The sequence below is a fragment of the Marmota monax genome, unplaced genomic scaffold (assembly GCF_021218885.2).
Source record: "Marmota monax isolate L192 unplaced genomic scaffold, Marmota_monax_Labrador192_F-V1.1 WCK01_AAM20220418_F8-fsc00031, whole genome shotgun sequence".
In the NCBI taxonomy this organism is placed as follows: Eukaryota; Metazoa; Chordata; class Mammalia; order Rodentia; family Sciuridae; genus Marmota; species Marmota monax.
The window spans coordinates 6,612,245-6,684,170 of record NW_026695197.1 but is presented as its reverse complement, the minus strand read 5'-3'; the positions used below and the strand labels follow the sequence as shown (position 1 = coordinate 6,684,170).

Below are 71,926 nucleotides of genomic sequence, written 5' to 3'. Positions count from 1 at the left end.
GTAAAAATGAAGACTTATCACTGGAAACAATATAACCAAGAAGACATCTTTAAAATACTGAAAGAAAAGTTGGCCAGCCTTGAATTCTACATCCAGTGAAGGTGTCTTTCATAAAAGAAGGCAGAATAAAGATGTTTTCTGACATTCAAGAGCTAAAAGAAATAACCACAATCAGATTGGTACAAAAATATACTGAATATCATTCAGGCAGAGGAAAAAATAATGTCAGAAGAAAATCTGGATCTAGCTGAAGAGAGAACAGGAAATGGTAACTACATGGGCAAATGCATGACACTTTTTCTTATTGTTTCAATCCCTTAAAAAATAATTGGCTATTTAACAAAAGCACTAATATTGCATTTTGGGATTTATAACAGGTATAAAATGGACAATTTAAATTCTAAAAATAAAAATGTAAGGAAAGAATTGTAAGGATCTCATGCTACTTGTGAAGCTATGTCACTTGAAGATCAGTTGTAATAAGTCAAAGTAACTACTAGAATCCAAGAAGGTTTATAAACTTAAAGATAAAGTAATAGAAACTACTCAAAATAAAACACAGAGAAGAAAAACCTGAAATCAATTAACAGAGCAGCAGCAACTTGTGGAATGACTTTAAGCAATTGTCTGTATCCAGTTGAAGCCTCTGAAAGAGGGAATAAAGCTGGTGGTCAGAGAAAAATATCTGTGGCAATAATGGCCCAAATTTATAATTTGATAAAATTATAGCCCCACAGATCTAAGAAGCTCAGTAAAACCCATGCAAGAGAAGGAGGAAGAGGAGGAGGAGGAGGAGGAGGAGGAGGAGGAGGAGGAGGAGGAGGAGGAGGAGGAGGAGGAGGAGGAATAAGTACACTAAAGCACATTATGACCAAATTTCTACACCCAGTGACACAGGGTGTAGCCTTAACAGTGGGGGGGTCAGGGGGAGGAGACATTTCTTGGAAACCAAGAATGACAGCAAATTTCCCATTGGAAAAAGTCCAAGCTAGGAGACAATATGACAACATCTTTAAGTATTGAGTGGGACCTCTCCTCAACACAAAAGTCTTTACTCAGCCAAAAGATTTTTCAAAAAAGAAGGCAAAATAAAGTCTTTCTCAGACAAGCAAAAGCTGAAAGAATCCATTACGTGAATATTCATGCTACAGGAAATGTTTAAGGAAGTCCTCCAGGTAGGACACTGATACCAGAGAGAAGACTGGATTTACTCACAGAAGTGAGAATCAGAAACAGGAACTGAATGGGTAAATAAAAAGAATTTTTTTTAATCTTTAAATCTCATATCAAAATAAGGGGCTGCTTAAAGCAAAAGAAATAATCATACATTGTGAGGCTTACAAGTAAAATATGTGACAACAATATCACTAAGGCCTAGAGGGGAAACATGGAGGTATACTATTATAAGATTTTATAGTATATGTATATTATGAGGTAGTGTAATATAGCTTGATACATTGAAGATGTCTTCCATAACCCTGAAGCAAGCACTAAAAGAATATGACAAAAGGTTATAGCTACTAAGGCACAAATAAGATAAAATAAAATCATAAAAAATAATCAACACCAAAGGAGGCAGAAAAGGAAGAAAAAGGAACAAAGAACAGATGGAAAAAATAAAACACAAATATCAAGATGAGAGATTAAAAGGTAATCATATAATATATCAAATGATACATCATATCAATGTCATATCAAATGTAAATCTCCATCTGTCAAATTGGATTAAAGAAAGCAATACTCAACCATATGCTCCCTATAAGAAATGCAATTTAAGAGGGATGGGGGTATGACTCAGTAGAGAGTGCTTGCCTCCCCTGTGTGAGACCCTGGGATCTACCCCTAACACTTAGTCCACGAAAAGAAAAGCAATTTTAAGTATAAAAATATGTGTGCATATATATCCAAATAGGTAAGTTAATTAATGAAAAGCAAAGAAAGGCAATTTGTCCTACCAGTTAATTATAAATTCATATTGCAAAGATATAGTATTAAAACAGTGGATTCTAGCAAAGGAGAAGACAAATGGATCAGTAGTACAGAATACAGAGCTAAAAAAGTATCTAAATGTTATGGGATATGTATGTATATAGTATATGATCTTTAAAAATGCTCTCCAACTATACCAAGGAAAGAAAGCATTGTTTAATAAATTGTGTTGAGAAAACTGGTTTCCCTATGGATAAAACTAAAACAAGATCTTTACCTTACCCTGTATGTATGTGTGTGTGTGTGTATGTATGTATGTATATATATATATATATATATATATATATATATATATATATATATATATAAACAGCAGCTGAATTAAAGAAGTAAATATTAAAGATAAAACTTAGAGGTCATAGATGAAAATTTTGGAGAATACATTTTTTAAAATTGAAGTTGATAGGGATTCCTTCTAATAGAAGATCTCTCCTCAAAAACCAACCACAAAAGAAACAGATATGTGGATTTGAGCATGTCAGATTTTAGGATTTCTATTTTCCAAAGGACTCAATAAACTATTACCAGACAGTTGACAGGTAAGATGATATTTATATTGACAGAAACTGATGGGGGATTAATACCTAGACCCTGCACTGCCAATCATCCATGTTGCCAGTTACATTTGAAGTTAAATTAATAAAATTGAATAATATTTAAAATTCAGGGGCTGGGGATGTGGCGCAAGCGGTAGTGCACTCGCCTGGCATGCGTGCGGCCAGGGTTCGATCCTCAGCACCACATACAAACAAAGATGTTGTGTCCACCGAAAACTAAAAAATAAATATTAAAAAAATTCTCTCTCTCTCTCTCTCTCTCTCTCTTTAAAAAAAAATATATATTTCTAAAAAAATTCAGTTCCTCAGTTGCGCTAGACACATTTCAGTGCTTGACAGCTGCACATGGCTGGTGATCCCCATCCTGGACAGCACAAACAGAACATTTCCATATCTCACAGAGTTTTATTAAACAGCACTGCTCTAAAATACACATGAACACTTTTCAAAACAGGAAAAAGAATAGTGAACTTATTAGAAAAGTGGGAAAAGGATATAACAAAGGCAAATACAAATGGTTAATAAGTACATGAAAAGAAGCTCCACCTTATTAGTCATGAGGACATAAGACATCACTTTGTACTCATCCAATTGACTAAAATTTGAAGGTTGGGTAATATTGAACATGAATGAGCTTGTGAGAAATGGAAACTTCATATCTGAGAGTGGGAGGAAGGACTGGTACAGCCATTATGGACAACAACCCAATACTGCCGACTATAATTAAATGTGTGCCTATATCTATGACACTGAAATCCTTCTGTGTATACCCTGCCTGGAAAGTTATACATTGTATATGGCAATTAGAAGCAGAGCACTAGTTCACATGAATAGCAGAAATGTTAAATCAGCAAAAGTTAGAGTTGTGGAATCTTAAGTAGATAATACCCTCACCAAAAATCCCAAGGGATGCAAATATAAGAAAAAAGACTGACAAAATTAGAGTTTCAGTCCAGTAGGTCAAATTACAGGATCCTAAAAGCACAATGCCATTGGTATAGTTTAAAACACAACTAAAGAGCCTCATAGATTTTTTTTAAGATTTGTGAATTATGCAGGAATGTTCACCAGACACACTCTGGAGGAGGTCAGCTGCTACGCCTGGTGCTCAGAGATGAGGAAAGCATGATTGAAGCAAGACAGAGGTCACGCTGATGAAGATAGTGTAGGTCACAAGGACTATGTGCCCTTATGGAGACAGAGGAAGGTCATGAATACAGGAAGTGTGCCGCTTAGAGAGAGAGAAGATAAATCAAAAGGTCAGTCATGTGGAAGAAACTTTGAAGAGGAACTTCTTTATTTTCTCTTTCCTCCCTAATTGACTGTCTCACACCAGCTCCAGAGGAGCACATGAAAGAGGAAATGAGGTTCATTGCAATTGGATGCTTTTAAAATGGCAATTCAGTAATATTTCCTCTCAAGGGAGTAAAAGTACATACAGTGCAGGTGAAACCTGGCATTTACCTAAATCTCATTTCACTCATAGTAAAGAAATGAGATGGTATGATTTATACCTGTACCAGGAAAATGTGAGAATGACCTTAACTAGTGGTATCTTACCAAAAAACGAGGCAGCAATGCTGCAGAAACACCTTCCATATTTTCCATCACCTGTGCACTGAGATCACTCACCACCTTGCTCCTACTGGCCATTTCTGCCTCAATCTCCATTCTGTTCCTAGCAATGGGAGCTCAGCTTCACCTAAACAGACGGACTCAGCATTCTACCAGCATACCTAGAGGTTTCCTGACCACCTATCTGTAAAACATCATTTGCTAATGCCTCTTTAAAATTTTTTTTTAGTTGATAGAACTTTACTTTTATTTATATGCGGTGCTAAGAATAGAACCCAGTACCTCACACATGCTGGGCAAGCAGCTGTACCACTGAGCCACAACCCCAGCCCTGCTAATGCCTCTTTAGGAGCTTAATTTAGTCCTTATTCATTCCTGTGACCCTTTCATCTCTCTCCTGTCCTAGGTGAATGTACCTGCTCATGAAGGGCTTGTTTCCTACACTGTTCACTGCCTGACATTTCTTTTTAGCAGTTTGAAGATATCATTCCATTTTCTTTTAGATTCCATTGTTTTTTTTTTTTTTTGTCTAGAAGTCAGCTAGGAATTTATGGCTTAATATTTTTGAAAGATTTTTAAAAATTATTATTAATGCTTGATGCGGGGGTAGGGGGAGATACTGGGAATTGAACCCAGTAGTGCTCTACCATTGAGCTATATCCTCAGCCCTTTTTATCTTAACTAAGTTGCCCAGGCTGGCCTGGAATTTGGGATCCTCCTGCCTTGGCCTCCTGGGTAGCTGGGGTTATATGGTGTGCCACCACACCTGGCCCAGCTATTCACATTTGGAATACTGCTTCTGTACTACCTACCCTCTCTACTTCTGGGACTGCTTTCCATAAGTGTTCTTACTTTCACTTCTGTACTCTGTATATTGTCTTCTGATCCATCAAAAGTTCATTAATTCTTTCTTTAGCTGTCTAGTCTGCCGTTAAATCCATCTGCTGAGTTACTAATTTTGATAGTTGTATTCTTAGTTCTAGAACTTCCCTTTAACTTTGTTTTTCAAATATTCAGTCTCATCTTTCATCTCTCAATGAACACAGCAGGCATAATTAAAGTTGGAGCCTTATAACTTTATTCTCTAGCTCTCTCGTCGGTGAATTTTGCTGATGGTTATTTTCGTGGTTTCATCCCCTGTGTGTCTGGTAAGTTTTCTTTTTTCAGGTGAAATCCACATAACATAAAAATAACCATTTTTAAAGTGCATGATTCAGTGGCATTTAGTCCATTTGTAATGTTGTGCAAACACTACCTCTATTTAGTTTCAAAATATTTTTACCACCCCAAAAGAAAACCCTGTATCCATGGAGCAGCCACTTCCTATACCACCAGCACAGCCCCAGGCAACTACAGATTTGCATTGTTTTTTATTTATGTCTTTGTGTTTAAAATGGGTCTCTTGGTAGGCAGCTTATAGTTGGGGTCTTGCCTTGCTTGGGCCCCCTTCCCTATACTGATACCTAAAAGTGCCCAAAGCAATCAGCTAAGGGCAATAGTTTGCTTCTCTTATCTCAGAATCACTGTCCTTTTTTTTTGCCTGATGGCCAGGGTCTTGAAAACTACCTTTTTCTGTATTTTGTCTGTTATTCCTTTCTGGTTATTTCAGATGGGAAAATAAATACAGTCTCTGTTACTTCACCTTGGTTAGGAGCAGGAAGTCTGCTGCTCTTTTAAAGCATAATTTATGTGCAGTTAAATGCATTCTATTCTATTTTAATTTTAATTAATTCAGTTTTCATTTTAGCTTTCTCTGAGGCACGGTGGCATTTGGTAACATTTTAACCAAGATTTTGACCATCCTGAAATCCTTCGCTGGTCGCTCAGATTCTACAAAATATGCCCACTTCTTCCAAGTTAACCTCCTTTGCCTATAATCAGCCAGGTGCCAGTCTCCAGACCCCCTTTTCCCCAGGAGCTGATGAGAACAGCTGCCGACGGTGTCCTTAGTCATCAGATGCGCTGTGACTATTGCTGTCCTGTCTTCTAAAACTGAGATCATCCCATCCCCCACACCCACCCCACCAGGTGCCCACAGGACCCTTGGGCTCCATGCAAACCTGTTAGAGCTCTGGGAGGGTTTTGCTCTCTCTTTTAAAATCTACCCTAGTTATAATGTATAGGTGTTCGTAGACTTCTAAAAACAATCCCCATGTACTCCAAGATATTTCTGAGTTACTTTCTCCTCCATCTCTATTTTTGTCACTGGCTCATGGTGCTGCCACAGCTCCAGATGCTCCCTGCTGCCCAGCCAGATTCTCTCAGGCTGTGAACCTGTCTGAGAACCACTGTCACTGTGGTATATACATGGGATTGGTGCCATCAATCATCTTGCCAAAGGCAGGGACCTGTTTGAGTCCCTCCCTGCAGGCCAATAGATGTCACCTTGGCTTTAACCTGTCATGGCCAAGGAGCATCTAAACAAAAAGTGGGCTCTTTTTCCTCCTGCTCAAACCTCACCCATTATAAAAATATCCTCCTCACTGCCATTGCCTCATTTCTCTCTGCCCCTTCTCAGCCAAACTTCCTGAAAAAGAACTGTCTGCGCTCCCTCCCTCCATTGTCTTCATGCCTGGCCTGATGGCGACCTGGCATCCCGCTCTCCCTCCAGCCTCCCAGCACATCTTTTATGGGCCCTGCCATCTTCCTTAAGGTCCAGTCCTGCTTGTACTATAAAGAGATGCTGCAACCCACCCTCTTCTCTTCCCCAGACCCCCTACAGTGGCTCCACTCTATCTCTTCCTCCTGTTTCCTCCCTGTTTGGTTGATAGTCCTAGGGGCTTTGTCCTCACTCCCTTCATTTCTTCCAGAAGAACCCATGGCTCCTGCAGCTTGATGACTCCTTACCTAACAGGGGGATGAGGATGAAGGAGGAGAAGACTTGATAAGCAGGGGAGGGCTCCAGGCTTTGGGTTAGACCCTGAGAGGGCTGCTGAGGAGAATTAAGTCAGCAGGAGGAGAATGGGACTCCAAGGACAAGCCTGGCGCTTCTCGGGTGTGGCCTCTAAGCACTGAGGAGTCAATTGCACTTGGGTATTAAGAAAATGGAAACACAAAATATGCAAGGCAAGAGGTTCCCACAACAGATTATCGCATCTGACACTAGATGCAATACTTCAAACTGGAATGCTGAATTCCAAACTTCATTGTTTCAGATTGCCAAAAGGAGTGTGACTTTGGCATGTTGAAACTCCCCCAGAGGGGAAAGAGCCATTTTCCAGATGTGTCTGTTCCCATTGGCTTCACACATGTCTATGACATGGCGCAGTAACAGAAGACACCACCCTTCTAAGGTCTAAACTTCAGAACCTATTAACCACAATTTTGTCCAATTGCCAACCTCAATCTGGAAATCTCTCTTCCTGCCAAGACCTGACCCTGCTCCCCAGCCCAGTTCAAAACCACCTTTCCCAGGAAGACTTCTACCATCCTTGCTTGGCCCTAGATATGAACACCTGGGTATTCACAACTCATTCTGCAGTGTCTCAGGAGATGCCTGGGTAAGATTCTATCTGTGGCCATTCTGTAGGATTTGGAAAGGCAGGGCTGGTCCCTCAGAGCATTTGGCAATGCACTTCACACACCATGAGCACTCAGTGAGCATGTGTGAGCTTAGGTTTGTCTGGAAATTCCCTCAGAAAGGTGAGGATTCCTACAGGGGGGGTGGCATTGACAAGGCTTGTGGCAGCTCACCCCAATCTCCGCAATGCCTATCAGCCATGGTATGCCACTGAAGAGCCCTGGTGTGGTACTTTGCCATCCCCTGTACCAGATAAACAATTCTCTACTCTAAATGAAGGAGGAAGAATGGTGAAAACCCTTGAAGCCCTCTCTATCCTATTTGGCAGCACATCCAAGAGCCCCTTGGAGGGCACTGTGACATGGGATAAGGAAGGGAATCAGTGTGTCCCAGCTGAGAAAGGCCCAGGTCAGATCACAGTGTGTGTGTGAGTGTGTTTGTGTGTGTGTGGGTGTGTATGCATGCATGCGTGAGAGAGAGAGAGAGACAGAGAGAGAGAGAGAGAGACATATCTAGGGCTTAATTGGACATTACCCTGAAGTATTCCAGTCATTCCAACAATCCCTTCTTTCTACTCTATTCCCCTCCCTTCCAGTTGAGCTTCCTGAAGACTTTCTCTGCCATGACTCTTCCTGCAGCCAACTCTACTCACCTGCTGCTCTGCCTCCTCAGTCTATGGAGACTTTTACACCTGCCTACCAGCCACTCCACCCATCTTCTGTCACTGCCGCACCATGAATGAGCCACCACACCCTGGCCTCTCAGTCCTTCATCATCTCAAATCATCCTCTCCTTTCTCAATACTTCAGCTGCACCCACACCCAACCCCACATCTTACTTTCTCAAGAACGTGCACCACTTTCCAAAGCTTCCCTGGAAGTTGTCCTGGCACCTCCACTGGGTGCACAGCTGCAATCACCCCACACTGAACTCTTAATTCTGCCATGGCTTGCCAGCCTGGCCTTTATATGGAGCAAGTGGGCTACATGGAATGGAATCAGAAAATGCCATTTATTTCCCCTCATGGAGCTAGTCTTCCCTGACCCCTCGAGAAAAACCTCAGGCAGCTCCCAAGATTTTTCCCATTACTTCTGAGTAACAAAAGGTCCTCTAGCTACTGTAAGTCCAGTAATTAAAGTGTTGCAACTAGTATAATAATAATAATAATAATAATAATAATAATAATAATAATAATAATAATAAACTCTAAATGCACTGCTTGGGCTGGGTTCCCCTCCTCTGGCAGGGCAGGTCCACTGCAGGCCAGCCACCTTCAGGGAATAAGGTCCTGAAACATTTCTTTTCCCTTTGACTTCTTTTAGGATTTCAGCCCTACCCTTTACTGTGGGTTTTGACCGCACCCAGGTGGAGGTGGTGAGTGAGGGTGGGGCGGGAGTCTCACAGCTGGGAATTTTGAGAGATCTGGCATCAGTCCTCTCCTTGAAGCAAGCTTTTTCCTCCCACACGGGTACTTTTGTGGATTTTTCAGAGACCCCAGCCCCTAGTCTCTGGGCTCTTTCTAGCTGGTCCCTGTAGATACCTTCCTCAGCCTTCACATGCCTGATGGAGCCTCTGAACCTTCTCAGGAGAAATATAAAAAGCCCCAACCAGCTTTCTCACTCAAGTGACCCAATCTTGGGAAGTGCTTCCACATTCTCTTTGCTCTTGCAAACTGCCACCTAAGCCCCTCCTATAGGGCCCCCTCTGCTCCTTCCCTCCACAGCTCATCTGGGACCAGCGCACCTTTTAAGCCTCTTTTTTCAGGCCAAAGGTACAGGTACAAGGTCAATTAAAGCCATAAAACTAATTTTTGGAAGGCTCCTTTGTAAGGTAATCTTGAACATGGCCCAGGAATGCAGCACTATCTATTTTGCAGCCCAAACCAAGCTGACTATAGCTCCATTTGAAAATGCTGCCAGCCCTGGTGGCCTGTGCAGTTAACTCTTTTGTGGCTGCTGTTGTTTTAAAACAGGAAGACAGTGAAAAGTCAAGAGAAGAAATGACCTAAAGGAAAAGGGACAATCTGTTCAGTGTAACGTGTCAGTAAAGGGTCAGCCTTCTCCACGGGCCCTCAGTGCAGGTGGGTAGCTTGTTATAGCAACCAATATGGCACCCCCTGACCCCTGGTAACATTTAGAAACGGGAATGTGAACAGAGGTGACAGTGATGCCTCTGGTTTGGCCAGTGAGCCCCTCTTGTCTGGAACTGACTCCCCAGTTGGAGAGATCCCTACATAGTCTGAGAACAGGAAGCACTTTCTCTTTTAAGCAAAGAGGGATTAGGGAGAGAGGATTGTTTACCAAGGTCTTGCAATGACCAGGCTGTGCAGAGAAGGAAAACAGGTGGCGGTTACCTAGATAAGAAGCCACTGCCACGCTGGACTGGTGCTCCTGAGTCTACAGCCGCCTCTGTGGTGCCCAGGGTGCTGGTGCTGGTGCTATAGAGCAGCCAGTGCCAACAGCACCAAACCACTGGCAGGGCCAAAGCCAGTCCAGTCCAAAAATGTGGTCATGTCAGCAGCATGCTTCCAAACCCACTGTCCAAGGTGGGCATCAGGGTGAGTGCAGAGTCCCTGAGCCAACAGGAAAGTCTCTGGAGCAGATCCTGGGAAGAGCATGTCCCCTCCCTTCAGAAGTCTGCCTTCTGTTCTTTTCAGAAGCTATACAAATTGAGGTGTAAAATAATTTACGAACTCAGAAAAGCTTACAAGAGTTGCTGGAATCATTCAGTTCTCCCTGGGCAATCCCACTTGAGTTTCTCAGATGAAGAAATAACAGCAATTGTAACAATAGCTATATTTTTAAGTATATATAAAGGATTTTCTAGACACTTGGGAAATTCTACCTCATTTTCATTTCACAGAAGAGGAAACTGAGACTGCACGAAGCAAATTCACTTGACTCAGGTGCCCTGGCCAGAAGAATACCCGGCTCTGGTGGGATTTCCATGACAACATGACCCGACCCAGCAGACAAGCTCAGGGACAATGCTTTCCTAGAAGGATCCAGTTTTTTTGTTTGTTTGTTTTCTTTTTAAGAGAGAGAGAATTTTTTAATATTTATTTTTTAGTTTTCAGTGGACACGACATCTTTATTTTATTTGTATGTGGTGCTGAGGATCGAACCCAGTGCCGCACGCATGCCAGGCGAGCGCGCTACCGCTTGAGCCACATCCCCAGCCCAAGAAGCATCCAGTTTTTAACTTGAACAAAGCCCTTGTTTTGAAAACAGTGTGAGATCAGAGTGAAATGCAAGGGTGAAGCCTGAAGACCAGGCCACAAAAGGAACAACGGACATTGTGGAGACAGTGTCCACTCCATCCAGGAGAGCTCCACAGGTCCTGAGGGTCAGTTCACCTCTAGGCCCTGAGAGAGGCAAGCTGACCAGGTGAAGATGCAGGGGGATGAGGAAGGCAGTTCTGGGGCTGGGAAAGAGATGGGTTGAGGAGAGGTAAAGAAACCCAGAGATCAGGGAGGCTCCAAGCAGGAAACAACTAAGAACAGGAGAGGCATTGTTTAGAGGAGATTAGAGGTCCTGGACTTATGCTAATATTTGAGAACCTGCCCTTAGATCATAGAAAAGATCTGAAAGAAAACACCAGCCTCTTAGAGGAAATTGTCCTGGACAAGAAAAATGGCCTCTGTGAAGAGAGGGTAAGGACAGCCTGGAGAAGGCCAGGGAGGGACAAGATTGGGAGGGAAGAGAGGAACTTCAAGGGGTGAGGCAGGGAGAATAGAGCTAGTTGATGTAGAAAGGGTTGTCCAGGAACTCAAACAAACAAACAAAAAGAGACCTCAGAATCTGCCCAGTGTCTGGAGGTGGAGTCTTGGCTAAGACACCACTTCTGTCATGGCCTCCCATCTCTAGTGTGCTATTACCTGTCTCCTACAGTCATCCTGGGCCCTCCTGCTCCCAGAGTTGACTTCCTCCTGTACGGCCCATCCCACCCCCACTGTCTCAGCCAAATCCATCACTGAGGTTGCTGCAAGGTACACATCTTACCTCGATTTGCTCCTCCATGTTCCAAACTCTCTGCAGGAATACCCCATCTCATTACCTTTGGGCTAAGTCCTTCAAATGTAATGTTCTTGATCTCTATGACCCTGCTAGATAGTGAGTGCCTTGAACTGTGTCTTGTTCTTCTGGTACCCCTGGTAGAGCGCCCTGGATCTCAAAGGTTGTTTATGAAGGGGTAGAAAGGGGTGAACCCTTTCCTCACCCATCCATGGTAAGGGTCATGGTCAAAAGACAGGTTAAAAAGAGAAAAAAACAACAAATTCATTTATCAAAATTTTACATGACATGAGAGCCTTCAGAAAGTAAGACACGAAGACACAGGGAATACTGCCTTAGAATCTGAATACTTAGATTCAGATGTGTAGAAATGTGATTGGACACAAGTGTGATTGATGTAATAGACTGAGGGGGCAAACCCACCAAGGCCTATTCAAATTCTTCTCGGCCTCTCTGTGCAACATTCTCCCTCCTGGGTATGGGGCAAGAATGAGGGTCTTCAAGGGAGCAGAAAAGAAAATGAGCTTTCTAGGTTTATAGATGGCTTTGGGAGAGAGGGGTTTTATTTTCCACGACTTGCCTTGACGAAGAGGAATTCTGGTTTCTACAACTCACTTAGGAAGAGAATGAGGGGGCCAGACAGGAGGACAGGAGGACAGGAGGACAGGAGGGCAGACAGGCTTTTCTTTTGAGGCTGCTTCTGTGGACTTCCAATCTCCTTGACTTTAAAGCACTTAGCTGTCAAAGTGCCATACTTTGGGGCAGCGTTTTCCGAGCCCCAGCATTAAGAGGTTAACGGGAATTTGTCAACTCTATCAAAAAGGAAGTAGGAGATAGTGTGCCAAAGGCCCAGGCTGAAACAATGGAATAGAAAATTTCGTTCACCTTGCGCCCTCTTGTGGAGAAGAGGACAAAACACTATTTTACTACCTTGGAAGATGGAGGTTTAGTTGTTTCCCTGTCTCCTCCTCTTCCTCCGAATATAGTTATAATACAATATTAATGATGTCTTTACCATATTTCGATTTTGTATGTTTCACAGATTAAGTATTCAGTATTGTATAATTATATTTCTTTTCTGGTAACACCCTGCTGTGTTTTTGTACTGGCAAATCATTACACGATTTCATTTTTTCTTTAATTTCTAGGTGCTGATCAAAATTAATACCTAAACTGAAGAAGTTGTAAGGCTCTTTTCATATTGTCAAAAAAATCTGGACTCTCCAACAATTTTATTTTTTTAAAAAGTCAGTGAAGCTGTTCTCCGTGCTATTGCTCAAATTGAGACCATTTTCTCTCTTGTCGTTCTGGGATTCCACACTTGCTTACCTTGACACTCATTTGAGGAAGAGAAATTGTGAATTTTAATAAACAATATTATAATTTTCTCCTGTGTGACTAGAGCTGTTAGTGTCCCATTTTTAAAATCTCTCCCTATCCCAGTGTCTTGAAGATGTTTGCTTACATTATATTCAAAAATCTTTCTTATTTTCTTTTCACAATTAAGTCTACAATTCACTTGGAAATAATTTTTGTGTATGATATGAGATAGGGGTTAAGATTTATTTTTTTTTTCTGTGCAGATATTTAATGTACCCATGTGATTTGTTGAAAAGATCACCTCTCCTATTCTTCTCTAGTTATTTGTGTTACATGTCAAGCATCTGTGTGTGTGTGTGTGTGTGCGCGCGCGCGCGTGCACACCCACTCAAGAAAGGGAGGGGTGGGGGGACAATCTACTCCTGGGAATTTATCTCTTCCACTAATCAGTTTGTTTGTTTTGGTTTTCTGGTACCAGTGATTGAATCCGGATGCACTTAACCTCTGAGTCACATCCCCAGCCCTTTTTATTTTTTATTTTGAGACAACATCTCGCTTAGTTGCTGAGGCTGGCTTTGAACTTGCTATTTTCTCATTTCAGCCCTTGGAGCTACTGGGATTACAGGCATGCTCCACCAGCCATTGATCAGTTTATTGATCCTAACATTAGTACCACACTGTTTAAATTACTCTAACTTTAAAAATCTTCATAGCCTTTAGAACTAATCCTATCATTACATTAGCTTTTAAGAGTGTCTTGACTCTTAACATTTTGTATTTCACAGTTAATATCAGCTTTTCAGTTTCCTCAAAAAAATTTCAATTTGGGGAGAGTTGCATTAAATCTAGAGGTTAATTTTGGAAGAATTGTCTGTTTTACAATATCAGGTCACCTAATCCACAAAAACAGAAAGTCACTCCATTTATTTAGATCTTCTTTAATTTCTGGCAGTAATATTTTTACTGGTTCCTGAACATTCTTCTCTATAAATTTTTATTTTATGAGTCCTGTTAGATTTTAACAATTGTGATGACATACACATGACATGAAATTTACCATCTTAACCATATATTATTGTGCAACTCAATAGCGTTAAATACATTCACATTGTTGTGTAACCAATCTCCAAAACTCTCTTCATCTTGCAAAACAGAAACTCTATACCCATTAAAGAACAGATCCTCATTGCCTCCTCCTCTCAGCCACTGGAAACCACCATTTTATTTGCTGTCTTTATGAATCTGGCTACTCTAGATACCTCACATAAGTGGGATCATATGGTATTTGTCTCTGTGACTGCCTTTTACTTGGCATAAAGTCCTCAAGGTTCATCCATATTGCAAAATGTGTCAGAATTTCCTTCCTTTTTTAAGGCTGAATAATATTCCTTTGTGTATGTATCATATATTATTTATCTACTTGTCTATCAGTGAACTTTTGGGTTGCTTTCATCTTTTGTTAAATGAATATTGCTGCTAAGAACATGGGCATAAAAATCTCTCTTCAAGATGTAGCTCTTTATTCTTTTGGGTATATGCCAAGAAGAATAATTACTTTTGATTCTTTTTCCAACTTTTAAAGAAATTGCCATTCTGCTTTTTTCTTAATGGCCACACCATTTTACATTTCTGCCAATAGTGCACAAGAGGTCTGATTTCTTCACCTCCTTGCCAACGCTTTCTTTTTTCTGTTTTGTGTTGATAGTAGTCATTCTAATGAATGTGAGGTGGCATCACACTTTGGATTTGATTTGCACTTCCCTAATGATTAATGAGGTTAAGCATCTTTTCACATCATTTGCATAGCTTCCCTGGAGAAATATCTATTCAAGTCCTTTGCCCAGCTTGTAATTAGGTTGTTGTTGAATTGTAGGTGTTCTGTTTCATAGAATTTGCTCTGTGCTTCCCAGGTACCTAAATAAGGCTATGGGTTTATTTCACTTTCACACAAAAGTCCCAGTGGTTGGATGATCCAGGCCTCTGTATCTCTGTCTTTTACTGTTATTCAGAGATGCAGGCTATTCTGTCCGTGATGTTAGCCAATCCCTACAGGGTTGTCCACATTCATAAAGTAGAAACTGGTCAATTGTTCCCATGTGCATAGTGTTAAGTCAGTTTTCTATCACTAACAAAAAAGAACTAAAATAATGAACTTAAGAGGAAGAAGCTAGATTCTGGTTCATGGTTTCAGGGATTCAGTCCACAATTACTTGGCTGGGTTGCCTTGGGCCTGTGGTGAAGAAGAACATCATGGCAGGAGTTCTTAGAGGAGAAGTTTCTCAACTCATGATAGCCAGAGAGCGAAAGAAAGAGAGAGGGAGATGCTGGGGTCTCAATGTCCCTCTAAAAAAACACATCCCCAATACCTAACTCCTTCCATTAGGCCTCACCTCCTGAGGTTCTGCTGCCTTCTAATAGCACCACAGGTTGGGACTCTAGTTTTTAACAGATAAGCCTTTGAAGGGATAGTCCAGATTCAAACTATAGCATACATGTTCTATTTTATAGAAATAAAGAACACCTAAGTTAAGGGCAAGGAACTTCCTTTCCAGGATATAACTGGGAAGCAATAATATATACACTAGCACACCTTGCCGTAAGGGGAGCTGGGACATGTCCTTTGCTCATGAGTGACTGTATTAGTTTCCTATAGCTGCTGTAACAAATTTAATGGCTTAAAAAAACAAAAAAAAAACAAAACAGATTCATTGTTTCACGGTTATGAAAGTCAGAAGTCTGAAAGGGCTCTAACGAGGCTGAAGCCATCATGACATCAGGGCCGTGCTCCTTCTAGAGACTCCATGAGAAAATCTGTGTCCTTGCTTTCCAGGTTCTAGACATTGCCTACACCGCTTGGCTCATGGCTCTTTCTTCTATCTTTAAGTTCAGTAATGTGGCATATTCAAATTTCTCACTCCGAAATCCTTTTCTACCTCCCTCTTCTACTGTAAAGACCTTTGTGCTTTCACTGCGCCCACCTAGATAATTCAAAATAATCCCTTAAAGTTAACCAATATGCAACCTAATTCTTCCATGCCAACAACAACGTATTCACAGGTTCCAGGGGCTAGGACGGGGATGTCCTGGTGGGGGCATTAACTGACTATCACTCTTGCCATCTTCAGTGTGCTTGCATTTCATCTTTTTGTTATTGGCATCACAGTTTCCAAATAACTGGTGCAACTTCATGCATTACCTTCTCACATAGCTGCATTCAAATCAGAACTAAGAGGAGGGGGTAAAGAGCTTCCTTTTATAAGAGGAAAGTCTTTCATAAAAGCTTTCCAGATTTTTCCTACATTTTCCTCACTAAGAATGATCTCTCTCAGCCAGCCCTAACTGCAAGTGAGGCTTGGAATGTGAGTAGAAGGCAAAGAGGAGGAACTGGATTATGATCCGCCAGGGAGGCACACTGGTTTCCCCCCAAAATAAGGGTTCTTTTTGCAACAAAAAGGGGGAACTGCAGTTGGACAGGCAACTACTGTATCTCTCCCCCAGAGAGCCACCAGCCACTGTTTTAATCACTTCCCTCCAGCATTCCTGTTTTCCCACCCACTTGCTGGCACCATTTTAATTCATGCCATCACCAGGACAGTGGGGATGTGGCTCGGTGGTCAAGTGCCCTTGAGTTCAATCCCCAGTACAAAAAAAAAAAACCCAAAAAAACAAACAAACAAAAAAACTTCAGTATTGTAAACAAACAAACCTTAGCTCTAAAGACTATTATGCCTGTTATGAGATTTTAAAAAATTATTTAGCAAAACTCTTTGGGTTTTTCTGTCTCCTGAAAATATCCTTTCAGGCTTACGAGTTAACGTTCATGATAGAAGGCGAGGGGGACATTTACAGAAGTCCACAGAAGTTGACATTTCAAAGTCCTGTCCTCTCAGAATTTAGTTTCTAACTCACTGGAATCTGCATGTGCTCTCACACCTTTTCCTGGAAACAGTTCTGGGAAAGGGGATCACAGATCTGCCACTCTTGGATTCAATAAGGATTTTCAATAAGCGGCTCTAGGCAGAGAGCCCCTGCGAGAAGCTCCCCTGTAGACTCCCAAGACTCAGCAGCCCTGGCTTCTGAAATCGCTTGCCATGGAGCCTTTAACATCTGGGGTGTTCTACAGCACCAAAGGACTGGGCTGCAGAGGAGACCAGCCCTGATTCAATGGGTGACAGGCACTTCCTGTTGGCAGAGAGAATTCAGTGAGCTGACAGGTATAAAGCACTTGTCACAGTGATAGGGGACAGACACATGTAAGCAGTGGGAACAAGAGGTTAAGAGAATAATTATATAAACTGGGCCCACTGGGCTGACCTCCACATGCTTTTTCTTTTAAAAAGCAATTTACCTGCAGTCCTGCCTGGCTTACGCTGACAGGATATATTACATTCCTCAGCAAACTACCTGCTATCTATAGGAGAAATGAAGGCCTGGAATGTTGATAAAAACACAAGTTGCCCTGAAGGGAGGCACTTTTAAGATCCTTATGTGGAAAAGATTAAGATTCCATAACTTAGGGAGACAAGGATAATTCCCCCTAACCATAAAATCTATAAGAACAGCTTCCAATTAGAACCGTCAGCATGGACCAAAGTGACCTAGGGTTGTTATGGCAGTGAGGACTTGAAAGTTTGATGCCATCCTCTTGTCAGTCAAAGGTCAAGAAGTGGACATGGCAAGACTCTCTGGAAACTACCCTAATAAAACTTTATTGGGACCTCAATACAACTGGAGGGCAGGAGAGGTGTGCTGCCCCTCTCCTTTCTGAGAGGACCCACTCTCTTTCTTGAGAATATTCCTTATCCCCTTTCCTGTCCCTTCTGATGAACTCATGCCCATTATTCTGAGTGACATGTCTGAAATCTTTCTGGACTGATTGCAAGAATCAGGGTTTGATAGGGGTGCGGGGTGGGGTGGGGTCTGTATGCTTGCCTCAGTTTGCAGAAGATCCCAGCCCTGTAACAACAGTAATGTTAAGTTCTTACAAAGTGTAAGTTCTGTTGTTGCTAATATTAGTGAACTGATTTCCCATATGGGAAAAGGAAAATCTCAAAGTTAGGCTCTTTGGCTTTCTTTTGTGGAAAAGAAAATTTTGGAAAATGCATAATAATCTGTATTCCACTTTTAACTCCATTATTCCAAAGGAAAGAATGTCTTTCTTCCTGAATCACTATATAAAATTCCAGGAAAGAACTTTCTATCCAGGTCACAAGCCCACCCCATGTCACCCTAAGGCAGTTCCCTTTAGCAGGGTAAATATCCTGTATTAACTGTAATGGGAGCCGTATCTTCATGCTGGTAGAAGTTCAATCTCCTTATTCCAAGTTCAATTTAGTGCTTTACAACAAAAGCATTGTTCTAAAATAAATGTGACTGTTTGTATAATGGTGTTATAGCAGCCTTGTAAATTATTTGGGAAACTTAATTATGTTTCCACTGACAAAATTCTCTTATCAAATATTGCCCTCATTAGGAGATAGAAGTCTATGTTCCAAGGAAGTTTTGCCATTTGCCATTCCTGGTTGACTTCTGAAGAGGAAAACTCATGATAATGACTGTTTTTTCTGTTTTGCTTCACAGCCAGGATGTCTGTTGAGTTTAGAATAGGCACCATGCAGATTTTCTGGGCTGTAAAGAAAAGAGGAACCAGTATAAACTGAAGGGGGAAGAGAAACGAAGCGGAAAGCCACAGGCTGTAAATCTTTCTAAAATATTCCAGGAAATTTTGCTATTCTGCTTCACCTGAACCTTGTACAGATCTGAAGTGCCTCTAAGAACCTTGCCAACTATGGTTGAAATAAATAATATATGTAAAAGGGCAGCCTCTGGTGCTGTGGTACTGGAACAGTTCCTAGCCTTTTTGTCTAAGGATCTTCAGCCAAACTCCAGCAGCAGCAAATAGAGAAGAAGCTAAAGTCTGTTGGAGAACTATTCTTCCAGAAGCAATTCAAGAAACACCAGAGCAGCCAGGTGTAGTGGTGCACGCCTGTAATCCCAGTGGCTCAGGAGGTTGAGGCAGGAGGATCGCGAGTTCAAAGCCAGTTTCAGGAATTTAGTGAGACGCTAAGCAACTCACTGAGACTCTGTCTCTAAATATTAAAATACAAAATAGGGTTGGGGATGTTTCTTAGTGGTCGAGTGCCCCTGAGTTTAACCCCTGGTACACCAAAAAGAAAAAAAGAAACATCAGAACACTCAAACTGGATCTCCTTGTGCTTTTATTTATTTGTATATTTAAATAACATTTTTGTTTCTGAGGGGCTCCCTAAACCAGTGCCTTGCACAAAGTGCTGAACTATGCACCCAGGCTCCCAATGTGCAACTTCTTTAATGACCAATGAGATGATCAAAGTTTCATGTGCTTATTTGCCATGTTTTGAAAAATCAGATCATTTGTCTGAGTTGTAAGAGTTTATTTACTATGAAGACAAATACTTCACTGGTTATTTTTGCAAATATTTTCTCTCAGTTTGCCTCTTAATAGTGTCTTTTGAAGAGCAAAAAAGAAAAAAAAAAGAAAGAAAGAAAGAAAAATTTCCCTGTAGTTCTTCATTCTCGTGTCTTATCTTAAATAAACCTTTGCTTAACCTAAGGTCACAAATGGTATTTTTTGGTTTTGGGTTTTTTTAAAAAATATTTTCATCTAGGAGTTTCAGTTTTAACTCTTATATGTAGATTGGTTACCTATTTTATAACAATGTTGTATATGGTATAATGTAAGGGCCAAGATGCACTTTCTAGCAGATTTGCCCTTTACGGAACATTTCAACTTTCCCTTTAGAGGCTTAATGAGATGAGGGGAACAGATAATATAATGGTAAGGAGTCAGAGGAAACCCTCTCTCAGGTAAGGGCAAAACATAATGCTTTTGTACGAAATATGGGCCAGTTTTGAACTGCCTGGGTTGTTCAGGAAATCTCAAGGCTCGTGTATGGTTCAAGGTGGTCCTGGGCAGATAGTGCTTCCTGTTTTCTGGAAAGTAGCAAATGAAAGCCTTCCCTAGAAGCAGGTACCTTCATTCTAATCTCAAATTATTCCCATGAGTAGCTTCAAATACAGCCAAGCAGCCAGACATACACCTGTAGTCTCAGCTACTTATATCCACAAAGTGTGTCGTTTTGTCTGCCTGATTACTAGAAGCCTCCTCTGCAGTACATAGTCATGGCTCACTGGAGAGCAGAAACATCACTGTTGTGCCACAGTAGTGGAACTTGCTGGAAATCTGCCCTTCAGAACTTGCCAGAAATCTTCCCTCTAGGGTGCAGAGGAAAACGAAAACCATTTACTGGGAAGCAGCTCATTGGAGGCACTCTGTTACAAGACTGCCAAGAACATGCAGGCAACTGCTGCCAGGCAGGAAAGGCTGCTGCTAGGTCCTGGAGAAGCTGGCTGCGGAGTTTGCCTTGCCAACACATCAAAATGGGAAGGAAAGCCCTCCTTCCTGCAATGTCCCTCCAGCGCCTTCTACTGACAATCGCAGCTCCACATTCCTTACTATAGGGAAAGGATTGATAAGGTCCATTTTATGTTAGTAGGAAAATAAGGATGAATTTTAATAAATTGCTAGCTGCACCATACTGGATTGGGAAGCAGATATTGCCTTGGTTTCTTTGTAGATATGATACAGGATCTGGCTTCTAGATTCACAGCCTTGCTACTTAAAACATTATCATCATCTGGGGAGGGAGGGGTGAGTGGAGGGTGTTAGAAATGCAGAAAGTTGGTTCCCACTTCAAACTTACTGAATCAGAATCTGCCTTTTGACAAGATCCCTCAGGGATTCATATACATATTCAGGGTTGAGAAAACAGTGCTCTGGAGCCTAGATGTACTTGAGAAGCAGATGGAAGATGAAAAACGAAAAGTCTCAAACCCAAATAGCAGGTGAGGACTTTGACCAAACTGAGGAATTCATATTTTATGTAAAACAGGTAGTTAGTACTTTACCCTAAGCATTTATCCTAAAGGAACACAGGACCACTACTTCCAGTTTCTTCAGTTTTAAGAGATAATTGAGTAGTATAGCTTTTTGGAGATATAGCTCAGTTGGTAGAGTGCTTCGTTCATATGCACAAGGCCCTGGGTTCATCCCCAGTACCATCACCACCAAAAAAAAAACCCCTTAAATATTTTTAAAGTATAAAATCAAAATTTACATGTTGAGAATGAACTTAATTTTTAAACAATGAGTCAAGTAAAACATATCAACATACTAGTTTTTGCCAAAGTTAGTAGCTTGTGTCTTCTGTTAAACCTTGTCCCCAGAAAAGTGCACATGTGCACCTTGAAACACATATTTTAGGAGGCAAACAGTAGTGTCTAATGGAACTTTCTGCAGTGATGGGAATGTTCTATCTGTGCTGTTTTGTATGGTAGCCAGTAGCCACACGAGGCTATTGAGCACCTGAAATGCAGCAAATAAGACTAAAGAACTTAATTTCTAATTTGCTTTAATTTAAATTTAAACTGAAGTAACCACACGTATCTAGTGGTTACTACACTGGGCACACGGACAGCCTACATGCCATGGGTTAAAACTCCTCTGAAACATCTACTTTCTCAAAGCTTTCCTTTTGAGGCAGTTTTGCATTTAGGTAAAACAAAGTTGGCTGCTATGTTAAGTTTTAAAAGAATGGCCCTTTAAGTTGTCAGGTACTAATTTAGTGAAATGTAAATTTTACTGAATTTGGAAAAAAATGGTCTTTGCAGATGTAATTAAATTAAGGATTTTGATCTGAAAAGATTGCTCTGGATTATCTGGGTGGGCCTTAAATACAACCACATGTATCTTTAGAAGACAGAAGTAGAAGGACACTTGAAGATGCTGGCCTTGAAGACTGAAGTGATGAAGCCACAAGCCAAGGAATACTGGTTTCTACCAGAAGCTGGAAGAAGAAAAGAATGAATTCTCCCCCTAGAACTTCAGAGCAAATATTTCCCTGCCCTGCTGACACCTTGACTGACACCCAGTGAAACAGATGTTTTGCTTCTGGCCTCCAGAACTATGAGGGAATAAAGTTTTATTTTAAGCTGCTAGGTTTGTGGTCATTTGTTATGGAAGCAACTAATTTGGTTGTTCATTGTTTTTTGTTTGTTTTTAACTTCAGTCTCTGAGATCTGGCTATATGATGGAACCCATACCCATGAATTCAACCCTGACATCTTGTCAAATCTTACAGCTTTTCACAGTTCCTCATTCTCTTTCCATTTTCTCCTTCAATCACTTGTTGTGACTTCACATCCTGGCCAAATATCACCCTTGTTTCAGAGTCCTCATTGCCTAGAGTCATTTAACCCAAATACATCATCTTAATAAACACATTGCCTTCTGCACTTCTAGGCTATCATGCTATTTGTGCTGCCGGTTGGAGGGTTGGGGATTGTTTGATGTAGGAGTTTCCTCAAAAGTAATGTCATTGTAATTTGAGAACAATTTTAAATTGTAATTTTTCAGTGTCTTCAAAGTTAGTGTCTTTGCTTCCCCCCCTAATGCCCTAGGTCATACTGAGTAGTAAATCAGCCTTTTCTTTTTTCACTTCGGGCTCCAATACTAACATACTCTTTTTTTTTGGGGGGGGGGGTTTACTAAAAGGGTTTTAACCTTGTTATTGCTGTTTATGAATAAGCGAATGGCTTTCTAGCATCTCTGTCCTGTCCCTAATTTCCCACTTCTCTCTACATTTTCCAGGACTCCCTTAGAAACTGGAGGGTGAAGTTAGGATGCTGGGCTGTTATATTTTTTAGTTCCAAACTTTTTTCAATTACACTTAAAGTCACCTGAGGAAATACAAGCGTGTGCACCAGTGACGAAATGAGTGTGGGGACAGGCTCTCACCTTTTTAAGTACCACTATGTCCTCCTATGAAAAACATGGGAGTTGGGAGATTTTTCTTGAAACGTCCTACTCGGGGCATAAGCACAGTCAGTAGCACGGAGGGCATCAGAGGAACGCTGTGCCCAGAAAGCACGGTGGTCCTCCCACCCCCACCACATCTGTGACCTGGGCAAGTCCAGAAACTTAGGGTTTATTTTTGTAAAATGGGGATAACTTTACCTAGTTGTAAATGACATGATGTTACGTAGAAGCACTCGGAGAGATAGCAGCGCCGGTTTATTGGAGCCCGACACAGAGCAGCAGGGTTCCCACCGCGCCAGGCGACTCCCGGTCACTCGCCCCCAAGCCCGCAGTAGGAAGCCAGGTCAAGCGCCGCTCGTCTCCAGGGCAACCGCTCGCGCATCCCGAGCCCCGCCCCGCCCCGCCCCGCCGCGAGGACCGGAAGCAGCTTGGAGCCAGGCGTTCCCGGGGTTTCTCCCAGGCGGCTGTGGGCCAATCCTTCCCAGCTGGGAGGTGAGAACCCGGGGTGCCGAAGCTGCGGGCAGAAGCGGCCATCACGGGGTGGGTCGGGCGCAGACCTGGCGCCACCTGTCCCTCTGCCGCAGGCGCAGCTCCTCTGCACCCCCGTTGGGGTCCTCTCGGCCCCCCCATCTCCTGCCCCATCTGGGCTGGCACCTCCCCTTGACCTTCCAGGTGCTTCTGCCCCTCCAGCTGAACCCGCGCCCGCGCCCCACCCACAGCCCGCGCGCCCCGCACGGTCTCGCCGAGGCGAGATGGGGGAGCGGGAGGAAGGGGTGGTCGGGGCGAGTCCCATACCTGCCCTCCCAAGGAGAGTTTAGAGTGGTTCTTCCCCGCAAAGACTCCTAGATCCAGGGGTCTGGGGGCAGCCATGGCTCCAGGGACCCCACCCCTTATAGGTCATTGTGTGATGTTGGGGAAATCGTGCCTTCTGTAGAGCTGAGAGAGTTGCAGAGACAATTGATTCTTCCCCAGACGATGAAGTGGCAGTGTTTCCCTGGTGACTTTCTCCTGCGACTTCCAGAAGGTTCCTTCAGCCTTAGGGTCCCTCACATGGTTCCTAGAGTTCCTGGAAGGCTCCATTTCTTTTACCCTTCCCTTACTCTTTTCTGGCCCAGGTTCATCTGTGTGTGCTGCTTCTGGCCTTTTTCTTTTCTGCACTGGGCCTGTGAGCAGTAGTCCCTCAAAAGGCCTTGCCTGCCTCTGGCCTCATGACCACACAGCACCTGGAAAAATGTGAACCTCTTGGATTTATGCCCCTGCCCTGACCTTTTGTTCTTGGCCACTAAACCTAGCTTTTTTAACAGGTTCCTTATCGACCACATGGAAATAAAAATAACCTCCTAGGGCTTTTGTGGGGATTTTAAGTGTGTTTTATTTATTGAGGGCTTGGAACAGTGCTTGACACATACTAAATCCTGTATGTGTCCACTATTATTTGCCTCATACCATAAATTATATAAAGTTGTATCATTTATGCAATGTTTGTGAAGCCACAAACTTTATTCAGGTAACCATCAGGTCTCAGTATATATAAATGCTTGGTGAAGTGAAAGGGAATCAAATAGCAGCCTATAAAAAGAGGAAAAGTGATAGGGGCACACCTAAGATTTTTAAATTAGTCATTTCTGAACTTGTACGATCATTATAACATACTAGTGTCCAGCTTTTAAAATGTGATTAGTTATTGGTGTTGCATATCCTAAAATGGTACTAAGAAAATGGTCTTTCCTGCTACCTTCCAGCCAACAAGCTAATAATAACTTACAGAAATCATCACCTTGACTCATTATTGTATTACTGGTGGCACTGTGAATTGATATGGTCTATTTTGCAATTTAGTTGAATGTACATAGCAAGACAGAATTTTTAACACTCTTTTGACCCCAATAAGCAAAGGCCTTGGTACATGCTTGAAGGAAATGACCTGAAAGGAGAAAAATAGTATATTCATGAAGATGATCCTCCCAGCATTAATTGTAATAGTGAAAATTAGACACATGCAAATATTCTATAATAGTTGAGTAAATAATATAGATGTTATGATGGAAAATAGAAGCAATTATGAAAATGGGATTACATTTAGATACATGAATATGGCATGTTTTTTTCTTTTAAATGTTTTAACGTCAAAGTAACATTATTTTAACAATTAACGTAAGAATTCACAGCAAGTACTACTCTCATAAGACTGTTTTATCCAGCTCTTTGCAATAGATTAGATAAAACTAATTGATTCTTTGAATGTGCTCCAGAGTCATAGCTTTTCCGGGGTTTCCCTTATTTAATTCTTTGGAAGCTCCTTTGAAATCCTGGCTGATCTCATTTTGTAATATTTAGCCTCATGGGCATGAATTTCAGAATAAATTGGGAATTACTCATGCACATGAATTAATGAGTCTTAACTCTTCAGTTCTCTAAGGAAGTATTCTTTGAAAGCATGGTTTATGTTGAGGTTAAGGTTGGTACTTTCTTGCAGCCTTATATTCTAATCTTAGTTGTTTGGTTCTGAGAAGCATTTGTCTTTTTTCTTTTTTAGTTGTATTTAAGGAGTGTCCATAAGGAGAGTACTGCCTCCTTGAGGGGAGAGCCTAGCAGTCCTGAGCCATTGCCAGTCAACATGTCTGCAAAATCGAGAGAGTCGTCAATGTGCCTCCCACAAACTCCACAGGAGCCCGACAGGATTTTAATAGTGAAGATGGAAGAGGAAGAACAGGCCTGTGATCAGGACTCCAGACTCCATTGGAGCAACTGCTGTAGCCCAGAGACCTTTCGCCAGCGTTTCAGGCAGTTTGCCTATGAGGATTCACCCGGGCCCCAGGAGGCTCTGAGCCAGCTCCGGGAACTTTGTCATCAGTGGCTAAGGCCAGAGGAGCACACCAAGGAGCAGATCCTAGAATTGCTGGTGCTAGAGCAGTTCCTGGCCATCCTGCCTAAGGAGCTGCAAGCCTGGGTGCACCTGCACCCACCAGAGAATGGAGAGGAAGCTGTGACTCTGCTGGAGGATGTGGAGAGAGAGGTTCATCAGCCAGCTGAGCAGGTAAGAAGGGCACCTGCTGGGGCATGACTGTGGCAGGTCATGGGAGGGGTGTGCTATCAAATCCTATTCCCACTTAGCACAACTGGAGGTGCTGGAGGTATGGGCTACGAAATGTGTTCCTGTATATCTCAGGAAATAGGATGTCTGCACATTTTCCCTCCCTTTTCTTGTGTCCAGGGTACTTTCTTCTGTGTTATTTTATCTTCAAGTCCCTATCCAATGTGCTTCTCCAGCCTCAATTATACCTAACTCTTCCCAGGTCTTTTTTGGACAAAGAAAGGACAGAACTGCAGAGAAGGTGGCACCTTGGGAAATCACTGAGGACTTAGCAAGCAGTCAGCTCAAGCCTTTGAAGAAGCAGTTCCAGTGGGCACCGTGGGAGCTACACTCCTTAGGACGTCATGGTGAGGGTGCAGGGGGCAGGACTTAGCTCATGGTGGGGATGAAGGGGCTCCAGCCTACCAAATACAGTTGGCTGCTTTATTAAAGAGGTCCCAAATCTCTTGTCTCATCCTCACAGTGGGAATTTCCAATTATTTGTCCTGTTCAATGAACAGTCTTGGTATTTGGGTTTTGTTTCTTTTTTATAGATTCTTAGAAAATCTTTAATTATAAAATCCTTGAATCAACTCCGTCAGGATTTTCAAACTTTTTTAAAGTATGGCATGACCTTTTCTCATATGAAATTTTACAAGGAATTCCATTATATAAACCAGAGGAAAACACAGCTACTTTGTCTGAAGCAGGAGTGGGCAGTCTCAGCCCACAAGACCTCCAGATCAGCCTCATTCTCATCTTTTCCCTTCAGGAAGCCTCTGAGGCCCTTCTGTGGGACTTCAAGGTACGCAGCGTAGCCGCTAAACTGTCTCATCAATTTCTGTGTAACCGCTTGCTTAGTTACTTGTGGGAGTTGCCCACAGTACTCCTGAGATGACTTGGCTCTGTCACAGCTCTGAATATATTTCTCTGCTCCTTCACATCCTAACTGGCTTCTTTTGCTCTTTGCATCAGTTTTTACAAAAACGCTCCAAACTGGCTGACATAGCAATCTGTTCTTCCATTGCAGAAACTTAAAAAATGAGTGTTACGGGAAGAAAACAAAGCAGAAATAAGGGGGTTGAATGCCAGAGATCAAGAGAGAAATCCCATTTGGGAAGGATTGCTATACACACACACACACACACACACACACACTGCTTCATATTCCAGAAGTGGTTGATCAGCTAAGCAAAGTTAGGTTTTTTCCAAGGAAGTTTTGATAAGAAACTACAGGAAAATGAAAATATAGAAATTTAGAGAGAGATTTACTTTTGCTTGGCACTTAACACCCCTAGTCTCAAAATCATCTTGGCTTAACCAAGAAGATTAATTGTTGGAAAAAAGTGAAAGTCTTTCCATACTCCACTAAGAGTAGGAGGGTAAACATCCCCTTCTGTTATGGTGGGAACTATAGAAGTGATCATCCTCAAAGCCAAGGCCTGTGCTCCTGGTATTGTTAAGGACCATGTTCCTCCTGTGAATGTCCTCACAGGACCTTTTCTACATTTTTAAAAAAATGAATAAAAATTTGAAGCAGCCAAAGACCCCAGGATTTTGCAATACAAAACATACAGAACCAGGACAGGATAACAACCATCGCTCAAAGCCACAGCATGATTTCAGTGGTGTGGTACTCAATCATGTTTTATCAGGGCTTCTACAGATGACCTGTGTCTCAGTACTCTAAAGTGCTAACTTTGCCAATATTTTGATAGTAGTGACTAAACTTTGAGGTCACTTTATAATGTGAGCTATCAAAAATGAATTTGAAACAAAATCTTTACAACTTATAAAATGGTAATTATAAATAAATTATAAACATGTAATTATAAATAAACATGTAATTTGTGAACAAACGCAAGAAATAATTAAATTCATTTTGTAATAACTATATGTAGACCCATTTTAAGTTAATTCTAAAGATTAAAAAACACTCATAATTCTCTTAGCAAGTATCATACACAGTACTAACATCTTTTCTCCCTCAAATCACTTTGTTATTCTTTTGATTAGGCCTTGAGAGGACCTACAGAATCACTTATCATCAGTCCCTCTCTGTGTTTCCTCAGTCCCATTTATATAATTATTTCAGATGAAGGAACCTCCTGCTGTCACAGTTAATCCCAGCCAAGTCATATCCTCAGCCATTCCTCAAATTGCCCTGCTTTGTTTTTGTAGATTAATTTTAATGGCCATCTGTGTTCAGCTTCCATTAAAATGCTACCCTGAGGATTGATGAAGTGATCCTTCAGTGAATACTCAAAAGTTGCCATTCTGTATAATAAGTTCTAGAGCTTCAGGCAGCCTGAGTCAGAAGGTACTCTGCATTAAGCCATATTTGAGTGGCTGCAGCCCCTAAGCAGATTTTTTTATAGATATTAAATGCAATATAAAAATAATATAGGAAACTGGGCTGAGGTTGTAGCTCAGTGGTAGAGTGCTTGCCTAGAATGCATGAGGCAATGGGTTCGATCCTTAGCATCACATGCAAATATAAAAAATAAAATAAAGGTATAAAAAATACAGGAAACTGAGCTATTCAACCAGTACTAAAATATATATATACAGGAGAGGTTTTCATAGATGGGTATTCTGTGCTGCCCTTTATCTTTTAAGGTGCCAATTTTCTTAGTCTCCCTTTTTTGTCTAAATTTTATTTTCTGACTTCATTTTCCATATTTCTTTTTGATCCCTTGGCTTTCTTCAGCTCATTTCTTAATTATTGATTCATTCATCATTACTAAGCTTTTGTTTATCAATGCTCTTACACTAAATCTTGTTTATTACTCATATTTGACTCCTCTCTTTCCAATTGCTCTTCTTCTCTAACAGTGCTTTATCTTTTAGGCCCTTTCTTTTCTCCCAGTCTTTCCTCAATCTCTGACATATCTTTTTACCCCTACTCATGATTCTCTGTTTTCCATGGAGCTTTGCATCTTTATATTTGGATACCTTTTTCTTTGCCTTATGATCTCAATATCTTATATTACCCTCTGCATCCTCCACATTGTGATGTTCACGAACATTCTTGCTAATAATTCATTTATTTTTTCATTTGGATCATTCTTTTCCCTTTCTTTCTGAACAGAAAACTGGTGACATTTACTTTTCTGTTTATTATTTCAGATGCAGACACCAAAACTACAAATGTAAAATCTGCTTCAAGGCAGAAGACTTCCTCAGGCATGGGGCTGTGTGCTAATACCCTTCATCTGAGTGCCTCCCAGAGTTTCATATCTAGAGGAACCTGGGAACAAGGTGGCAGGTTTGAAAGAAAACAGGGAAACCTCTCTCGCAAAAAACAACACAAGTGTGAAGAATGTGGCAAAATCTTTAGTCAGAGCTCTGCCCTTATTTTACATCAAAGAATCCACAGTGGAGAGAAGCCTTATGCATGTGACGAGTGTGCAAAGGCTTTCAGCCGGAGTGCAATTCTGATTCAGCATAGAAGAATCCATACTGGGGAAAAACCCTTCAAGTGCCATGAATGTGGCAAGGCCTTTAGTCAGAGTTCAAATCTTTTCAGACATAGAAAAAGACACACTAGAGAAAAAGTCCCATCAGTATCATGAGGGAATCAAAGCACATAGAGCTTTTACAGATAAGACCCGACTCAAGTAACAAACACACCTTTAGTATAAATCAGTGGTTTTAGTGGGCACCAGTTTCCTTTCAAGGGTTATAAAAGTCATGGGAAAGGATGTAGAATATCTCATGTCAGCATTATTTGCTTTTCTGCTTATCAGTGTAGGTCAGTTTAAATGTTTGAGATTACAAAGCTTAATTCAGAGTTTTATCCTTAAGCAGCCCTTGAAAAGACGTCTTCAGATGTATTTTACTATTTCCATTATCAACCTAAATGATGAACTAGTGTATTTCCTTTTTAGACAAATGTTTTTTTTCCCTTTTGAGAAGGAATGTGTTACTCAGTTTAAAAATAGATATTGTCCTGTGTTTCATAGATTAATCACTAGAATTCTGAAGACCCAAAATTCAACGGCTCTTTAAAATTTTTCCAATTTGGTCTTCTGTTACCAGATTTACACTATGAGAGCAGGATTGAGGAGGCCTGTTATGGCTTGGGTCTTAAATGTCCCCCAAAGGTTCATGTAGGAAAACTTGGCCCCTGGCTGATGATGCTCTGGGAAGGCTGTGGAACCTATAGGAGGTGGAGCCTAAATGAAGCATGCTGGACCACTGGGGTAGTGCCCTTGAAGGGTACGTTGGAATCCTGGCCCCTTTCTCTCTCTTTGCTTCCTGGCTGCCATAAGGTAAGCTGCCTCCTCCGCGTTGAGCTCTGCACTGTGAGAGGGACTATCTTGTCACAGGCCCAAGGACAACAGAGCCAAGCAATCATGGACTGAAACCATAAGTCAAAATAAATCTTTCCTCCTTTTAAGTTGATTTTTCTGGGGTATTTTGTCACAGTTATGGAAAGCTGACTAATGTAAAATTAGTACTGAGAAGTGGGGTCATTGCTGCAACTACACCTGACAGTGTAAAATGGGTTTGTGAGAGGAGTTTGGAAATGTCTGGAGGGGCAGACTAGAAAAACCCTATAGTGCTGTAAGTGGAGCTTAATAGAGATTGATGGGTGAGCAGAAGACCGGTTTCTGTAGGAATGCAGACAGTAAAGGTTGTGCTAATGAAGCTTTGGCTGGAAATGAGGACTCCGTTAGGAATTCAACTAGCAGCTATTCTTGTTACAATTTAAGCAAAGAACTTCTCTACATTTTGGCCATGCTCTCAGACTTTGTAAGAGACTGGATTTAAAGGTAATGGACTAATTACTAATTAACTCCCAAGTTTTCAATTCTGCAAATATTTCAGTGACATAGGTGTATTAAAATAGGTTTGAAATCAAATCTGAAATTTATATATCCTTTCTTGTCAATGAGAAAAAAATACAGATAGTCCTATAAATAGGACACTGGGACAACATAGTATCTTTTACATATATGTTTGCAATTCTATAAACAGGACATTGGGCACATATTACATAATGTACAAAGAACTAACTTTCAACAGTTATTTTTTGGTGTAAAGAAGCAAAGCACTTCAAACAAAGGGTTACATTACATTTTGGATAATATGTTGGTTTCCCAATACATGGTTTGTTTTTACATCATAGTTGTTCCTGCTTTTTGAGAATAATATGGCTTTTCTTGTTAAATCTGACATCATCTTGAACAGTAATAGGTCCAGAAGTATTATATTTTCTTCCTGATGGGTTCTCCTTCCATAATTTTAAGTATGATAAGCACATGTCTCTTTGGGAATTCAACAAGCTTATGAGGTCTTTCTTATCTTTGTTCACAAATTTGATAATAATTTATGCACATATCAATTATTTAAGTGAAAAAAGGCCAATAGCAATTTTTAACCTCTAATAAAGCAAAATATAAACCTACCAATCATGTTTATCCACACCACCACTGAAATTATTACAGGTACACACTACCCTTGGTTGAGTCACACTGGCTCTATTCTCTTTTACTTTGTCAACTTGTTCCACTGTATTTTAATTTATTCCAGTCATTTATTGTGTAACCATTTTACAATAAGAATTTCATTATTTGTATCAAATCTGAAATTATACAGCCTTCTTGCTTGTTTTATTCATTAGTGTTGTCAGTTTCAGAGGACACTGATTAGTCTGTTTCCCCTCATGGTGTGTGTAACTTGGAATCCAATATTTCAAAGGTATTTCAAGAAGTCATAAGCAGTGAATAAATTGTTGGAAAAAACAGGGTATGATTGTGAATTATCTACCACTTGTATAAGTCTCTCCTAATAAGTAGATAGAACTAGTTTGTCTAAAAAGAAAATTACTATGACTTAGACTAAAGTTGATAAAGATTAGCATGCTATTAGCATCCTCATTAGATTGATTCATTTTCGGGGATAATAAGTACTCCAAAATGAAATTGGCAATGTTTTACAAATATTACTTTACCTGGACCATTAATATTACCAATAATCCTATGTTCTGTCTTTACTTCTGTTGTCTTCAGAGACCAAGTCAGATGTTCATTACTTTTATTCATCTTTCTGTATTAGTTTGGAATGCTTGCAGATGCAAAATCCATCTTTGGTGGCTTAAACAGAAGTTTACAACCTGAAATTCAGAAGGTAAGTTGCTGCTGGTTCTCAACAGCAGCAAGACAGTGATTGGTCTGGTCCTTTTGGCTCTTCTCTCATGCTTATTTTCTTGGGTTTTAGAGCTGTCCAAGCTCCAGGAACTACATCTGGAGTCAAGACAGGAAGGAGGAGGAGGTGCTGGTCATGCCCATATCCTTGATTAGGAGGAACAATAGTTTCCAAGAAACCCTAGCAAATTCTGCTTATGTTTCTTTATTGCCTGTTCAGCCTCTAGAGGGAAAGCAACAGGGCCAAGGGGAATTTGGACTGAGACTCAGGTCAGGTCAGTTAGCAGTATTAGCCACACTGACCCATTGATTCCTTCCTTTTTATAGGCAGATGACTATGCTTTTGACTACTGCATTATAGAAAAAATGATGAGGACCCTAACAATCTCCTGCCACTAAATTTTCCAACTTATTTGTACTCCACCCATTTTTCCTCTCTCCTTTCTCTCAGGATAAAAGAGAGCTATCTCCTTTGATCCTTACCCTTCCTTCCCATGTATTTTAGTCACCTTTTCTGTTGCCATGACAAAGCTTAACAAGAACAATTTTAGAGGAGGAAAAGTTTATTTGGAGGCTCATGGTTTCAGAGGTCTCAGTCCGTGGACAACCAACTCCATTGCTCTGGGCACGAAATGTGACAGAACATCATGGCAGAAGAGAGTAGTGGAGGAAAGTAGCTCAGGACATGGCCACCAGGAAGCAGAGAGTTTTCCTCTCACCAAGAACAAAATATATAACCCAAAGCTGTATCCCAGCAACCCACCTACCCCAGCCACACCCTACCTGCCTATGGTTACCACCCAGTTAATCCCTATCAGGGGATTAATGCATTAAGACTCTCACCCATTATTTTACCTCTAAACTTTTTTGCATTGTTTCACATATAAATTTTTGAAGGACACATCACAGCTAAACCATAACACCAGTCCATAGGGCTTTGGCTGCCACTGCTCATTCTCTCTCTTCTGCTTCTTTACCCACTGTCTTCCTTTAGGATCCATCACTTCAACATTTAAAAATGCTGTTGTGATCTCCCTCCAACTTAAACTTTTCCAGCATATATCTGCAAAATCAAGGTGGTAGCTAGTCTCTGAGTGAGGGGACACTTAATGGTTCTTGATTTTGCCCTCATCATATACATTCATTTCTTTCTACCAGAATAATCTTTCTAAAGCACAAATGGTATCATGTTCTTTCTTGCTTAAAGTGGGTTTCCCACTGCTTTTAGGATAGAGTGAGACCTGCTTTATGAGTTTTTGAGGTTTTTTATGATCTGAATACAATGGCACTTACAATTTTCTCTCTTGCCATTGGCTTCTTTCATGCTACAGCTATTTTGAATGATCAGAAGTCCTTCTCCTGACTCTGCACCTTAATGTGTCTTTTTTGAACTTCTAGACAGCTTCCACATGTCATCACACCCCCTTGTATTCCTCATGTTCTCATTAAAGTGCCACTTCCTCCAGGAAGCCTTCCCTAACAGCCCAGGAGTAGGTTGAGGAACAGCACCACTCTGCTATGGATCCCATAGCAGTCTAATCTGGCTTTATATTTATCACATGAAAGAAAATATTTTTTAAATATTAAACTGTGAATATGGCCCCATGAAAGAGGAGGAAAATGAGTGACACTTTGGGAAGGAAGAAGTCATGAGGCAGCAAAAAGGAAAGTTTTAAATGCCCCCCTAGTCCTGGGAATAGGTGAAACAATAATGGGATCAGACAAAGGGGTCCTTCAGAAATTGTGGAGAGGGTTGAGGGAGAACTTGAAAAGAGGCAGGGTTGTTCTTACTTGCCATTGAGTGCACTGGGAGGACAAATGTTGAATAGGTTGCCTGTGCTCCAACACTGGATGTCTATAAAAATGGCAATGTAGTGTTAGACGAAGGGCCTCTACCAGGTTGGAAGAGGTATAGCAGCTTCCTGTGCCCACGGGGAACATAGAAATTGGCTAGCTATATAGCTGGGGGAGTTGGAATAGTTGTGCAGAGTGAGCTTGTGGATCCTGTAGCTAAGAGCTGGCCACAACCAACTGTGTCTGAGCCAGAGCTTAGAGAGGATCTATAGCTCTTTCTAGAACAAAGTGTCAGGCAAATCAGCAAGAAAGGATACTGGCTCTCAGCCCAGTCAAAAGAACAGACCACTTGTGGCTGCTGTGGTGAGCAAACACCACAGCAGACCAGCTGGACAGCATGAATACCAAAGAAGATCCAATCCACAGCACTATCTCACCATGAGGAATGAAGCCCTCTTCTCAAGCCTCCACAGGGCAGGGAGAAGCAGAGACAGAAAGAGTCAAGATAGGAGTCAAACTCAAATGGACTGAGTAATTTAATTTAACTCTTTCACTGCTGGAACCCTTAATAGAATAGAGATTCAAAAAGCAAAAACATCAGTTATTTAAAAAAAAAAGAAGCTACATTTTCCTTTGCATGTTTGAGAAGCAAACTTTATGTATAACTTTAGGCTATAAAGTTATACTTTATAACTTTAGTCCTAAAAGGACACTCTATCTGTTTCTGTTTGGGCCCCATTACTTATGCTTCGTGAAAGCATGAGTTGCCTCATTCACTGTTAATTCCCAAGCATCTGGTTTAGAACATAACCCATAATAGACACTCAAATGATGTGGAATAAAAATATTTGAAAATCATATATCTGATAAGGATTAATATTCAGAATATATGAAGAACTCCTTCAACTCAACAATAAAACCGACAATTTTAAAAATGGGCAAAGGACATAAATAGATATTTCTCCAAAAATATATATATAAATGACTGATAAATCACCAGCACCAAATGAAAGATGCTCAACATCACTAATCTTTAAGGCAATGCAAATCAAAACCATAATGAAGTACCATTTCACACTCAGAAGGAAGGCTATTGTCAAAAACAAAAGAAAATACATGTTGGCAAGGACATGGAGAAATTGAATTTGTAGTTCTTTTTTGATGGAAATTTAAAATGGAACAGCCACTGTAGAAAACAATTGGTAGTTCCTCAAAATGTTAAACATAATTAACACATGATTCAGCAATTCTACCCCTAGATATACCCAAAAGAATTGAAAGCAGAATCTTAAACAGATACTAATACACCAATGTTCATAACAGCAGTACTCACAATACCCTAAAGAAACAACCCAAATTCTCATCTATGGATAAAGAGAAAAACAAAATGTATTATATGTGTATAGTGGGATATTATTTAGCCTTTAAAAAGAATGAAATTCTGAAAACATGTTACAATGAGGATGAACCTTAAAAACATGCTAAGTGAAATAAACTTGACAAGAAAAGACAAATATGTGATTTCTCTCATATGAAGCATCTAGAATAGACAAATTCATAGAGATCTAAAGTAGAATGGGGTCACGACAGGCTGGACAGAAGGGAGAATGGGAGTTATTTAATGGATATAGAGTTTCTGATTAGGGTGATGAAAAAGTTCCTGAAATATCTAGTGGTGATGATTATATAACATTGTAAATGTAGTTAATACCAGTAAATCATACACTTAAAAATTGTTAAAATGGAGAACAGGCCCAGCGGCCCGCTGGCGTGGTAGACACATCACCCCAATTGGAGGAGGGGCAGAGCTGCCGCCCATACCTGCAAGGTCGACAGACCTGCAACCTGGAGAACAGGCCCAGCAGCCCGCCAGTGTGGTAGACAGATCACCCTTATTGGAGGAGGGGCTCAGCCTTTGCCCACAAGGTAGGCAGATCATGCGAACTGGAGAAGGGGCCCAGCGGCCCACCGGTGTGATAGACAGATCACCCCAATTGGAGGAGGAGCACAGCCGCTGCCCGCCCCTGCAAGGGAGACTTTGCAACTATACAAGAGCAATATAAATATATAGGTGGAAAATTCAAGAACACAATAGTTTCACCAAGCAGAAAGAAACGCGAGCAGTATGAAAAGACAAGGAAAGAAAGGACCACAAGCAATGCAGGTCAACTCAACCTTAGAAGAGGTAATAGCTGCAAGAGATGGAATGTCAGATAAAGAATTCAGGATTTACATGCTTCAGATGATCTAGAGTCTCAAGGAAGACATTAGACAGCAAAATCAGACAATGAAAGATCACTTCAACAATGAATTACATAAACAAATCCAAGAAGCAAAAGATCAACTATACAGGGAGATAGAGGTTATAAAAAACAAACAAACAGAAATCCTAGAAATGCAGGAAGCAATAAACCAACTTAAAACTCAAATGAGAATACTACCAGCAGAGTAGAACACTTAGAAGATAGAACATCAGACAATGAAGACAAAGTATTTCAACTTGAAAAGAACATAGACAGCTCAGCAAGACTCTTAAGAAACCACGAGCAGAACATCCAAGAAATATGGGATAACATAAAGAGACCAAACTTAAGAGTCATTGGGATACAGGAAGGTATAGAGGTCCATACCAAAGGAATGAGCAATCTTTTCAACGAAATAATATGAGAAAACTTCCCAGACTTGAAGAATGAGACAGAATCCCAAATCCTAGAAGCCTACAGGATGCCGAACATGCAAAATCATAAGAGATCCACACCTAGACACATTATAATGAAGATGCCCAACATACAGAATAAGGAGACAATTTTAAAAGCTTCAAGAGAAAGGAAGCAGATTACATTTAGGGGTAAACCAATCAGGATAACAGCTAATCTTTCAACACAGACTCTGAAAGCTAGAAGATCCTGGAACAACATATTTCAAAGGCTGAAAGAAAATGGGTTCCAACCAAGAATTGTGTATCCAGCGAAATTAAGCTTCAGGATGGAAGATGAAATTAAAACCTTCCACGATAAACAAAAGCTAAAAGAATTTGCAGCTAGAAAACCATCTCTTCAAAACATCCTCAGCAAAACATTACAGGAAGAGGAAATGGAAAATAACAATGAAAACCAACAGTGGGAGGCAGTACAGTAAAGGGAAAAAATAATCAAAGAGGAAAAACAAACCATGTTAAGTAACATAAACAAATATGGCTGGAAGAACAATCCATATCTCAATAATAACCCTAAATGTTAATGGCTTAAACTCACCAATTAAGAGACACAGGCTAGTAGAGTGGATCAAAAAAAAAAAAAAAAGATCCAACAATATTCTGCCTACAGGAGACGCATTTGATAGGAAAGACATACATAGACTGTAGGTGAAAGGTTGGGAAAAATCATATCACTCATATGGACTTCGGAAACAAGCAGGAGTGTCCATACTCATATCAAATAAAATAGATTTCAAGCCCAAGTTAATCAAAAGGGATAAAGAGGGACACTACATACTGCTCAAGGGAACCATACACCAACAAGACATAACAATCATAAATATATATGCTCCAAACAATGGTGCAGCTATGTTCATCAAACAAACTCTTCTCAAGTTCAAGAGTCTAATAGACCACTATACAATAATTATGGGAGACTTCAACACACCTCTGTCACCACTGGACAGATCTTCCAAACAAAGGTTGAATAAAGAAACTATAGAACTCAATAATACAATTAATAACCTAGACTTAATTGACATATATAGAATATACCACCCAACATCAAGCAGTTACACTTTTTTCTCAGCAGCACATGGATCCTTCTCAAAAATAGATCATATATTATGTCACAGGGCAACTCTTAGACATTATAAAAGAGTAGAGATAATACCAAGCATCTTATCTGATCATAATGGAATGAAACTGGAAATCAACGATAAAAGAAGGAAGGAAAAATCATGCATCACTTGGAGAATGAAAAATAGGTTACTGAATGATCAATGGGTTATAGAAAACATCAAGGAGGAAATTAAAAAATTCTTAGAGATAAATGAAAACACAGATACAACATATCGGAATCCATGAGATACAATGAAAGCAGTTCTAAGAGGAAAATTTATTGCCTGGAGTTCATTCCTTAAAAAAAGGAAAAACCAACAAATAAATGATCTCACACTTCATCTCAAAATCCTAGAAAAAGAAGAGCAAAACAACAGCAAAAGAAGTAGAAGGCAAGAAATAATTAAAATCAGAGCTGAAATTAATGAAATTGAAACAAAAGAAACAATTGAAAAAATTGACAAAACTAAAAGTTGGTTCTTTGAAAAAATAAATAAGATCGACAGACCCTTAGCCATGCTAATGAAGAGAAGAAGAGAGAGAACTCAAATTACTAGCATACGGGATGAAAAAGGCAATATCACAACAGACACTTCAGAAATACACAAGATAATTAGAAATTATTTTGAATCCTTATACTCCAATAAAATAGAAGATAGTGAAGGCATCGATAAATTTCTTAAGTCATATGATCTACCCAGATTGAGTCAGGAGGATATAGACAACCTAAACAGACCAATATCAATTGAGGAAATAGAAGAAGCCATCAAAAGACTACCAACTAAGAAAAGCCCAGGACCGGATGGGTATACAGCAGAGTTTTACAAAACCTTTAAAGAAGAACTAATACCAATACTTTTCAAGCTATTCCAGGAAATAGAAAAAGAGGGAGAACTTCCAAATTCATTCTACGAGGCCAACATCACCCTGATTCCTAAACCAGACAAAGATACTTCAAAGAAAGAAAACTACAGACCAATATCTCTAATGAATCTAGATGCAAAAATCCTTAATAAAATTCTGGCGAATCGGATACAAAAACATATCAAAAAAATTGTGCACCATGATCAAGTAGGATTCATCCCTGGGATGCAAGGCTGGTTCAATATACAGAAATCAATAAATGTTATTCACCACATCAATAGACTTAAAGATAAGAACCATATGATCATCTCGATAGATGCAGAAAAAGCATTCGACAAAGTACAGCATCCCTTTATGTTCAAAACTCTAGAAAAACTAGGGATAACAGGAACATACCTCAATATTGTAAAAGCTATCTATGCTAAGCCTCAGGCTAGCATCATTCTGAATGGAGAAAAATTGAAGGCATTCCCTCTAAAATCTGGAACAAGACAGGGATGCCCTCTCTCACCACTTCTTTCAACATAATTCTCGAAACACTGGCCAGAGCAGTTAGACAGACGAAAGAAATTAAGGGCATAAAAATAGGAAAAGAAGAACTTAAATTATCACTATTTGCAGGTGACATGATTCTATACCTAGCAGACCCAAAAGGGTCTACAAAGAAACTATTAGAGCTAATAAATGAATTCAGCAAAGTGGCAGGATATAAAATCAACACGCATAAATCAAAGGCATTCCTGTATATCAGGGACAAATCCTCTGAAATGGAAATGAGGACAACCTCCATTCACAATATCCTCAAAAAAAATAAAATACTTGGGAATCAACCTAACAAAAGAGGTGAAAGACTTATACAATGAAAACTACAGAACCCTAAAGAGAGAAATAGAAGAAGATCTTAGAAGATGGAAAAATATTCCCTGTTCATGGATAGGCAGAACTAACATCATCAAAATGGCGATATTACCAAAAGTTCTCTATAGGTTTAATGCAATGCCAATCAAAATCCCAACGGCATTTCTTGTAGAAATAGAGAAAGCAATCATGAAATTCATATGGAAAAATAAAAGACCCAGAATAGCAAAAATAACTCTAAGCAGGAAGTGTGAATCAGGCGGTATAGCGATACCAGACTTCAAACTATACTACAGAGCAATAGTAACAAAAACAGCATGGTACTGGTACCAAAACAGGCGGGTGGACCAATGGTACAGAATAGAGGACACAGAAACCAATCCACAATATTACAACTATCTTAAATTTGATAAAGGGGCTAAAAGCGTGCAATGGAGGAAGGATAGCATCTTCAACAAATGGTGCTGGGAAAACTGGAAATCCATATGCAACAAAATGAAACTGAATCCCTTTCTCTCACCACGCACAAAAGTTAACTCAAAATGGATCAAGGAGCTTGATATCAAATCAGAGACACGTCGTCTGATAGAAGAAAAAGTTGGCTACGATCTACATACTGTGGGGTCGGGGCTCCAAATTCCTCAATAGGACACCCTTAGCACAAGAGTTAATAACTAGAATCAACAAATGGGACTTACTCAAACTAAAAAGTTTTTTCTCAGCAAAAGAAACAATAAGAGAGGTAAATAGGGAGCCTACATCCTGGGAACAAATCTTTACTCCTCACACTTCAGATAGAGCCCTAATATCCAGAGTGTACAAAGAACTCAAAAAATTAAACAATAAGAAAACAAATAATCCAATCAACAAATGGGCCAAGGACCTGAACAGACACTTCTCAGAGGAGGACATACAATCAATCAACAAGTACATGAAAAAATGCTCACCATCACTAGCAGTCAGAGAAATGCAAATCAAAACCATCCTAAGATACCATCTCACTCCAGTAAGATTGGCAGCCATTATGAAGTCAAACAACAAGAAGTGCTGGCGAGGATGTGGGGAAAAGGGTACACTTGTACATTGCTGGTGGGACTGCAAATTGGTGCGGCCAATTTGGAAAGCAGTATGGAGATTTCTTGGAAAGCTGGGAATGGAACCACCATTTGACCCAGCTATTCCCCTTCTCAGTCTATTCCCTAAAGACCTAAAAAGAGCATACTACAGGGACACTGCTACATCGATGTTCATAGCAGCACAATTCACAATAGCAAGACTGTGGAACCAACCTAGATGCCCTTCAATAGACGAATGGATTAAAAAAATGTGGCATTTATACACAATGGAGTATTACTCTGCATTAAAAAATGACAAAATCATAGAATTTGCAGAGCAATGGTTGGTATTAGAGCAGATTATGCTAAGTGAAGCTAGCCAATCCCTAAAAAACAAATGCCAAATGTCATCTTTGATATAAGGAGAGTAACTAAGAACAGAGTAGGGAGGAAGAGCATGAGAAGAAGATTAACATTAAACAGGGATGAGAGGTGGGAGGGAAAGGGAGAGAGAAGGGAAATTGCATGGAAATGGAAGGAGACCCTCAGGGTTATATAAAATTACATACAAGAGGAAGTGAGGGGAAAGGAAAAAAAAATAACCAGGGGGAGAAATGAATTACAGTAGATGGGGTAGAGAGAGAAGAGGGGAGGGGAGGGGAGGGGAGGGGTGATAGTAGAGGATAGGAAAGGCAGCAGAATACAACAGACACTAGTATGGCAGTATGTAAAAAAGTGGATGTGTAACTGATGTGATTCTGCAATCTGTATACAGGGTAAAAATGGGAGTTCATAACCCACTTGAATCAGAATGTGAAATATGATATATCAAGAACTATGTAATGTTTTGAACAACCAACAATAAAAATTTAAAAAAAAAATTTGTTAAAATGGGACTGGAAGTGTAGTTCAGTGATAAAATGCTTGTCTAGCATGCAGAAAGCTCTGGGCTCAATCCCTAGAACTGCCAAAAAAAGGGGGGAAGGGTTAAAATAATAAATTTTTTATTTACAAATTGTTATTAGTACATTATAGTTACAAATACTATTGGGGTTAATTTTGACCTAATTATACAAGCATGGAGTATAATTTATCCAATTTAGTCCCTGGTACTTGTGCTTTCTCTCCTCTTCGCCCTCCCTCGTTCCCTTTCCTCCACTCTGCTGGTCTTTCTTCTGTTTATTTACAGGGTTTTTTAAAAATAGTACATTATAGATATACAAAAGGTGAAATTCACCACGGTATATTCATATTTGTGCATAGGATAGTCTGATCAGTTTCATTCCGCCATTCCTCCTTTTCCCATCCCTCCTCCCTTCTCCTCAATCTCCTTTATCTACTTCATTGATCTCTCTTCTATTTTTATGAAATTTCCCTCTTCTTTTGCCCCCTTACTTTGGTTTAGCTTCTGCATATGAGAGAAGACATTAGATCCTTGACATTCTGATTCTGGTTTATTTTACTTGGCATGATGCTCTCCAGTTCCATTCATTTAGCAGCAAATGCCATAGTTTCATTCTTCTTTATGATTGAGTAAAACTCCATTGTGTATATGTACCACATTTTTTAAAATCCATTCATCTGTTGACAGATGTCTGGGCTGCTTCCATAACTTGGTTATTGTGAATTACACTGCTATAAATATTGATATGGCTGTATCCCTAGAATATGCTGATTTTAGATCTTTTGCATGTATACCAAGGAATGGGATAGCTGAGTCACATTGTGGTTCCATTCCTTGTTTTTTTGAGGAATCTCCATACTGCTTTCCAGAGTGGTTGTACTAATTTGCAGACCCACCAAAAATGTATAAATTTACTTCCCCCGCCATATCCTCACCAGTATTTATTACCGTGTGTGTGTGTGTGTGTGTGTATGTGTGTGGTAGTGGTGCCAAGAATTGAGTCCAGGGCCTGTGCATGCAAGGGAAGCACTCTACCAATTGAGCTATATCCCCAGCCCCCAATACCATGCTTTTTAGTATTACTATTATTATAGCTCTGATTGGTATAAGGTTTGATATTGTGATGCCTGCAACATTACTCTTCTAGTTTAGGATTATGTGGCTATTCTGCATCTCCCATTCTTCCAAATGAATTTCAGAACTGTGTTTTTAGTTCTGTGAGGAATGCCACTGGTATTTTCATTGAATATGTATAATGCTTTTAGTAATATGGATGAAGGTTCCTCTTGGACATACAACATATTTTATGTCAGTGGACATGAAAGTGGATTTTCTTGGGGAAGTTCCCATGGAGGAGGCATCTCTCTGTTTGAGGAATGTTGTGATATGCCGCAGTGAGGTCAAGGATAGCATCAAGATTCTTACCTTCTCTTGGACGGTCTGCTACAAAAGCAAAGCCTGTAGCTCTTGGCTGTGAGACATATTTATATTTCTGAAGTCCATTATTTTTAGCAAAATCATTACTTTGAGATTTCCTGTTTTCTGTGAAATCAATCCCTTCTAGGAATATGAGGAACTGAAGTAGTTCACGGATATCACAAAAATAATCAAGCATATCTTCAAAATGGCTTTGTCATCCTTTCACTTGCTTTGATAAAGATATAGGCAGCAGTCTGCATGGCCCAACCAAATCCAGAACATTTTTGAGACTAGCTTTAAGGCCAATTTTCTCCCAACTGAGGTAGCCATATCTCATCAGACAATTTCACAGGCACATCCAGTCCATTCTTGTCTGGTGGCTCATGATTGTAGGAGTTCTGTGTTTGGGATTGGAGTCTCTGATAAACTTTGTGATTGTGGCATGCTTGGTGACTAGGAAGTTTCTGTGAAAAGACACAGAATGCCTGTCTTCTAAGGAGTTTCTGTGCAAAGACATGGAATGCCTGGCTGCTGGAAACTCCTGTGCAAAAAACAGGATGCCTGGCTGCTATGGCAATGTTCTTCACAAAGAAACTATGTTGGAGCCTTATCAGTTTCAACCTTCATCTCAGGAACACAGATCTTCAGAATATAGAATCTTGTAGGTATTCTGACAGTGAAATGTACAGGTCCCTCTGGTGAGCAAACTCCCAGGGGTGGGGAGGGGGCTGTGTAACAGGCATTGTTTCCCACGCTTGGAATGCCCAGCAGTTTCTCCTTGAAGCTAGCAATATAACTATACAGGTGCAGTATCTAGTCACTATGGTAATGTCCTTAGAAAAAAGGGGGCTGTCTTAATCAGCCCTGACTGAGTATCTAGCACCTGGGATTAAAGGAATACTAAATAATAATGTAGTCATGGTACTAACGAGTTATGTGATGTTTGAGATAAATAAACACAGCTGATTGGAGGGGCAGCCACTCTTTCTTTCCCTTTTCTGCCTCTGCATCTTATCTCTGTGTCTCCTTTTATTTTCCTTAGGTAATAACATTTCTTTCTCCGGGTACAAATGCATCACCTGTTTTAATCACTTTTACAACAAACATGGTCTCCAACAATGCCTCAAGCTTTTATTTTTTTTATTTTTTGATACTGAGGACTTAACCCAGGAACACTTAACCACTGAGCCACATCCCCAGCCCTTTTTCATATTTTATTTAGAGACAAGGTCTCAATGAGTCATTTAGGGGCTCACAAAGTGCTGAGGCCAGCTTTTGAACTTTGATCCTTCTGCCCCAGACTCCTGAGCTGCTGGGATTCCAGGTGTGGGCCACCTTGCCTAGCTAGGATCCTGCTTTTAGAAAATTTGTTTAGTAAATAGAAATCACTTTGTTAATGCTAGTGGGTAAGAAGCATCACATCTTATTTTTTCCTGAAATATATATATATATATATATATATATATATATATCACCTCGTCCTTTTATTGCCAGCTTAGATTCTAGGAGTCCCAATTCAGTCTTTTAGAGAATTTTTTTCTTCTTTTAGATAAGAATCCACAGCTTCACGATCTCTTGACAAGAGGCTAGGGACACAAGGCCCCAGGTTTGATCCCCAGTGACCCGTTGGCTAGTGCTTACCCCACCACCACTTGCTTTGAATAAAGATACAAGCAGCAATCTGCATGGCCCAACCAAATCCAGGAACATGGATGAGTGCGGGGGAGAGGGTACTGGGGGTGGAGTGTCAGACCTTGGGGCAGAATACACCACTTATTCATTGCCAGTGTTTATAGTGACTTTATTCATAATTGCAAAAATCCAGAAATGACCTAAAAGTCCTTCTGGGGTTGAATGGATAAGCAACTTTGGTACATATAAGTAGATAGTAATCAGCAATAAAATATTGATTCATACAATAAAGTTAATTCTCAAAAGCACTGTGCTGAATAAAAGAAACTAGTCTTAAGAGATTTCATACTTTATGATTCCATTTCTATTACATCTGGACAAGTCAAAACTATTGTGATAGCAAATCAATGGCTGGCATGGGTTAGGGATATAGGAAAGGTGTGAATACCCTAAGCAGATATCCTTTCTAGAGTTTTATAGAGATGAAACTATTTTGTATCATTGATAGTTTCATAATTCTATGTATGTCTTAAAACTCATAGAACTAGATGCCAAACACACACACACACCCCAAATTTTCTGTATGTTATCTTTTTAAAAGAGCAAAATTCCACAAAGAAAACAAACAAAGCTAAAAGTTAATTCTATAAAGACCGATAAAGTTCATAAATCTTAAGCAAAGCTGATCAAGAAAGGGAAACCAGAAACTACAGAAATCGCCAATTTCAGGAACAAATGAGGGGGCACACTATTGGTCTTACAGACATTAAAAGGATGTTAAGGAAATGTGAACAACTTTATACCAACAACTTTGACAGCTTAAATGAATTGGATAACTTTTTAGGAAGAAGAGAACTACTTCCTCATACATTTCATTGACTAGAACTAAATAATATGGCTGTTCTTAGCTGCCAGGAAGGCAAAGTGGAAAAGCAAAAGGAAAAAGGATGGTTACGAATATCTTAGCTTAATCACAGTTGTTGCCTATGGCTGGGCATATTATTGCCTGCCTGCATAAATCCAAAATATCAGGGTGTCCTAGAAGTAAGGAGGTGGGCTTTATGTGGGAAGCTAATGTCTGCCAGTGTTGGGTTTTCAAATCACTTGTAATCCAAAGATTCCTGGCATCAGTGCACTTATTGGCTCAAATGGAAGACTGTTATGGAAACTGCACTCAGCAAAAGACCAAGCACAACTAGGAGGGTTGGAGAACCCAGGCTTATTTATGTCCCATTGGACCCAGATGACCTAGTGCTCTGAAGTTCTGGGCCTTGAGCTAGGTCACATGGGTTCTTTATAGGAAATTCGGCATCATTCCTTAACCATTACAACAATGGTAGGTTATAATTCTTGACTTTCATGATGAAGGATCTTATGCAGAAATTTTACGATAAGTAGTTCACAGGTGCAGGACAGAGACAGTAAAACATTTGTGTTATCATGAAGTGTCCTTTTCCACAGGCCACAATAACTAAAGATGACTTGAGTTTATCTCCCTAAGATAGATATAGATATAGATATTTTAAAAGAGGACCCTATTTTTCCAGGGTATTCTCTTTTTTAAAATATTTATTTTTTAGGTGTAGATGGACACAACACAATGCCTTTATTTTTTTTATGTGGTGCTGAGGATCAAACCCAGGTCCCGCCCATGCTAGGGGAGTGCTCCACCACTGAGCCACAATCCCAGCCCAAGAGCTATATTTCTAAAAACTAAAGTTACAGTTTAGACAGCAGTTAACTGTCATGGTGACTTAAAATTTATAAATTTATACTATTATAAATTAATTTATAATAGTAATTAATTGATGTAGCTACACTCCTAAAAGGTTTACAAAGCTTAAGAAGAAACTTCACAGGTATCCATTGTCTCTGGTCTTGAAGATTGTCACAGGGATGTTTACATATCAAGAGAGAGTCCTCAGGCTTCCTATGATAGCTATTTACAACCCAATAGATAGGGACCCAAGGTTAATTAGGTTCCCTGCAGAGAAGCTGGCTTAGGGTTGGGGGAGAAATTAACCCTTTCCCCAGGCACTGATTCTTTTTTATAATGTTCATATAATTCCATTTATAATCAGGTTTGGTTTCTCCACCACAAGAGTACTTCAAATGCCCAGATGAAAGATTGAGAGTTCCAAATTAATTTTTAGAGAAAAGCCAATGAAAGATTGTCTTGGGTAGAATCTGATAACACCAAACCAGAAGGTCTGTGCTTTCCTAACAATGGGAAAACTTTTCTTGTTTCCCCTCCACTATCTCGGGGTGTCTGCCTTTTCTGGGCATAATAACTCATATGAAAGCACCCCTGGTGGTATTCTGTTCTTCTCTATTGTCACACTTCTACACTGCCTTGTAGATATTTGTTTTCTTGTCTATCTCCTGAACAAGATGGTCATGTTCAAAGAAAGAATCATAACTCATTTTATTTCTAACTCTCTGGCAACCAGGTAGTATCTGTCTTTTTTGTTTGTTTGATTTATCATTAATGAATGGATGAGATGTTTGGTATCAAGACCTGGCAAGGTTAAAAGATTTAGTGGTAAAGAAATGAGCATTTTTAGACTTAGATTATTATATAGACAATGGAAGCAAAAGTAGTCAAAGGTGCCAGTCCTCCCTGAGCTTCTGTCTCATGAACTCAAATGATGACAGCAAAATAAAGGGGGCAAAATGAGTTATGGAAACTTTGTTGCTGAAGGGCAAATGCTGTTGCAGCTAAACATTTAACAGCCTACCACTGTACTGTTAGGGGATGAGATAGAAGCCTCACTAGAACCCAGGAAGCAATAAGAAATGGCCTCCTAACAGTCTCCTTGAAAGACAGGGAGCTGGGAGGGAAATGGCCTTGTAGTAGCTGCTCACAAGCCTCCCAGGCTCTCATGACCACAGGATGCTTTGCCAAGACTCAGATTAGCTGTGGTTCAAGCCTTGCCTTGGTGGCCTGAGTGGATTTGTCAGCACTGGTATCGAGCTGTTCCCTATGCTCAGGCTGCCAAGAGGAACACAATGCTCTATCTTGACTAGAGCTATAAGATGTTAACAAGGGCCACCATTCAGGAAACAGTTGACACAATGGAGCTCAGAAGGATGGTATTTCAAAGTGGGTGTTGTTGGCCCCCATCTTCAAAAGAGTAACTTAGTGAAGAAAGCGTCATTCTGGTTTCAATTTACTATTTTAGAAAGAATCAGGAAAGGCTTTTGTAAAATTTTGCAATATTTTTAGCTTCTGCAAACATTTTTATTTGATACTTATACTTTTTGCTTTCCAATGTTAATCATATGTAAAAACAAAGTAAAACAAAACAGAATAAAAATATCTTGCGTAGTCACAAAAGAGGGAAAGGTTGGAAAGTGCAGCCAAGCTGGATGGAGACAGTAGCCAAGAAGGAGAGTTAAAAAGCTGGATTTCTGCAGCCTCCTACAAGACAGTTAGCAGGGGTTATGGGAAGATGAGCTGTGGTCAGAGTAAACAGTAGTGCTATGCCATTGGCTGCTCACTCACTCACCCTTTTATTCGTAAAACTGAGAGAGGCTAAGGGCACTTTTCAGAGGGTACTTTCCTGAATGGGACAAAAAAGAAGAAGAAGAAGAAAAAAAAAAAAGAATTCTGAGATTTTTGGAATGTTTCTGGAAGGCTGGACCTAGGCTTCTAACAAAAGATCTTAAACAGCAGGGCTCTCTTGTGTGGTTTCTGATGCCTGACATCAAAGGCAGCAATCTGGGTGGGGATACTGTGGTAAACAAGGCAGTAGAAGTTCCTGTCTCTACCAGGACTTACAGACAAAAACAAAACAGGTAAATAAATAAATGAGATTACCTCTAAATAGTGCTATGAAGGATGTGGAGGCTTCCAGAAGGAAAGGCTGGCAGTGAGGCTGAAGCTCCTAGGCCACATTGAGCCGAAAAGCTTTGGTCAGAGAGGTAACAAACTACAGAAGATCTTGCAGGTCAATGTTAGGAGTTTTTATGTTATATTTAAGGTAGCTGAGATCCATTGGAGGGCTTTAAAGGGAAATGAAGTGTTCTGACTTACATTTTTAAATGATTATGTCTACAATTGTTTTTTGGCACAAAATACCCAGGCTGAAGTCAGATGCTCACGCATTCTGCAAATTCACTGCGACCTTAAACTGGAGTTTTGAGATGAGACTGTTTCCCACTTGGCCAATTTCCTCTGGGTTCTTGTCTCCTATATTTTGAAGAATAAAGTCCACAATCCTGGAAGGGAAGAGTAAATGGAGCAGGATTTAGTTAAACAAGAAGAGAGAGAACTCCTGCCACATGGGAGGTGGCCTGATAGCAGAAAAACCCATTTTGGTGTGTCAGCTTAGGAGTTTATATATAGTTCTGGCTAGAGCATGCAGCAAAAAATATGTTAAACAGGCATTGAAAAGTATTATGGCTATTGTCTTCCTTTCCATGCGGTTCACTCCCACATTCCTTCCTGGAATTTCCATCTGGGTTCCACCCCTGTCCCCCACCTTCCCAAGGAAGTAATTGGCTGGAGGTATTCCCATAGGTGAGCCTCAAGTCTGTTATATTTGAAATAGGCTGTGGTGGTGCTCAATATGTCTACTGAATAAGACTGACCATTGATATTCTTATTCAACATCATTGCTAAAACTCAACCTGCCTCATTTTGCTTCTGATATACATACATAAATTGGTCATAATAAAACTCTGTGACATAGCTGGTGTGAGCCAAAGGTTTGGGCCATGTCTTGGTTTCAAATCTTGATTTCAACGTAAGAGTTAGGAGCTCTTGGCAAATTATTTCTGCCTCACTTAGCCTGAAATGGGCATAATAAAAGTTCCTACATCACAGAAGTTTTGAGAAAAAACAAAACAAAACAAAACAGCACAGTGCATGTATAGCACAGGGACAGTAGCCAGCATCATGTCGTAAGCTTTCATAAATACTGACTTTTACTCTTCCAGGGGATTACTCACATGATATAATGCATGAAAGGGTTTGTGAAACTGAAAAGACTATCTTAACGGCAGCATTCCCCCTTTTCCTTTTTTTTAAAAACGGAACAGAATGCTGGGCTATTCGAGCAGAGGCGCCAGGCCAAGCGCAGCCTCAATGCGGTCATTGTCGTTAGGCCGCCCTTCCCCCACCTGGAGTGCATCTCCATGGCAACGCGGGGCTTTGCCTCTCTCCGCCTCCTCGGGCCTGCAGACCGGAAGGAGTCCATTCCGGGGGCTTCTGGGAAACGGCTTGTAAGCGGTGTTTCTGCGTCTGCCTTGGACAGCGAAGCTGCTGCGGTTCCTGAGCCAGAGGTTTGCGCGAGTTGAGGGAAGGGTATGAGGAGGAGGGGGACGCCGGGCTACGGTCTGCGGACCTTTTAGCAGAAACCGGCGAGGAAGCTGGCGGGAACCTTTCTCAGCTTCACAAGAGGCGCGGAGAAAGGGCCATGGTCTCCGCGCCTAGCAGTTGAGGGGCGGGAAGGGGTCAGCGGGAGGCCCGCCCGAGCCTTAGGCATTCGCCAGGAGTTGTACGTTGCTTCTGCCCTCCGAAACCCTCGTTTCCCCCCTCCCCCACCTGCCGGTTTTGTTCTATTTCGAGGCCCTGGCGTCTCGCAGAGGCTTCTGGGAGTTATCTCGGCGGAGGTGGAGACTGGGCGGGCCTTGCGCGGGGGCTGCTGGGACTGGTAGTTCCGCTCGCCGCGGGCGGAAATGCCGTGGATTCGAGGTGGTGGTGACTTGTTGGCCTCTGGTCGTCTGTGGTCGCGGCTCGGAGTGCTGGGAGGAGGGGCTGGAGGACTTCGGGACGAAGGTGGTATAAACAGCGAGTCTCTGCAGGACTGAGGCAAGATCACCTGGGATCAGTCACCCGTCCAAACACTGGGGACACGAGGCCTGCCTCCCAGCTCTCCCCGTGCCCCACGAGCCGAGTGCTATATAGCATAAAAGGAAAATAAATTTCTCTTATATAGAAATGCTTGAGCCATTGGTAAGGTCGGATCCTGGGATAGGGATGAGTAAATCTTTTGGCTAGACTGCTTGTAAGACCACCACATCCAGAGTATTTAAACCCGTATGTATTACCTGCTGGATAAAGCATTTTTGGATTCTTACTCTTCGTCTTGATCAGTTACAAAGTGGTTTTTGTAAGTTACAGCTTTTATATTCTGGAGCTTGAATACATGTAGTAACTCTATGGCTCATTCTCAATTCGTGGCCTCCGCATGACTATGCAAATACTAAGTAAGGGATCAGAAAGTAGCACAAAGATTCCCTGAAGTTAGAAGCTGGGAAAACTGAGTCATCCAGTATAAGAGCCTCTGAACTACTGCAAGAAGTTAAAGTGGTTCTGAGAATGTCTTTTCTTTGTTGTTTTCTTTTTGTTATTATTATTTTTTGGTACTGGGAATTGAACCCAGGTGCGCTTAACCATTGAGCCACATGCCCAACCTTTTTTAATATTTTTATTTAGAGATAGGGTCTCACTGAGTTGCTTAGGAACTTGCTAAGTTGCTGAGGCTGGCATTGAGCTCACAGCCTCCTGAGCTGCTGGGATTTCGGGCTTGCCCCACCATTCCCGGCTTTTGAGAATGCCTTTTCTTAACAGAATTTGCTGTTTAATGCCTGTCATTATAAATTTAAATGTATTTATGGTATGGTGAATGAATAATATTTGCATGTTACTATGCAAAATAGCATTTTTTTCCAGTTTATGTGATCTGTTACTGAGCAAGTAAACATTTTTTCACCCTATATTTTAATTCCACAGAGTTCTTAAATGTCTTTTAAAGTAGATAATTAAAAAGCAGTATGGCTGTGCATGTAACTCAGCTCAGTGGTCAAGCACATTTGAGAGCATCTGGACCATGGCACCACACAAAATAAAATAAAATTTAAAAAGCAGTTACTTTTGAGTTGACTCAAGTAAGTCAGAGAACACCAGCCCTAAATTGTACATAATGTGTTCCAAGATCAAGCACATTTAGAAGACCCTGACATAGACCAGTTCTTGCTCGGATTCGTTTGATTGTTGAAATAGGGTATGTCAACTTTGTAGGTCATAGTCTGGCAAGGTTTTTCTGTAAAGGACCAGATAATAAAAATTAAGGTTTTTAGGTCATATCGTCTGTGTTGAAACTACTTAATTCTGCTATTGTAGTATGAACCATGAACAAATAAAACAATTTATGGATATAGACATTTTAAATTTACAGTTTCACATCATGCAATATTTTTTTCAACCACCAAAAAATTTCAGACTTTTCTGATGTGTTATGAAAACAGGCATCAAGCTAGATTTGGTTTCGATCTGTAGTTTTGCTGACTCTGGTATAGGCTTTTTATTGCTCTTGTTAATGATGAACCTTTATTTATTTTTTAGTGGTGCTGAGAATTGAACCCAGTGCTCACACATGCTCGACATGTGCTCTACCACTGAGCCGCAACCCCAGGCCTGGTGTAGGCTTTTGATTGGAATTTTTAATCCAGTAGAAGACAAATATTTTTACTTTATCAGTATTAATCCAAATTCTTAGTATATTTGGTCACATGTGTTTTTCTTTCTTGTGCCTCAGGAGTACCTGTGAAGAAAACAGGACATTTTTTTTGAGGATTTTATCCTGCCTTTATTGTCTTTCTTGAAGTATTACAAATCAGGATGTCTGCACAGTCAGTGGAAGAAGATTCAATACTTATCATCCCAACTCCAGATGAAGAGGAAAAAATTCTCAGAGTGAAGCTGGAAGAGGATCCTGATGGTGAAGAGGGATCAAGTATTACCTGGAATCATCTCCCTGATCCAGAGGTTTTCCGACAGCGATTCAGGCAATTTGGATACCAGGATTCACCAGGGCCCCGTGAAGCAGTGAGCCAGCTCCGAGAACTTTGCCGTCTATGGCTCAGGCCAGAGACGCACACAAAAGAACAGATCTTGGAACTAGTGGTGCTGGAGCAGTTTGTTGCTATCCTGCCCAAAGAGCTACAGACTTGGGTTCGAGAGCATCATCCAGAGAATGGAGAAGAGGCAGTGACAGTGCTGGAGGATTTGGAGAGTGAACTAGATGACCCTGGACAGCCGGTGAGCCTGCTTGCATCACTTTTCCTGGGGTCAGAAGCACTGACATAGCAGTTGGTCAACTGCTGAGTTAATTTCACTTGATTGGATTAAAACTATTTCTATGCCTTCCATATTTCCTTACCACTCTCTTTCTGTGTCTTTTGGCCCTCTGGGCCTCTGCAGTAGATATTTTATATGGTTTTTCTTGGATGTGTTTAATAACAATTCTTTCTCAACTGAACCAAAATCATCTTTCCAGGTTTCTCTCCGTCGACGGAAAAGAGAAGTACTAGTAGAGGAGATAGTATCTCAAGAAGATGCTCAGGGATTGCCAAATTCTGAGCTTGATGCTGTGGAGAACCAGCTCAAGTGGGCATCCTGGGAACTCCATTCCTTAAGGCACTGTGGTAAGGACCAAAACTTTGTGTGGGCTTTTTTCCAGAACTGTTTGCTTGTTCTTATTGTGGGGGGACTTTTAACCCAACTCCTTGGACAGACATACTATAAAATCCTTGATCTGGGGGGCCAGGGATGTAACTTAGTGATAGAGTGCTTGCCTATCAAGCACAAGGCCTTGGGTTTTGAGTCCCAGAACTACCAAAAAAAAAAAAAAAATCTTGATTCTTTTCTGATAAAATTTGATTGCTGACCTCAAATCTTCCACCCTGCTCCCTGGGACATCTCAGCCTTTTCTTCCCTCTTTTCTGAAGACCTCCCATGTCACACTAGCATTTGTCTTACTCTGAGCCAGCACCCACGTATAGACCAGGTCCTTCTATTTTATACTTAGTATTGCTTATTTGTCATCTGAATCTGTTTTCCATTTACTCTTAGTTTCCTGTCTAATTCTATTATAATAAGTTTATCTCATGCCTCTTACCTTTTAGTTTATTATATATCACTGAAGTTTTCTAAATTTTTAGCTACTTCTTTTTTTCCTCAATGTGCTACCTAGAATCATTTTTTTAAAAACTTTTTTGTAAAAATGATTTTTAGGGTAAATTCTCTCCTTTTTCTAAGTATTTATGCAAAAATAGACTTTCTAGCTATAATCTCTGAATGCAGGAAAATTAAGTTAAAATTCCATAATTGTAATAATTCACTTAGATCACTTGTTCTCTCTATATTGGCAATTAATGCCATGTACATACTTTTTTATACTTTGATACAACCCAGTGTATTTTAAAAATGGCTGGATTTCCTTTTATATTTACGAGTTTAAATGAAACTGCTTTGGGGATCATTTCTTGATATAATTGGTGATAATTCTGGTATGCCACAGAATGAAGTCTGAGCAGGTTTCCTTTGCCAAGGGGACAGTGCTCACAAATCAAGTTTGCTGAAAATCTGCAATTGTACATGTTTTGTGGGACATTCTTCTGTGTAAGAATGTTTTAAGAACCACAGCCCTTGATCTTTGGACGTGTCATTTGCTTGAGTAGAGAAGTTCTCCTTGTTGTGAAATTTAGAATAATTTTTTTACCTGTTTTTTAATAGCCTCATTTCAGCACTCTAGTCTCCTCCACATCTGGGACATTGATTTTTTTTCTGTGCCCCATTGTCCACACTTAATCTTCATACTTCTCTGTTCTTCAAGTTTCCATGCCTTAGTTAATTAATCTTCTATAAACCTTTAAGAGTCAGAGTCTCCGTCTCTTCTCCTGACTTATTATCTCTTTGTTGATCATAATACTGTTGACCACTTTTTTGAGTGATGTTACTTACCCTATCTATATCAACCGTAATTTTTTGAGACTTGAAGTTTTAGGGAATCCTTACATAAGACTTACTCTTACTTCTGACTATAGGTTGGTGATGGTACTTCTTTTTTTTTTTTTAGAGAGAGAGAATTTTTTAATATTTATTTATTAGTTCTCGGTGGACACAACATCTTTGTTTGTATGTGGTGCTGAGGATCGAACCCGGGCCACACGCATACCAGGCGAGCGTGCTATCACTTGAGCCACATCCCCAGCCCCTGGTGATGGTACTTCCTGTTGGTAATTTAGGCTTTGTTTTCACTGGACATCTCTCACTGAGGCTTAGAAATGACAGTTTTTCTAAATACCAAGTAGGGCAGATACCAAGTAGGGCAGGTTTCTTTTATAGGAAACCTCTTATTGGTTAAAGATATATTGAATTTTTAAGTACCTTGTCTTCAGTTAACATAGGATGCTCTCAACCCTTCTTCAGACCCTTTTTTTTTTTTATCAGAACCTGTTGTCTGCTTTTAATTTAATCTTGGCTATGATCTGCCTTGCTTATTTTCAGAAATAGCTACTTTTTGACAGACTACTTATTATTTACACCTTTGTGTTTTGATTTAATTTTTTAAAAATATTTATTTTTTAGTTGTAGATGGATATAATACCTTTATTTTTTATGTGGTGCTGAGGATCGAACCCAGGACCTCGCACGTGCTAGGCGAGCTGAGCCACAACCCCAGCCCTTGATTTAATTTTTCTTAAAGAACATTATGATTTCCTAATGGCCATTTTTTTTCTAACAAAATTTCTTCTAGACCTAACTATTTCATTTTGACTATCTCCCAAACTATCTTAGAATCTACCATTTATTATTCTCTAGATTAGTGTTTAATTTAAATAGAACTTTTTATGTCGTCATGTTATGCTGTTACTTCATTAGCTTTATAATTAGTCATTTTATTTTTTTTGGGGGGGGGAGCATCCTTAACACTAATTATCAGAATGCTGTTTATAGATGTGCAGAAACAATTTATTCTTAGTTCATTTAAATTTTTTTTCTTTCGAACATCTTTTCTCCCCAGATAGGCTGTGCATTTTCTCTTTATTTCATATTTGCATTTTTCTCTTTGTTTCAGATGATGATGCTCGGACTGAAAATGGAGCACTAGCTCCAAAACAGGAAATTCCTTTAGCAGTAGAATCTCATGAAGTTCCTGGTACTCTCAATATAGGTGTTCCTCAGATTTTTAAATATGGAGAAACCTGTTTCCCAAAGGGCAGGTTTGAAAGAAAGAGAAATCCCTCTCGGAAGAAACAACATATATGTGATGAATGTGGAAAACACTTCAGTCAAGGCTCAGCTCTTATTCTCCATCAAAGAATCCACAGTGGGGAGAAACCTTATGGCTGTGTTGAGTGTGGGAAGGCATTCAGCAGAAGTTCCATCCTCGTACAACATCAGAGAGTCCATACTGGAGAAAAACCTTACAAATGTCTTGAATGCGGGAAAGCCTTTAGCCAGAATTCTGGGCTTATTAATCATCAGAGAATCCATACTGGGGAGAAACCTTATGAATGTGTTCAGTGTGGGAAATCTTATAGTCAAAGCTCAAATCTTTTTAGACATCAGAGAAGACACAATGCAGAAAAACTTCTGAATGTTGTGAAAGTTTAAGAAGTCACACACACACACACACACACACACACAAATCAGCACTCAGGTCTTTTTCTTCAGAAATGAAGACACAGTTAAAAACATGAAGTGATATAGAATAGTTTTTTTCCCTATTGACTGTCAGAAAATCCACTGGGAAATATAAAAAAGTCTTCATTCACCATTATTATTTTATCTTGGGAAAAAATGGTGTTATACCTGCCTAGAAACTGAAATTTTAAACTTAATTCAGGTGTTAATGCCTAATTTCTCCATGTGATGTTTATATTCTCTATTTTTTCCAAATAATGAACTACCTGATTGTTTTTCCCTTTCTTTTAAGTTTTATTTCCTAGACAAATACCTTATTTCTATGTTGATCATTGAAATGTTCTTTGTAAGGATACATTCCTTTCTACTTTTAAAGGGTAACGTAAGAACTATAAAGTCTCAAAACCGTCTTTTTAAAATATATCTTTCTGTTTTACCTAATTAGAATATACTTTTGAGAAAACAGAACATAAAGAATGGCTGAAAGCATCAAAATAAAAGGAGCCTTAAGATCTCAGATAAGTGATGGTGATAAAATCTCAAAAAAGTGAATGGAATGTCTAGATTGGGAAGATATACAAATACTTTGATCTCTGCATTGAAATGTAGGAATTTTAAGTATAGTCCATCTCCCACAGGAAACTGACAAACTGCTCATTGTATCTTATTGGGGCCTGTTAACTAATGAAAATATTTTCCCATTTATTATTTAAAAGTAGTTTAACAATAATTGTAGAAGTGTTAAGGTAGAAATTTTAACACTAAAAATGGCAGTATTGAAAGGCAAATGTAAACACAAGTTAATGGTCTGACTTGGCTTTTGGGAAAAGAGACTCAAAAGATCTAATTAATCATTCTTTTGCCTTCATCTTTATTAAAGACAGATGATTACCTAACAAGGCATCATGTATCAGGTTTGCTATTTTTATTCCTATGGTACAAAAGGGTTGAACACCAGGCTAAAGCAGCCATGCATTTATTATTAAAACATTTTCTACCGACAAGGCACTGTGCTAGGTACTGTAATCCTACCATTAAGTTGGTAGGTGTTTCTTCCACTGTAAATCATAGGGGATTTAATATAAAGCTGTTTCATGTAGTTACCCTCTTTTCCCCTGTCAGCATTCCCAGGAATGTCACCTCTTAGATTCCCAGAGCCATAGTTCTCTTACCAGGGTGTTGTATTTGGAGGGGGATGAGGAATCAGCTCAAAGAGCTAGCCAGCTCTCCAGCATTCTTCAGAGGTGAGTCCAGGATACATTCTTATCACAGTTTGGCGGTTTATTAATCTCTTTAAAAAAAAAAAAAAAAATCAATCTCTAGTAGTGTTGAGGTTGTACCTACATGTTAAGTTAAATGGACTGTTCTTTAAAAATAAACAACTAGGCTATTAACAACTAGTTTATTAACTATCAGATTGATTGAACTATTTTTAATTTTCAGTCTTAACACATTTTTTAAAATGTATTAAAGTAATACATTGTTAGTAGTAGGGTTATATACTCCTTGACTGAGAATTCCAAGTACTGTGTTTCTACTGCTTAGTGGAAAACTCTGGAAGTTAAAATATTGAATGAGAAAAGGCTTTTTACAGTGGGCATCATTGTATGGAAAGTGATCCATGCAAATCCAAATATTTCATAGTTGCAGAGATTTGGGTTGTATTTGGTGCTTGGATCAAAATGGGAAGATTATTTGCATGAGCCTGATAAAAAGCATAGTAATAAATGCAAGGCCAGCTGGTGGAGAAGTGAGGCAGAATGGAGCTTGTTTATAGATTTTCTGATAACAATTATAAGAAATGTGCTTTATAGATTAAGATTTATTGAAGTATAAATATGTAGTAATGATATAATGTATTTTAAGTTATACAAGAAAATGTAGGGACTTTTGTTGGGGTCTTTTTTTCCTTGTGACTGAGAGGAAACAAGTCAATGTCCAATAAAGCTATAAACTCCTCTGCTCTGAGATAAAATGATCTTGAGTTTATTTATTTATTTATAACTTGCTTCTTTCCAAGTACGTTTTAGGTGGCATATTTGGAAGACTGCTGGGATGACAGGATTCTTGTATCAGAGTAGGTAAGAAGGGAGTGATGTCTCAGAAGTTGAATTTTGTGCTTTCTAAGATCTTATATTTGAGGAAGCGTCCCTTTGGTAGATTTGTCATAAATGCCAAAGATGTTGGGTGTTGTGAGAGCACAGAAAAAGTAGCATTATATTTGGCAAATATGTTTTGGTTTTGCCAGCTGATACCTGTGCAGAGTTCAAATTCTAAGGCAAGGCATGTGGGGAAAGCAACTAGATAAGGAAAAAAAAAAAAAAAACAGATGGTGGTACACAGGGAGACGATGTGATGGGATGTGTGCTCACCATCTTTGGTTAGGGTTAACTAGACATTGATTTAGAATAGCTCATTAGTGATTTATGGTTTCATTCAGACATTTCACTTATGCCCATACAGAAAATCATTGTAAATTGGTTGCCAAGCAGTGACCTAACCAGAACATGTGTTTGGTTAGCAATGAACTATTGTGTTAGGGGCTTGCAGTAGCCTTTAGCTACTGGGAGCATTTGCTAGTTACTGTTAAGTTTTATAGTTTTCTTGGAGGTTATGCTCTTTACATTGACAACAGTCGATATATTGACCATTTAACAGTGTCTTACATTTGTGTCAAATGAAGGGGAGGTTACACGTATTGAAATAATCTGCATGCTAAGTATTGGATTAGACATTACCTATCCCACCTAGATTTGTAGACTAGGAAAACAAGATTCAGAGATACATGACTTACATGTTTCCAATTAAAACTAAAACCCAAATCTAGTTCTGTGGACTCAAGTACAGATAGTTTTCACTATAAGGCTGTTAAATCTTGGTTGATAAATCTTACATTTTTATGTTTTTTGGTTAACAAATGTGAAAACAAGATGCTCATTGATTTTTTTAAAAAAATTTTTTGTAGTACAGAAATGTAAAGTTAAAAAGGACATATCCTTTCAAAGCCTTCCTCAGAAGTGATGGCGGTTTGATTTGTTGTTCTTCTAGATTTAGGTATACATATTTAAGCAAAAATACTTTATTTGGTAACACTTGGGGTTGGGTTGCTGCCTATAGGCACCTATTAAAGTGCTTTACCATGGATTAACTCTTTAACCCTCAGCAACCATATGAAGTTGGTACATATGCCCATTTTACATATATTGCACTAAGACTTGCCCCCCTCCCTCTACATTGATATAGACATTTTTTTATAGCTGAATACTATTTCATTGCATGAATATACTCTTAGTTAACCAACCCCACGTTGATGGATTATTGGTTTTTTTATAAATAACAGGCATAGTTAACATCCTGTACATACATATATTTTGTTACCTTTGTGGGTATTTCCGTAATACAAATAGCTAGAAGTGTATTTATTGGATCAGGGAATGCACATTTGACATTTTTGAAAAATACCATCAAAAAGATTATATCAGTTTACAACTCCATTCAGTAGTAAGAATGACTGTATGCCTACACTCCTACCAATGCTGTGTCCTTAAAATTTTTTGCCTGATATAGGCAAATGTGTTTTTTGTTTGTTTGTTTTGTTTATTTCTTTTCTTTGATTAACAAGGAGGAACATCTTTAACATCTTTTCATATGTTTACTGGGCATTTTTTTTCCTATTGTGAATTGCTTTTGCCCATTTTTTTTTTAAATTGTGAAAGTATAAATGACTACCTTCTCATTATACAAAACTTAAAAGGTACACAAGTATAAGAGCAAAGAGACTATTTTTTTCAGGGCTTCCAGTCAAATTCCACTTTCCATAGTTCAGTATACATCCTTCTAATACCCTTTCTATAAATTTCCATGTGACCATACATAAACACTATTTTTACATAGGATCATACATCTGAAATTCATTTTTTTATCTCAGAAATGACACTGAGGTCTTTAAATTTCTTTTACAGTTAAATGGGATTAAAACTATGAAAATACCATTATTTAACTATTTACCCCTTTTTTCTTCTGCTATTACATTGCCAAAGTAAACATTCAGATCTTTGTGGATGTGTTGAATAATTCCTTAGGTTGGAGTCCTGTAAGGTAGATGGTTGGGTTTAAAAGTTTGCGGTCTTATAGACCCACCTTAGCCTTCCAAAAGGTCTTCATGAAAACTAATATATTTTCACCAACTGTATGGAAAGTGCTCCTTTCCCCACATAGCCTTACCTATACTTGATAGTTTTTAAATGTTGGGCAAAAAAGAAAAAAGAAAGCCCTTTATTTTGCATTTCCCTGATAAATAGTGAAGTTGGAATTATTTTTGTGGTTATCAGTCATCTATAGTTATACCATGGATTGTTCGTTTCTTTTACCTGCTTTCGTATTGGGTTGTGTGCATTTGTTTTTATTTGTTCATCTTTTTTCCCATCTTGTGATAACAACCCTTATTTATTGCGGTGAACCCATTCCCTTGTGGCTTAGGTGAGCACGTGTCCTGGCCTCCTCAGTCCCACAGCTCCCTAGCAGCAGCTGTTAAAAAATGCGTGTGTAGTTTAAGCCAGGCTAAGGAGAGCCCTCAACAGAACTGCTAAAACTACTGGAAGAAGGCTTCACAGAGATCCCAGGAACCAAGGACCACTCAAGCCTGAATTTGTACTATGTGGAGAAAGCCTGTCTGAGGAGAAACTTGGAGGCCAACTAAAATGGAAAGAGAACTAAGTTCTGATGTCATTTTTCTGGAGGCCCTAGATCCAGCTGTGCCTAAAGCCTGCCCTACCTCCGGACTTTAAAGTTTTGTGAGCCAATAAAGTCCCTTTCTTGTTTAAGGTATTTGGATTTGGTTTCTGTCCTGATAAACATATAGATTATTTGTATTTTCTCATTGATTTATAGAAGACCTTTGAAATTTAAAATTCTAGGCTTACACTTCACACACTATATGAATTAATAAAACAGCATGGCCTTCCATTATTTGGCCTCTGTCAACCTCTGCCATTTGTCATCCTGCTCTCTCTATACCACGTGCCATACACACACACACACTTTTCAACAGTAACTGCACATCTATGTTGAAATGCATGAATCAATAGTTTCACACAGCCACTTTGACAGTTCTCTTCCCATCCTTCCTCCAGATTAATTTGTGTGAGACTCGGGTATGACACTGTTGGGTCTGTGTTGCACCTACTTTCTAATGCTGCTCTTAGAACACTCCCTATGATTTGATATCCACCCCACCACCAACAACAACATGGTTCTTTGAGGTTATCAGACCTGTGGATTTGTAGATGCTCGAGACCTGCGCAATAAATTAATACGTTTGGTTTAATAATACTGGTTTAATACTTAGAAATGGGGACAGGTCTTTAAAGAAACATCCATATGAATGTATAGAGAACAAAATGTTAGTGGGGTGTTACTAGAACTACGTATGACTGGGTGATTTTTATTTCTAAACTTACATTACCTTCATAAAATATGTAAAGAAACATTTTAAGAATTTAAAACCAGATGGTGATTTTGTTTTGTTCAACTGTTCTGAGCATCCTGTCATATTCCTTTGCCCAAAACTTCTAATGGTCTATCATCTTGTTCAAAGGAAAAGTCAGTTCTGCCAGTGGCCAACCAGGTCTTCACTGACTGCCTGCCCCCCTCACCACCTTTGTCTCTCTGGCCTTACCTTTTCCCGATGTTCATTCTCTCCAGCCACATTATCCTCCTTGCTAATCAAGCATGGCTTCCACATCAAGTTCTTTGTAATTGCTGTCCCCACGCCTGGAACAGCCTTCCTCCAGAGTCTCGTGGTTGGCTTCCTTAAAGTTTGCTTTGTGCAAACTTCCCTGGCCAACCTGTCTAAATCGCATTACCTTTCCTCAATACGTATGTACCTAAAATGTATTTATTAGAAAACAGGAAACCACTTACGATTATCACAGGTTGACTAGTTAATCTTGTATCTTTCTTCCTTCTCAATTTTAGACCAACTGCTTCTGTGTAAGACTAACCTCTCACTGGATCCAAGTCCTTTCACATAACTCAACATTCCAGTAATCCTTAACCTCACATCGAATCACCTTCTGGGTTTTTCTAATTAACAAATAGTTATACTGTTTTTGTCACTGAAAACACTTCCGAAGACAGAGGTGCATGGTGGAGCATACCTGTGATCCCAGTGATTGGGGAAGCTGAGGTAGGATGAGCACAGTTTGAGGCTAGTCTCAGCAATTTACTGAGACCCTGTATCACTAAAAAAAAAAAAAAAAAAAAAAAAGTCTGGAATGTGGCTCAGTGGTTAAGTGCCCCTGGGTTCAATCCCCCAGTACCAAGAAGAAAACAACCCTTCATGTCAGATGGGGTACAGGGACCAGATCTAACCTGCCTGACCAAGTAGAATATTGGACAAAATATATCACACAGAGGCAAAGAACGGGAAACATGAGATCTCCACAAGAAAAGAAACCAGTGATGTAAACTTAAATTGCCCCAGTTTAATACAGGGCCACAGTACAGGGACCAGGAAACCAGACCTAGCTTGGAATTAAGTGGAGAAAATGGAGCAAGGGTTCCCAGGAGGCCATTGTAGCTGACTTTTGCAGGTCAGAGTACCAGAGAGGAGATAAGTGCACAGAAAGAAGACATGAATTTTTCAGAGGATTCCTCCTTGAGTATTCAGTTGAGTACTTAAAAGCACAATTGAGTTTGGGGAAAGAACAAAGAGATTAGAGGGGAAAAATCACTAGAAATCACAAAGAGCCAGAGTAGGAAACTTTGTAATCCACCGGACATGGGGAAGAGCAGTGGTTCTCAAACAAGAGCAACTACGTCCCAGGAGACATTCAGCAATGTCTGAAGATGTTTTTAGCTGTTAGCCAGGAGAGATGGGCATTATTGGCATCTAGTGGGTAGAGGCTTGAGATATGTTGCTAATCATCCTACAAGGCAAAATAATGACCTAGACATCCCCGAATGTAATATATATACATTAATATGTACATGTGTAATATATAATGATATATATTATAATATATATGTATATATGGATGAATTTTGAAATATGCAGCACCCAACAAAACACAAAATATACAATGCCTGTCATCTAATGAAAAAAGTCATACAAAGATTTAACTGTATACCAACAATGAACATATGAAGCTTGAAGTTAAAAACAATGCCAGTCCTTCTAAAAAAAATGGATATAAATCTAACAAAAATTTCACAAAATGTATATGAGGAAAGCTACAAAACTTAGATTGAAAAAAAAACTAAATAAAATGGAGACATCCACATTTATGGATAGGAAGCTTAATATCAAGATGTCAGTACTCAAATTCTCTAGATTTAATGCAATCCCAATAAAATCAAAGCTAATTTGTGAATACTGACAAACTGATTCTAAAGTTTACATGGAGAGGCAAAATGCCCATAACAGCTAACACAATACTGAAGAATAGCAAAGCTGAGGACAGGCAAAATCCAATTTCAAAACTTACTATAAAGCTACAATAACAATAGTCTTGGTGAAAGAATTGTCAAGTAGATCCACAAGACAGAATGGAGACCTCAAAATAGACCTACATAAATATAGTCAACTGATCTTTGACAAAGTAACAAGAGCAATACAATGGAGTTAAAAGATTGTCTTGGGGCTGGGGATGTGGCTCAAGCGGTAGTGTGCTCGCCTGGCATGCGTGCAGCTGGGGTTCGATCCTCAGCACCACATAAAAAAACAAAGATGTTGTGTCCGCCCAAAATAAATATTAAAATTCTCTCTCTCTCTCTCTCTCTCTCAAAAAAAAAAAAAAAAAAAAAAAAAGATTGATCTTTCCAACAGATAATACTGGAACAGCAGGGTGGAGTAGGACACACCTATAATTCCCGCAGCTGGGGAGGGTGAGACAAGAGAATTGCAAGTTGAAGCCCAGCCTCAGCAACTTAGCAAGTTCCTAAGTAATTTAGTGAGAACCTGTATCAAAATAAAAAATAAAAAGAGCTGGAGGTGATGTGGCTCAGTGGTAAAGCGCCATTGGGCTCAATCCTCAGTACAAAAAATTAAAAATAAGAATCAAGACAGATCTTATATCTTTCACAAAAATTAAATCAAAATGGATCATAAACCTAAATATAAATTGCAAAACTAAAAAACAACAGAAAATCAGATACTTCAGGGCCAATTGAAGGATACGGGTTTACCATAACCCCCAGGACAGGGAAATGACAACCCCCCCCCCCTAAAAAAGTGTCTGACCCCAAGGAGAAGGAGGAGGGTGATGGAAAGCAATTATTAATCCTCTCCCAGTAAGTCTTTTCCCAGAAACAATGGACCCCGAGGGAAATAAGCAGGTTCAATCCCCAGCATCTCCACCAAAAGCAAACATTCATCCCTTCCCAACAACCAAGGGTCCTGAAGGTAGGAGGTGGATACTGAAACGCTGGGTTTTGGACTTTCACCCTTTCCCATTGTCCATGAGTCCAGGAAGGAGAGGGTAAACAGTGAAGCTCTGGGTAACAGTGGACCCCAGAGGAAGAAAATAAGCAGTGGGGGCCTGAACTCTGAGCTTTCATCCATCCCCAGTAACAATAAATTTCGAATCTTTACAACTCTGCCCAGACCGCCATGTTTTGCCTGAGCCTCTGATAATTAACCACTCATACTGTAACCTATAAAACTCAGAATTCTTCATAACCAGAGGCCATTTTCCACCCCCAAAATGAGCCCCTCCGATGCCTGACTGATTGACTCCACTGCTGAATAAACAAAAGCTTGCTGATCCATTTGAGGTCTGCTTCCATTTCCAGTTATTTGTGCTTACACCAATCAGTGACTTTTTAGATACAACACCAAAGGCATGATCTATGAAGGAAAGAATTGATAAGCTGGTCTTCATTAAAATTAAAAGTTTTGCTTTGTGGAAGACATAATCATGAAAACAAAAGGTAAAGCCAGCTGACAATGGTGGCACACACCTGCAATCCTTGCAACTCAGGAGGCTGAGGCAGGAGGATTGCAAGTTCAAGCCCAGCCTCAGCAACTTAGTGAGACCGTGTTTCAAAATGAAAAATAAAAAGGACTGAGGATGTAGCTTAGTGGTAGACTGCTCCTGGGTTCCATCCCCAGCACCCAGAATGAGAGAGAGAGAGAGAGACAGTGGGGGAGAGATGGAAAGGGAGAGAGCATGCGCAGGGGTGGACTCACAAACTAGAAGAAAAAATTTACAAAGAAATACTTAATAAAATACACTATATAACACTGTACAAAGAAGGTCATGGATTTCCCATATACTCTATACCGAAGTTAATCTGAAGAGGTTACATATCCTGTGATTCCTACTATATAACACTGTACAAAGTATATTTTCAAAATACACAAAGAACTCTTAAAACTCAACAAGAAAACAAAAACCTGATTTAAAAATGAATCTAAGTCCTTAAGAGACACCTCACCACAGAAAATATATTGATGGCAAATAAGCACTTGAAATGATGTTCCACATCATATCATCAGGGTAATGCAAATTAAAGCAAGAATAATATATTACTACACAACTACTAGAATGGCTAAAATCTGGAACACTGACAACACGAAGTGCTGATAAGGAAGTAGACTAAGTGGTATTCTCCATACATGACTGGTGGGAATGTAAAACAGTAAAGCCACTGCAGAAGACAATTTGGCAGTTCACAAAACTAAATGCAGTCTTACTACACAATTGAACAACTGTAGCTCTTGGTTTTTACCCAAAGGAGTTGAAAACTTACATTCACACAAAACCTCCATAAAGATGTTATAGTAGCTTTTTAAAATAATTGCCTACATTTGGAAGCAACTAAAATGTCCTTCAATAAGTGAATGGATTAATGTGGTAATTCCAGATGTTGAAGTTTTATTCAGTACTAAAAATAAATGAGCTATCAAAGCATGAAAAGACCTGATAAAAACTCAAATACATATTATTAAGTGAACAAAGTTAATCTGAAGAGGTTACATACCATGTGATTCCTACTATATAACACTATACAAAACAAAACTATGGAGACACCTAAAAAAATCAGTGATCACTGGAGTTAGGGGATGAATGGGTGGAGCACTGAGAATTTTTGAGGCAATGAAACTACTCTGTATGATTCTACAATAGTATAGTATAGTATTATATACATATAATGTTATATATATATATATATAATCTCCAAACCCACAGAATGTACCACACTGAAAGTAATCCTAATGTAAAATACAGGCTTGGGTGATGTGTCAAGGTAGGCTCATTAATTGTAATAATGATATCACCTTGGTAGGGAATAGTGATAATGAGGGAGGCTATGCATGTGTAGGAGTATAGAGTATATGTGAAATCCATGACCTTCTGTTCAATTTTGCTGAAAGCCCAAAACCACTCCTAAAAAAGTCTATTGCCTCCTCACAGAATCACCACCCTGCTCAGTGCCTAAACCATGCTGTGGTTTCCTGAGCTTGGTACACTCTCTCCCACTTTCTCCCTTTCTCTCTCTACCTCCTCACCTACACTCCTCTCCTTATTGTTAGTTTTTGTTTGTTTGCTGGCTTGTTTGGTAGTATTCAGGGTTGAACTCAGTAGGATTTCCACTGGTTCTACCACAGAGTTATACTCCCAGAATTTTTTATTTTTTATTTTGGGACAGGATCTCACTAAATTGCCTCCAACCTGAGATCCTCATACCTCAGTTTCCAGAATGACTGGGATTATAGGACCTCACCATTGAGCCAAACTATTTGTCATGTCAATTGTACAAAATAACAGGATTTATGGTGATGAGCTCATATATGTTTGTTAAGTAGTTCGTACTTTGATCAATCTGCCCTCCCTTAATTCCTCCCCTAATCCCTCTCCTCCTCTTCTTTATTTCAATAACCTCTGGATGATCTGATCCACTTGTAAGGCATCAATTTTTAACAACCAGATTTACCACAGATTTTACCTCTACCCAGAATCATATTTACAACTGCCTAGAGGATATTCTGACTTGAATGCCTTGTGACAGATTTTTAAATAGTCTATTAAAATAATACCATTAATAACTAATGAGATAACAGCTTAAGTAGTACTAAGAGGAAAATTTGTATCAATACAATACCTATATTAGAAAAAAAAGGTTCTCAATTCAATTACTTCAGCCTCTACCTTAAGAACATAGAAAAACAATAAATTAAACTCAAAGAAAATAACAGATTAGAAATCAATAAAATAGAAAAGAGAAAAATATAAATTTCTTCTATTTACACCAAAAGCTTTCTTGTGAAAAAAATTAATGAAATCAATAAACTTCTAGCCTGAAGGATCAGAAAAAAAAGAAGATACACATCTATACTAGGCATTAGAAGGGTGACATTACCATATATTTTATACAAATTCTTTTCCACATAAAGAGTTCTAGCAAAATTTGCTAAAATCCCTGTTATTGATAACAATTCTCATTTCTTAGACTTACATTGCTTAGTTATCCATAGTATTTTGCAAAATTGACATATTTTTATTTGGTTTCCAGGACAATGTTCTTTGCTTCCTCAACTTTCTGGTCTTGTTTTTATATGTTGGAATGCTAGAGGGCACACTGTTCAGATCTCTTTTCTTTATCTATTCACTCCTAGTTGATCTCAGTTGGTCTTATATCTTTAAATACTATCTACAACTCCAAAATCTATATCCGGAGCCTCAACCTCTTCTGTGAATTCCAGATTCACATCTCTTTGCCTACCAGTTATGTGCACTTTGATGCCTGCCTTACTCTGGATTCCTGAAAGAACACAGCCTATGGCAAAAACCTTATTGCTAACACATTGTCAGAATGATGCAATTCCAGAAAAGCATGACTGAGGGCAGATGAAAGGTGAGGCAAGGAAGAGCAAAGGGGTAGGTGTTACTGAGACATGCAGCTTGTAAAGAGGCACAGGTGTTTGCTTACTTTTAGTCGGCGGCCAGCACAGACGGTGTGAATGGTTCAGTGGTGAGGAAGGACACACGGATGAGTCTCAGACTGAGGGAGATGAGTCAGACAGTGAAATCCAGGAATTACCAGGAAATTTTAACAGATTACGTCTAGCAGGACCTGCTCCAGCCATTCAGATGTGGCCACTTCCAGTTAGGAGGATAAATTTTAACAGGTACTCTGAGCAAGCAATGACTTTTCTCACACTGTTACAACGCGGATTCAGGAAGGCTCAGGAAGCCAGGGAGGACATTAGTGGATTTTAGTTTTTCCCAGTTTTTGAACAGGTTAACGACCAAGATCAGCATGTTCGCATCCATGCGGTAATACCATTTAAAACTATTAAGGAGTTAAAAAATGCTTGTGATGTATATGGTCTTAATTTGCCATTTGTGCAAAGCTTACTCAAAACAATTTGCCATCAGCTACTTCCTCCCAGTGACTGGGTGTCTATCATGTGCTCTTATTTAAGCGGTGGAGATTTTTTGCTTTGGAGGTCCTATTGGACCGATTATTGTTCATAGCAAGCAGAAAGAAATCGAAGGCAGGATATTAAAACCCCTGTGGACATGTTTTTAGGGATGGGTGAATTTGTGAACTTGGAAAGACAGTTGAATTACGAATCTGAAGTCTACTATCAGATAACTGCATGTGCTAAATGCATGGCACCAAATTAACTCTCGGAACCAGTCTAATTTAGTTCTAAGGTTAAACAGGGCACAGACGAGCTGTACTCATACTTTGTAGATAGACTTTATCAAACAGCTAACAGATCAATCAGAGACCCAGGTGCTTGTGAATTTATTATTAAGTAGTTAGCATTTGTAAATGCAAATAAACTTTGTCAGGATGTTCTGAGACCCCATAGGAAAAAAGGAACTGTTTCAGAATTCATTCGCTTGTGTTCAGATATTGGCCCGGCTAGCTCAGTCGGTAGAGCATGAGACTCTTAATCTCAGGGTTCATGCCCCACATTGGGCGCCATATTTAGTCTGCAGCCAGTGCAGATGGTGTGAACAGTTCGGTCACATGGGAAAATCCTCAGGGAGTTTAAATTACAGACACAGATTCCAATCACCTTTAAACCAGCTCCAAGACAGCTCCTCGAACCCCCAACCTCAAGCTACCCCAGGAAGTAGTGAGGTTTACTGAAGAGGCTAGTGAGAGAGAGAGAGAGAGAGAGAGAGAGAGAGAGAGAGAGAGCAAGCACTCTAGGGAGAGAGCTTTTATTGGGGAACAAAGAATTCTGGGGAAAATCCCATCCAATGAAGGTCAAGGGGAGCAGTGTTCCAAGGTCAGGTGAGATGACTGGATCTTCGAGGGCAGTGGTGAGACACACCTCCACACGGACAAGCTCTCAAACCCAAGAAGGGTGGGGAAAACTCTAACACAAAAAGTGTCACACCCAGCTGGGGAGGAAACTCAATCACGTGCAAGGATGGTCTCCCACACTTACTCTCACTGAACAACTTGAGAGTGCAGGCAGTATGAACTCCATTTCCTCTCACTATGTGGTATGCAGGAGAGAGAAGACTTTTTGGCAGACTCCCCTCCTCCTCCTGTTGACCTTACACTACAGAGCATCAATTCCTTCACACTTCCAGTTCCCACCATTCAGTCCCTCCAGCAGCAACCCCTGAAGAAGTCAGGCTCCAAGAAAACAGCATAGGATGAGAGGCAGGCAGTGATCAGGAGTCAGCAGCCTCGGGGGTGGATGGCATCAAGCAATCTGCATCAGTAACATGCAGCAGAAAACTTTGGCCCTACAAATAAGTAGAGGCTTATAAAATTGGTTTGGCACAGTGACTAATTAGGCAGGAGTGCAAAACACATGTAAGTCAGACCATGCCATACCTCTGCCCCAAACCCTCTTTCATCCTACTTTAGTTAAATATCAAAAAGGAATTGTGGGGCTGGGGTTGTGGCTCAGTGGCAGAGCACTTACCTAGCATGTGTGAGGCCCTGGGTTCGGTTCTCAGAACCACATATAAATAAATAAAATAGAAGTTTCAGGCAGATGGTGGAGATGCACGCGTCTTCAAGTAGGTGAAGTCCTATCTTTGGAAGGCTGCCTGGCCTGCTCTGCTTCTGGCCAAGAAGCTTTGTCGCCCTCTGGGATGATGTCCTTTCCACTTTGAGGTTCCTGGTGAGGATGTGGGGCCTCCCACAAAGGCAGCCTGGCACTCACCACTGTGCTCCTGCTGGACATTGTGGATCCCAGAGGAGAGTCTCAGTGATGTTGAACATTTATTTCATATATTTGTTGGCCACTTGTATTTCTCCTGTGATGTGCCTGTTCAGTTCCTTTGCCCATTTGGTGATTGGAATACTTGTTTTTACAGTGAAAGAATGAAAGAAGAAAATGGATAAAAAGGCAAAAAGGCACAGGAACAGATAAGAGAAGCCAAATCGTAAGACCACAAGCATATGGAAGACAGGGTTACATTCCCAAGAGGCTGGACTGTGGTACCTGGAGTCTTCTGTACCATCCAAAAATAAATAAATAAATAAATAAATAAATAAATAAATAAATAAATAAATAAATAAAATAAAGGTCTATTGAATATAAAATAAAGGTCTAAGGAATTGTGCCTGCAACTCACTCTACAATACAGGCAAAACTTCAATACACATATGGCAATACACACAGTATATATGTGTATACATGTCAGAATAAATAGATTCATAATTAGAGAATTATAAAGCAAATGTGGAAAAATGTTAACATTTGAGAAATCTGGTTTTTAAAGTATGTTGGAATTCTTCATATTATTTTTAAATTTTTCTGTAGGTTTGATATTATGTCAAAATTTAAAGTTCAATAAGCTAGTGGTCCAGAAGGAAAATTAGATGAGAAAGCTTAAAGTAGGGCTGTGGGGGGTGGGGGGTTGAGAAAGCAATTACAAATATCCACTATAGACATAATTTAAAGTGATGATGTAAAGCTATGCTTATGGATAGGTAATGTATTATGATAGAACAATAGGAAAAATTTTTATTTTACTATTATAAATCAATAAAATTTTGTAAAAAGAAAATTCTCATTTAGATCAGAGGTTGGCTACCGTTTTCTTTAAAGGGACAGATAATAAATATTTACAGCTTTGTGGGTAAGTTTCTGTTGCACATACCCAACTCTGCCATTGCAGCAGAAAGAAGATTTAGACAATACACAAATAGGCTGTGGTTGTGTTCTATTACTTATAAAAGCAGGTGGCCATCTAACTTTTCCTGCAGTGTGCAGATCCTTGATTTTGCAAATGGCCACTTTTTCCTCTACAACATGGTTTATCGGGAAGGAGCTCCTGTGAAGCTTCCTGTGGGCCCCCTAGACCTATAGGTAGGCAGTATGAGAGTTCCACTAGTCCCAGGCAATTGCCTTTTGATAAGCAGATCAAACGAAATTTAGTGAAAACGTTAAATCAAAGTTCAGTACCAACACAGTGAACTTCTATACAGTTAGAATACTTACTGCCATTCAGAATAACTGAAGCTATAGAGGTTTTACATTTCATAGTTTCACTATCAATTAAAGTTTTATGCTAAAGTAACCTGGTCATCAGAGTTGATTTTCCATTTCTTCAACTTGAACTTCTTGATTAGACTAACACATTTGCAGTTCTGCACTGTTTAGCACCTCACTGAAAACCTTACAGAGCTTAATATCACTCTGGTTCTTGGCACAGTTCAAAAATTGTTTTCTCATAAAAGCAGAGGCCACCAAACTGTTGCTAGCTGCCTTCCCTAAGGCTCTTGGTAAGTGATATCACTTATATTGAGGGCTCAGCATTACTTCCTTGACTGAAGCTCCCAGTGATGTCATGGCCCAGCATGTGCCAGACAGCAGAGCCCAAAGCCACACCAGCTGCAGTGGTTGCCAACTTAGTCCATCAGAATTGGCTTCTGGGGTGCAACAGCAGGTGAGCCAACTGCAGATGGTGAGGCTGCTGCTGGTACTGGCCTAGTCACAGCTCTCATCTGAGGGGCCAGGCTGGCTGGGGACGGGGGTGGGGGTGAGGTGAGGCTCTGGCCAGGCCAAATGCTAGGTGCCTGGCAGCTGGCATCCCGAGTGAGAAACTCTGTTTTTTCTATTTATGCAAACTTGTCATTGGGATTTTGATAGGAATTGTACC

General features: G+C 39.8%; 2 protein-coding genes, 1 long non-coding RNA gene and 1 pseudogene across 5 annotated transcripts; 2 read left to right on the top strand and 2 right to left on the bottom strand.

Moving 5' to 3' along the window:
* The first annotated feature begins 23,211 nt into the window (after window positions 1-23,211).
* Window positions 23,212-30,305, top strand: Znf396 (zinc finger protein 396). The gene is made up of 4 exons (XM_046428392.1): window positions 23,212-23,322; window positions 25,367-25,867; window positions 26,127-26,271; window positions 29,033-30,305. The coding sequence occupies exons 2-4, from the start codon at window positions 25,448-25,450 to the stop codon at window positions 29,476-29,478; spliced, it is 1,011 nt and encodes a 336-aa protein (XP_046284348.1). The 5' UTR covers window positions 23,212-23,322; window positions 25,367-25,447; the 3' UTR covers window positions 29,479-30,305.
* Window positions 30,306-42,627: 12,322 nt separating this feature from the next.
* LOC124081929 (lysocardiolipin acyltransferase 1-like) lies at window positions 42,628-43,151 on the bottom strand (annotated as a pseudogene).
* Window positions 43,152-48,349: 5,198 nt separating this feature from the next.
* On the bottom strand, window positions 48,350-50,043 carry LOC124081959 (uncharacterized). Its single transcript, XR_006848190.2, has 2 exons — window positions 49,523-50,043; window positions 48,350-48,619 (listed from the first exon to the last, which is right to left on the bottom strand). It is a non-coding gene; the product is annotated as an uncharacterized LOC124081959 (long non-coding RNA).
* On the top strand, window positions 49,553-60,662 carry Znf24 (zinc finger protein 24). 3 transcript variants are annotated; one of them, XR_006848189.2, is made up of 5 exons: window positions 49,553-49,684; window positions 51,943-52,445; window positions 52,684-52,831; window positions 55,267-57,916; window positions 60,315-60,662. XR_006848189.2 is itself a non-coding variant. In XM_046428390.2 (4 exons), the coding sequence occupies exons 2-4, from the start codon at window positions 52,026-52,028 to the stop codon at window positions 55,803-55,805; spliced, it is 1,107 nt and encodes a 368-aa protein (XP_046284346.1). In that variant the 5' UTR covers window positions 49,553-49,684; window positions 51,943-52,025; the 3' UTR covers window positions 55,806-60,662. The 3 variants fall into 3 exon arrangements, 2 of the variants coding, with proteins under 2 accessions (XP_046284346.1, XP_046284347.1); XM_046428390.2 differs by having other exon boundaries at window positions 55,267-60,662; XM_046428391.2 differs by lacking the exon at window positions 49,553-49,684 and adding an exon at window positions 50,064-50,213 and having other exon boundaries at window positions 55,267-60,662.
* The last annotated feature ends 11,264 nt before the right edge of the window (window positions 60,663-71,926 follow it).

Excerpts from the sequence above, each read along its gene's own strand:
- Znf396 (XM_046428392.1), top strand. The coding sequence starts at position 25,448 with ATGTCTGCAAAATCGAGAGAGTCGTCAATGTGCCTCCCACAAACTCCA. Across the intron at positions 25,868-26,126 it reads TTCATCAGCCAGCTGAGCAG|GTCTTTTTTGGACAAAGAAA; the intron begins GTAAGAAGGGCA and ends AACTCTTCCCAG. Across the intron at positions 26,272-29,032 it reads ACACTCCTTAGGACGTCATG|ATGCAGACACCAAAACTACA; the intron begins GTGAGGGTGCAG and ends TTATTATTTCAG.
- Znf24 (XM_046428390.2), top strand. The coding sequence starts at position 52,026 with ATGTCTGCACAGTCAGTGGAAGAAGATTCAATACTTATCATCCCAACT. Across the intron at positions 52,446-52,683 it reads TAGATGACCCTGGACAGCCG|GTTTCTCTCCGTCGACGGAA; the intron begins GTGAGCCTGCTT and ends TCATCTTTCCAG. Across the intron at positions 52,832-55,266 it reads CCATTCCTTAAGGCACTGTG|ATGATGATGCTCGGACTGAA; the intron begins GTAAGGACCAAA and ends TCTTTGTTTCAG.